Source organism: Nesoenas mayeri (genome assembly GCF_963082525.1).
Source record: "Nesoenas mayeri genome assembly, chromosome: 5".
NCBI lineage: Eukaryota > Metazoa > Chordata > Aves > Columbiformes > Columbidae > Nesoenas > Nesoenas mayeri.
Window position 1 is genome coordinate 19144418 of NC_137548.1, and position 72089 is coordinate 19216506.

At 39.9% G+C, this 72089-nt stretch overlaps 1 protein-coding gene across 1 annotated transcript; it reads right to left on the reverse strand.

The window, feature by feature from the left end:
• Positions 1–26724: 26724 nt before the first annotated feature.
• TTC8 (tetratricopeptide repeat domain 8) lies at positions 26725–51939 on the reverse strand (the record flags this gene model as incomplete). Its single annotated transcript, XM_080345831.1, has 10 exons — positions 26725–26841; positions 28468–28551; positions 30008–30130; positions 31968–32142; positions 33410–33549; positions 35548–35658; positions 39763–39850; positions 41415–41500; positions 48106–48150; positions 51856–51939. 10 exons carry the CDS (start codon positions 51937–51939, stop codon positions 26725–26727), a joined length of 1053 nt encoding a protein of 350 aa, XP_080201957.1.
• Between the last annotated feature and the right edge of the window lie 20150 nt (positions 51940–72089).

Sequence of the window (72089 nt, forward strand, 5' to 3'; positions counted from 1 at the left end):
TAATAGACTTTCGTTCAGAGGCTCTGAGCAGTGCCCTTTGCAGCCACCAAATAAAACACCATATAAACATCTTGTGAGATAAGTTACCCATGCATTGTAATGAGCTGGCAGACCCTCCAAGAGTTTTGCCCTGTCCAGCTATCTGAGTTTTGCTGTCTGACAGATGGAGACACGCAGACAGGCCCCACCTCGCCCAAGGTGGTCAACTTTGGCCCCAAAGCTTTGTATCAGCAGTAGCCTGACTTCCTGAGCTCGGTACCCACCCAGGCTGGGTTAGCTGAAATTCCTTCTCCAGCTGAGAATGTCTGGCTCTAGACTCCAGTGGAGTCTCTAGAGAGGGTGGAACTGGTAGAACTAGAATTTTCCAGTCCTTGCTTTCCTTACCTGCATGAGCTTGTGGGAATAGTCTCTGTGAGTGCCCATGTGTATGGGTGGAGAAATAGTTACCAGAGAACAGGAGGCTGAAAAGAGGCAACTTCACACTGAAAGGTAATATGTGAAAGCCTCCCAAGAGCTGATAAGCCCTGGAGACTTGTGGTACTGTTGAATCCACAAGAACCAATAAACTCAGGACATGAAAAGGCTGCTGCATCTGCCCAAGGCCACCAGCACACACCACCATCCACCATGGTGTGTAAGTCAGACCACATCGGAGAAGGTGGCGGCTGCTAATGCAGACAACAGCTACAGGATTAAATACACACCTGGTGAAAGAAGGGACCAGAAGGGCTCTGCTGAAACAAATAGTGCCTTGGTACCAGCCTCCTGGTCTGAGGAACCAGCTGGGGTCAGTCCCCCACCAGTTGCTTCACGTACGAAACTAGGAGTGTGTGTGCATACTCAAGGCAGTAATTGAATGTACTCTGTGCTGATTGTCTGGTCTCCATAATAACATCTGTATTCCATTCAAAATAACATCCTAGTTGAGAAAAAGTGTTGTGATAAATATCAGTTGTGATCTGTGTCTCCACCTGACTTTATCCTCTGTTTGGAAAATGCACAATAATCTTACAAGAGCTGCTGAAAAGTTATCAGTGGAAAACATGCCCTTATTCTTCTGTGTGAAATGTAATTATTATGCAAAGAGCTGTAACTCATTTTGAAGTTATTTGCATTTGTGGTGTAGCTCTACAGATGCTGTTAGGTCTGAAATATTTTTCTTAAACATTGTAGACCAGATTTTCTAACCCTACTGCTATTTTTGCCCCTGTGTGCAGGTCACATGGATATCTGTACCCTGGACTGCTCTTGCAGATTGGATGCTTTGAAGCCCGAAAGAGAAAAGCTTTGGACAAGACATAAAGTGGTCTCTACCATAAACTCCAGAAGCCCAGTCTTTTCCTCTGACAGAAAGCAATGGGCTACAATCTGTCAGTCAGGCATGACAGCTCTGACTCATGCTAGAAGCACTAATTTAAAAAAAATAAATATATATGTATATATGTGTATATACTCATGCTCTTAGCAAGGTATATATTGTCCTCTGTAGTAGCAGATACATTGCAGCCAGCATTTCTTTAGAAAATGAGAGTATTATATTATTTCCGATACCTGCAGCAGCATTCAAGTGTTGCTAGCAGCTTTGCTGCTAATTATGCTTACAACCAAAGTGAAATGAAATAAATAAATAGAGCATGAGATAATTACAAGGTGCTGAGAATGTCAGATAAATAAGAGAATAATCAATAAACAAATATTTCTAACAACAGTTTCTGTGGAAACTGGAGACTCTGATGATGAAAAGGAGATACCAGCTCAGTGACTCAGGTGCTGGGCCTGAGCCAAAGATCTGCCGAGTACTCACCACTTGTTCTCAGGGCAGTCAGTGCTTATAGGATTATGCCCATTTGCGGAGTGATGCATTGGAATGCTTGCAATTAAATGAGGAAGGTGGGTTTGGCAAATGCTTATCTATATGGCATGTTGAGATTCATCTGGTATGAGGCTGCAGCCGTCTCTGGATAAAGCGTAGCATCTGAATAAGAAAGAACAATAAATTATACAATAGTCTGAAGACAGCATGGGACTCATTGCCCAAAGTCAGGAACCCTGTGCCAGTTGTGATGCCCAAGGAGATTCCCTTTGGCCTCTAGCTGCTCTTGCAAAGGCTGAGTAATCTCCCAGAGGTCCCATGTTACATCTGCTAGCCCTGTGCAGATGTTTCAGCTGCCTTGTGTGTGTAGTCAACATACACGGAGCAAAGCTAAATGCCAGTGGTCATTTTTTGGTCAAGTATCTTCCCATCACACCCACAATCCTGCTGGTTTGCACGCGGTCACTCCTTTGGCCTTGCCTGTCAGTCTCCTGCAGCTCTCAGGTGCTCAGTGCAAGTCTGAAATTGCTCCATCATTATCCCTCTGGTAGCTCGGAGAGCCACAGAAGAAACCTGTGTGCCCAAGCTCTGTACAAGAGTAACAGACTGCTCCCCCTCCACCAGCCGTGGTGCAGACAGCAGGAGCACCTCTGGGCAATTGGGGCTCACTTGCTTGCCTCTTGTCTGCGGCCACATAGCTGCCCCTTGCAGCTGCCACCATCACCCTCATGTCTGTGGTTGCTTTGTGAATACAAGGTCCCTTTCCCTTCCAGGCTGGATTTGACTTGGGAAGGTCTCCCCAAGGTTGGGTTTTATCTGTGTTTCTGCCCCCTCCTTCAGCTGGAGTGAGCGGGCTGCAGCGGGAGCAGCACTTGCTCCCTCCTGCATCCAGTGCTGGTCCCTGCTGTGACACAGAGCCCAGGCTCTGCCCGTCTCCAGGCCACCAGCACCACCTCCCCAGGCTGCAGGAAAGGACATCATGGGGCTGCAATGCCAGCCTGGGCTGAAAGGTGAAGGACAGCCCGATAGCATGGAGGTCACCCACAGAAACTTGTGGGCAGCACAGGTGATAACCAGCAGCACTGGCTGATAGCTTCTGCCTGAGGAGAAGGAGGAAGAAAGCTCATGTTATTGCATCTAAATGCAAGCCAAATGCTCACCCACAGCCATTTTCAGACAGAAAATTTAGGTGTGGTCTTCAGTTGTTTCTATTTGTACCACAGATTGTGAATACATCACCCAGCTTGTCCTGTTTTTTAGCTGTGACTGCTTATGTTTTCTGCACAGGTTCCTCCCTTTGCAGAGGCTCCCAGTGCAGCTGTTATTCTCTCCAAAACCTGAGCTGATCAGGAGTTACAGTCACGTGCCTAATGATGGAAAAAGTGAGGCATGTTAGAAAGTGGGAAGGTCACAGTTTCAAAACCAACTCCCTATCCCTCCTGCTTCTTATAAGCTCTCTTTTTAAAGTAATTCTCTACAGGGGCTCATGCTACCTTGTTATTTATACAGCATCTGGTATTATCAAATACAAATATGGAATTCTTGGCATTAATGCTGTATAAATACTTTTAAAAAATGTTCTTGATTTAGGAGAAATTAGATTATTTCTATTTATGTTCCAAGATAATTTCGTTGACATTTTGGATAATTAAAATACATATAGTGGAATCACAGGAATGCATCCAGGCAAGTTTAAACAATGATTAATTAGGAAAAAATACATTTTTATGCATTTCTATATAAAACATGAAAAAATGTGCAAAGAGCAAAGATGTTTCACAGCTCCAGAAATAATTACAAGTACATATTTTTCCTTAATCTTCGGGTCAATCTGGAGCATTAATATGGTCAGTCAGAAAATGCAGTCGATCAAAGCAAACCTTAGCTGCCAGTTTAACATTAAAAACTAAAACACAGTGTGTTGCTTTAAAATTAGCAGACACACCCTTGAGGTAAATACAAAATGCCACAGTTTCATACAGGACTGAATTGAATATGATAATAACATGAAATGCACTGCAGAAAGACATAAATAACAATAAAAACATCAAAATAATTTTCTAAAATGTGCTGCCTGTTCCATGTTTATACATATTTTAGAGAGAGATTTATTGCTCGCAAAAGAAAAGCTGTGAAAATATATTCAGGCTTTTAGATGTTAAAAGCACTGTGGAGAATTCAAAGGAGACAAATATGTGCTTTTTTAGTCAGGGAGGGTGGCTTTTCTAACATATGATTTAGGAGACTTGGAGAACTGTTTATTTTAGGGCAAGTCAAGGACTGACTCATGTAGAGTCACTTTTTATTCTACTGTACTCCACTTCTCCCTGGGCAGATACCAGGACTCTGTTTTCTGGCTGGGGCTGCTCACAGCGTGTTCCCCCTCGTTACACAACCCAGCCCCTGCCCCACAGGATAAGGTGTCACCCACTGTGGCAGTCGGTGAAGAACAGCCTGTTTCGTTGGGCTTGCTAAATAATTCATGGTGCCTAAATGCCACAAGTCCTCATTTCCAGACATGAGCCATTTCAAGCGACTCCTCTGGGCATGTTGTGGCAGCAGCAGTCCCTGTGCCCTCTCTGCTGAGCAGGGAGTGAGGAGCTGGCACTCTCTCCATCTGTCCTCATCCCTCCCCACCACAACTACCCTCCTTCCCTTTGCAAAACCTCTGACACCTCATGAGCGCCCATCTCTGCTGTCTTGCAGCTACAGCCAAGTACCCATGCTGGCCTGGGGAGGGGAAACAGCTTCATACCCACAGCGCTGTGGGCAGTGTAAGAAATTCCTCTTGCTTCCAGATCCGTACAGGCTTTCCTGGTAAAATCAATTAATGCGCATTGACCTCAAGTTTCCTACAGATCCAGGGCTTCTGGCTCAAGTGGGCTTTGCATTTTCGGTGTACATGGTCCTAGACTGGGCTTTGGACTCTGGGAACAGCCTGGAGAGAATTGGCTCTATTTAGATTTCCATGTCTCTGGTGGCAATGCAGCATTTAAGCATTAGTTTGTTCTGCATTAATTTGCACAGGAGGCAAACACAGAGGTCAGACTCTGCCACGTTGAATCATGAGGGCCTCTTAGTTCTGCCTGCCTGCTGATCAAGGTTAATGAGAGCTGGCAAGCTCCAGAGGCCCAGATACTCTGATTACTTTCAGTTCTTTCAAAGGCCGCATTGACTATCATGAGTAGAATCAACTGTGCTGATCTCACCGGAGTTATGTTTGCTTGCCCCAGTTGTCAGTTTATCTATTAAAGAAATGAACCTGCTGCTGAAATAAACCATCTTTCTTAGGTCAATATTTATTTAAGCTGAAATTACCCTGAAATGGCGATTGAAAGTATTTGAATAAATAGACCGATAGAACATCTGCCTGAATTGTAGTTTCTATATTGCACTTTCAACATCTGCAGAGCAAAGGAAGTTTTAAAATTGAATGGAATGTCATTCTTGTGTGGCTGACACCAGACACACCTGTGACATGAGGACTGAAGAGATGAGTTGCCATTTCAAACTAGAGATGTTGCAAAAAAAATCTGTCATTAAACAGAATTCTTACTGCATCAAGTAAGTCTACGTAGCGCCTTCACTTTGGCTCAGAGGGGCAGCCCTGTGCTTCACACTGAGCTGACCTTCTCAAGTCTGCATTACTGAGCTGCAGCCTGAGGCCTGTGTTCTCACAAGAATGAAGGCAGCATTCAAGTTCAAGATCACAGCCCCATGACCATTGCCTGTGTCCTACACACTTGGAAGTCACAAGCCCCTAAGCGCTTGCTACTAGAGTTCTTGGTGTTCTGCTATTGCCCATGCCTGAAATAGCTTCCTTATTGCATGGCTGGACATCTCTATGATTATCTTGCATCTGCACTTTGATCAGAAATCAGAATCACTTCAGCTTAATCACACAGTCACCATACAAGCATAGCTAGCACAGGTAAGTGCTGTCCTGAGTTCAGAATAAAATTTAGATGTGATTTCATTTCAAACCAGTTGCTGAGGGAAGAATGGGGAAAGATCCATCACTTTTTCTAGAGACTGTAAAGATGAATTCGGTATTGTCTATGCTTTAAAAGAGCAAGTCTGCTGCTCATTCTGAAAAAGATGGAGCAGATGTTGAAATCCAAAGTGGGTATTGAGCTTTGAATACCAAGCTTCTTACACAGGCACCAGTCTCAGATTACAGAGAAATGCCTGCATTCAGGGGTGAAAACAGGATTTCTGACACCTCTTTTCAACATTTCTGCCTTAGAGGACTCCCTCCTCAGCCTACTGTCCGGCAGGAATCCTATTTGGAGGTGGTTCAAAGCCCCAGCACACCCCAGCAGAGCTTCTTCTATGTTAAAGCCAGTCAGGTCCTGCATCCAGAAGACAGGGAAAGTAGCAGCAAAAATACTGTGTGGAATTCCCACCATAGTGCACAAGGGCCAGCCACCCTCATGCTGACACCAAGGCAGGGTGTGGGGATAATCCTCTGGGCTAGATGAGGCTACGAGGTGTGTTTTCACCTGCTGAGCAGAAGTGACAGCACCCAGTGCTGGCAGAGCAGCGATGCTCTGGGGAGGGGGTTTGCGCCACTGGGTTAGCTGCTCAGCATCAGCCCGCCCCCCAGCCTGGACACTGGGCTGCCTTTTGGCTGTCAAATAGTGATCTAAAAGAAGGCATATGTAACCCAAACTATCTCACAGCCCAGCATTCACAGACTTTACCACCACAGCAAAGGCTCTGTGGGAAAGTTTCGTTAATGAGAGCTCATGTGGGAGGGAAGAGGATAGCACTCTGAACTCGGTGCTAATGCTTTTGATCGAGTATAATCCAGCCGAAGGTCTTTTCAACACAGCAGAGTTCAGTGGAGGACTAGCTGAGTGTGCCGGTTCTGAGGGCACTAATACAATTGTGTGATTAATTTATGTCTGTGCTTTTGTTTGCTTTGAAGGCTGCTTTCAGTGGAGACAGGCAGCATAATACAGTCAGTCACTCCTACAGTGCTCAGTGTCCTCTGACAGAGACGAGTGCTGGCCCCTGCGAACTGTCTCCTTCACAGCAAGGATGAGTCACTGCCCAAGGGTGAACAGGGAACGCTGTGATGACACTCGCCATTGAAAGACAGTGAGGTGGAACAAACAAGGTAATTTCTTAATAAATATTTATTTCAAGGAAACATATCAAGCTTAATCCTTCTTCCACTGGTGTTAATGAAAGTTTTGCATTGACAAAAGGTACTGCAGCATTTGTAATACATGTTGACATCTGTGGATGAAAGGTACTAAATAATAGCTAAGGATTATCTATTCCTCAGTGGGAACATGACCTAGCCCACTGGATAAATTAATAAACATATTGTTATTTTAAGTATGGTAAACTGCTTCCGCTGCTTCATGCTTAAATTTGATATGTTGATATGACAAAAGGAAGCTGAGGGTTTGGTTTATTTTATTTCATTTTATCAAAATTTCATACTGGTAAGTCTTGCTTGAAATATCTTCAAGGGCTTTCAGTTTTAAGCCATTAAAACTCCAAACAGAAACAAATATTTCAGCTCTGTTTCACAGCTACAGAAATTGAAGTATGCAAAAAGTCACTGAGACTTTAATGTCATGGGATCTGTGAACTGAGGGCCGCACCCCCGACCATTACAAAGACACAGGAAGAAGTATTAAAACATTCTCATCATACAAGAACCTCAAAATAGTCTCACGGAAAGAAAGGTATCTTCCTGGTGTAAAAATGTCAGAAAGTAGATGTTCTTTGGCTTTAGATAATTAATATTGACTGAGAAAATTTACCATGCAGTCATTGTGGCATATCTTATATTGTACCCTAAACCTCACTGTGAAAGCTACACGTGTGAAAAGCCCAGATGAGTTTCCCTGCTGTGTGGGATACACCTAGAAGGGTGGTTTTTGTTTTGGTTGTTTTTTTCCTTCAAATATAGTGATTTGTACCTGAAAGAGTTTAGCATCCTGCCTACTGTTTCTGGAGCCCTGATCTGTACAAACTACTTGGATATCTATGCCATAAGATGCCAGGCTTTCCAAAGGCTTTTTTCATGATGGTGTTATACACACTGGATGTCCAAGTAAATTTTGTGATATTTCTTCCCATTGTGTTTTCTGTTCCACCTGAAAATTGTTACTGTTTTCCTGTGAGAATGAGTTTTGGCATGATTGTGCTGTCTATCACTATGTCTCTCGGTATGCCTTCCAATTTCAGTGACATTTGGCAGAGAGGTAATGGTCTGAAGGAGAAGATGTTGTCACAATTCTTATAAATACAGGTGGTTCTCTGCAGGAGGCTGACTCTGAGTGCATTGTCTAGGAAGGAGCTGGTCTGGGAATCTCACTCACTGCTAGACAGCAGAGGATTCAAGTGATAAAGTCTTTTTATATAGGCCAATCATAGATAAAACTCAAGAATTTATACCTTTTTCTATACAAAAACAATCACCTCAGAAAAAGTATCCTTGGGAAATCAGGTCTGCCTAGTCCTGGTGCTCAAGGATCTCCTTGTTCCCTGCCTTTTTGAAATGTTTTATCCACTTAGATGACTCATGGGGACACAAACTGTCTCTTAATAGATGTCCGTACCTGGCACAGTGAGTACCAGTCTCAGCTGAGTCAAGGGCTCTTCTACAGCCTTGGCAATTATGCGCTAATGGAGCCTGCTTGCTATGAAGCAATAACACTCAGATCAATCAGGTCGATCACTCTCTTCGTTTTCTTCTCCTAGATACAGATAATGGAGATTCTCCTTTCATTATTTCTCCAGTATAAGCAAGAACAATTATTTATTACCACAGGAAATGAAAAAGCCTAAGATGAGAATGAAATTCATTCCAGCATAGTGGAGACTTTGATTCTTCTTTAAGTCTCTCATGCTGGAGAGTCAATGCTCAAAGAAGGCGTGAAGTCAGTGTCATGGGCTGGCAGTTCTAGTTTGTACCACATTTGCTTGGAGGTAAGGGAGTACAAAAAACAAGAATGGAAGAAAACCAGGCATCTCTCTGTTCTCTCTTTACAGGAGAGGGTCATGCATTCCCAAATGCACGTTGTCCTTATTCCAGCATCGTGGTCACTGGTGTCAAAAGCTTTTCTTGTCAAGTTTTTTTGTGTGTGTGCAAAGAGTGTCTGGCCGCTGGAGGAGCATTCGCAGCCGCTGTTGCAGGCAGCACAGCTGAGGATACCTCCTGGAGGTCATAGCCTCTGGGTTGCTGCAGACAGCCCAGGCCCCGCTGCTGGGGTGTTTCTTAGCTTTTAAACAGCTACTCAGACTGGCGTGGGGTATTTCTCTCTGAAGACAAATACAGAAGAGAGCAGTGCTTCCCTCCTCATGGCACAGCAGCTAGTGTGCAACTTGCTTCCCTGCCTCACGCTCTCTTTCTCCCTTTCCAAAAGAACTGCAGACGGAAAGCAATTACTAATGCAATATTGTTGATAGGATGATCTCTGTGCTACTGACCTTTTCCCAGTCCTGGGAGACCAAACAGGCCTTTTGTCTCCTGCTTAGCTGCCAAATGCAACATCTGCTTGTGTGAGACCAGTTTCTTATCACTAGCCAATGATCCTCCTTCACCATTATTCATAAAATCATAGAATCATAGAATGGTTTGTGTTGGAAGGGACCTTAAAGCTCATCTAATTTCAACTCCCCTGCCATGGGTAGGGACAAATTCCACCAGACCAGGTTGCTCAAAGCCCCGTCCAACATGGCCTGGAACACTTCCAGTGATGGACCACCCACAGTTTCTCTGGGCAGCCTGTGCGAGTGCCTCATCACCCTCATAGTGAAGAATTTCTCCCTTATATCAAATCTAAATCTACCTTCTTCCAGTTTAAAGCCATTACCTCTTGTCCTATCCCTACATGTCCTTGTAAATTGTCCCTCTCCAGCTTTCTTGTAGGCCCCCTTTAGATACTTGAAGGCTATAAACAGGTGTCCCTGGAGCCTTGTCTTCTCCAGACTAAACAACCCCAATTCTCTCACTGTTTTTTCACAGGAGAGGTGCTCCAGCCCTCTGATCATCTTTGTGGCCTTCCTCTGGACTTTCTCTAGCAGGTCCATGTCCTTCTTATGCTGGGAGCCCCGGATTTGGACACAGGACTCCAGGTGGTGTCTCACAAGAGTGGAGTAGAGGGGCAGAATCACCTCCCTTGATGTGCTCGTCATGCTTCTTTTCACACAGCCTAGGACAGGGTTTGCTTTCTGGGCTGCAAGCGCACATTGCCTGGTCATGTTGAGCTTCTCATCAACCAACATCCCCACGTCCTTCTCCTCAGGCCTGTTCTCAATCCGTTCTCTGTTCAGCCTGTATTTGTGCTTGGGATTGCCCTGACCCCCGTGCAGGGTCTTGCACTTGGCCTTGTTGAACTTCATGAATCACACAGGCCCACCTCTCCAGCCTGTCAAGGTCCTTCTGGATGTCATCCCTTCCCTCCAGCATGTTGACCGTCCCACGCATCTTGGTGTCATTGGCGAACTTGCTGAGGGTGCGTTCAGTCCCACTGTCCATGTTGTATTACCTCTCTTTCCCTCTGTTTCCCTCCTCCATGTCCTCCCCTCTCTCAGCAGCTCCTTTCCCCACCCAAGCCCCAGCTGGTTTCTCCTCACATGCGCTCCAGCTCTCCCCTTCCCAGCCCAGCCACTTGTCCCCCCTGGGCTGGTGGTCAGTGTGGTGGTTGCTGTGACCTTTCAAGAGCACGTAGAGCCGTGTGTGCCACGAAAACATGGTCCCTCCATGCGTTGGCACAGCCTCTCCTGAACTTCTGACCCTTGCTCAGGCTCTGCCGCTCCTCTGCAGGAACAATGGCCGGGTTATGGCCCGGGTTTAGTTACCAGGGGCTGCAGACTGCCAGGGAACACAATGTTGCAGCTCTGATTACACATACGTGGGAGAAAAATACTCTTAAGGCAGCAGCTGGCATTTTCTTCTTGTTTGCATTTGTTTTCTAGGCTGTTTTTCCTCATCTTTGATGTACAGGGTTTTTTTATATTTTTTGTTTCAAGATCGCTGCTTGGGACCCAGCTGCGAAAAGCGACATCCCTTGTAGTGACACAGCGTAGTGCTCCCGGAGCTGCGCAAGTCCCTGTTATGGGAGAAGGAAGGAGCAGTACGAAGAGGGGTGGCAGCAGTCTCCAAAAGGAGAGTGGGGAGGAGGCAGAAACAGCAAGTCCACTTGTCTAAATTGGAGACTTAATGAAAGAAATTATGCCTTCTCTGATTCCAGGTAGCGGAAGAAAAATCCCTCCCCTGTTAAAGGCTGCACAGGATACTGTCTGCTGCTTTTTTCTTACTGGCAATTAAATAAAAGTGGCTTTTCAATGAGCTCCGGTGTGACCTTCAATGCTCATATCAGTGCTTTGCTTTTCGTATTTTCAGCACATCATTCTCCCACTGCAGTTGTGTGCTAAACCATTTATAAACTCCTAAGCCTTGCTTAGAAAACATTTTCAAAAGGGTTATCCTTTCACATAATTTATTTGTAATATGATAGTTATCAGCTCCTGCCACCTTATTGCATCAGTCTCAACTTTTCTTCTCAATTCCAGCTCTTAACTGTACCTACCACCATTTCTTGCACCCTTTTACAATGTCCATGTTATTTAAGTGAAAAATAGTTAAGTAATGGATGGTGTGCTCTAAAATACGTTGCACTGAGTGTGCTCATACTGCAGAAGGGCCGGTTAAATGGCAAAAGGGCCACCCCTCAGCCAGTACTTTCCTTATCTACACCAGTCTCACTAAGGAAACAAACAGCTATTTCTCTAGTTTTACCTTGTATTAAATTTGATCATAAGTGTTTGAGCTGCTCCTCACATCATCTCAAGCAAACTCCTGAAGTTTTGATGTGCTCCCTTCTATCCTCTTCTGCCCCTTCCTTCTCACTCTTTAACCAGTGGATTCATGGGGAGACTGAAGCCTGGATAAGGTGCCCCTCTGCATCAAAGTCCTTGATGTAGACCAAACTGATAGTGAGACAGAACTTGTGGTTTCTTCCTCTCCAATCTATATCCTTCCTGCAAGCAATCAGTTTGAGTACGTCTGCCAATAACAGAAACCTTTTTTAATTGCTTCTTGGACTCTGGCAGTGCTTTGCTTAAAACCCATTCTTTCTTAGCTGTTGTAGATGCTGCCAGGCACCCTTGGATGTGACTTTGTTGTGCCCTTCAGGTCATACCCCTTTTGTCTATCTGTACCTAGAACATTGCTGAAGAAGAGTTGGCCTCATTGCTCTGTGGAAATAGAAGTGGAGAGACTCAGCAACTCACGAGGTTGTCTAAGTTGCCTCTGTCTGAGTGGCCTGGATGGAGAAATGGTAACAGCAACAAGCATGCTGCAGAATTTGCTTCAGGAATGCCCTTAGTGAGTGCACCTTTGTGAGGAAGGCTAAAACCAAGGAAGGACACACACACTTCTTACCGGGGTTTAAAGCCTGGGTGGCCACCAGCTTCCCCTGTCCTGTGCCAGGCCCAGCGAGCCGTAGTGCCCACAGGCTCAATGGAATCTTAGTTTTCACCTGGAGCTGCCATTTGACCTCAATGAGAGAACAAGTTCAAATTTCATTTGAAGCCAAACCCACAGGATGTTTCTTGCTGTTGCAGAAAAGACAGAAAGCTCCAGAATATCTAGAATAACATAGATCCAAAGTGCTTTGTATTTGCAGTTGCTTGATTTTGGAGGTGAGGCTGACTCAAGACTTTCTGTGCTTGACTTGGAAAAGTTCACCAGCTTTTCCTAGCTGGGCTATGTCTCACGCCTCACTCCGAATATTCGAATATTCATCTGCTTCCCTCCAGACACGTGACTCCGCAATGCAGATTACAGGTAGGATATATTTTTGTTTCTTTTTTACCTGGTAAAATATTTTCCCTTTGTATAGTTCGGTGTTATCTAAACAGTTACTGTCTTTTTGTGTCATTTTGAAACACAGGTTGATTCTGCAGACAGTGCAGCACACAGCATTCAATGTTTAAACTTTCTATTCAGCTACATCCAGACACCATGGCCTTGAAACAAATGTGTTACATCCCAGTAATAACCCACTGCAGAGAAATAAGACTGTTTATAGTTACTGGATTTAACAGATTATGTTCACAAAGCTGCTATTTGATTATTTTCATTTCTTGTCATATCTTATTCTGTTTAAAACTTGATATCCTATTTTTAACAGAACAGATGCCACAACTGTAATGACTGAGACACAGTATCTCATTATAAAAAAAAAAAAGTTTGCAGCTTATTGTCAACTTTCGTAAGGCAATTTGCAGACAGAGCAGGAAAGAGCAGTCAGATTCAGGAACCTGATGAAGAATACAGAGAAATGTTAAATAAATTATTAGTTATGCATTATTAAAAATAACATTCACACTCCTATAGATCCTCTCAGACAATGAACTCAAAGACATTTATAATTAATTTCACAACGCCATGTAGGTGAAGGGACTATGCCACGTTGTTTTTACGAGCAAAGAGCTGAGACATTGAGAAGTGAAGTGTTTAAAGTCACGTAGACCCCCCTGAATAGCAGCAGGGAGTTTTTCCCAAAGGGCGCTCCACCAGGTAACTAATGTGGGCAGGCATCCTGAATGGTTTTCCAGGTTTTAGGGTCCTGGATCTGGGACTGTCTGTCTGTCCTGGGTTTGGCTGGAGTCTGGCCCAAGGAGGTCACCAGATTTGCACACTGAGACACTGACCCAGCATCCCTAACTCTGTGGGATATGGGCTGTTCAACTCATCATCCCAAAACCCGGCGTCACCAAAAAGGCACCTCACAGCGCAAGGCTGTGACAGGGCGCTGGGGGCTCCTGACACTGTTATTGAAGCCTGAAACATTGTAATGCTGCACAGAAGAGGAAACAAAACAGCTACAACTCACAAATGCTGGTTTAACTCATGGATGGGGGAGCTGGGACTGGAAACTATAATGCCACATGCTGGCGGGAGGCAGCAGGGCAGTGCTAGTCTGACCTGCTGACATGCAGTGAGGAAAGCATTCAGTCGAGTATTTCATCAGGGCTGAAGTCAACTGTGCAGCCCAGATTACTTCCACTGTTGTAGACGGTGTTGCAGAGAGTGCTGTGGGAAGCAGTATTTTGGGAAACAGCACGGTTAGAGAGCCTGAGCCCCGTCAACCCAGGAGAGTGTGACTTGCTCTCCTTTCCACAGCACTGCTTGGGTTTGCAAATGGCTGATGTTTCTTTTTCCCAGCTTTCAGCCTTATTTTATTACTCATTGGAAACTGAGACAAATTGCACTGCACCTGTGGTATCCTAAGACAGCGTTCCTTATCAGGCAAAGACAATCTCTGTGTGAAACAACACATCTAAATCTTTCCTTACATTACCATCTTTGCACCTGCTCACTGTGCCACACAGTGAAGTCCTGAAGGCAGACAATTATATTTTTGGTTCTATTCTTTAAATGTGCATCTTTTTTCCCCTCCTTCTAAAATTCTGTTTATTATCTGGTCATGTTTAAAAGAGGCAATGAATTTCTGCATTTAAAACCCTTCCCCAGAAAGTGTTGGGCTTTCTTGGTAAAGAGACAGGTAGGAAGAACCTGTTCCATTTCAAATCTCTGAAAATAAAGCTCCTGGCACATTATTGTTGCTTCCTCTTGATTTGCCTTTATTTAAGGTGTTCCAGGGGTTTGTTGCATCTGTATCTGGCAAGAAATACATGAAAGATGCCTCCAGTGTTGGGCTGTGAAAGGTCTAGAGAGTGCCAGGGAAGAGGACAATCATGATGGGCACCCACCTCCTCCTGGGTTGGTGGGCTTCCTCCGGGACATGCACTTTGGATGGTTAAAACAGGTGATTTGCTATTCAGATATTGCCAGGACTCCAGCAGCTGATGGATGAAAGAACAAAGTGATTCTCATGAGGGTTTGTGTATTTTGTGATCGTGAACTTTACCTGCACTAAATATTCGGTTTCCATCCTCAAAGTGCCATCCTTTTCATAGGAAATATTATGTTAGCACTTGTCCTGCAGCCTTCTACTGACTTAGGGGATAAATACTATGCAAGGATTGCTCATAAAATTGGCTATGTGAGGATTTCATGAATATTGGGATATTCTTAGTCTGGTGAATAGCTGCCTTTATCTGTGTGTTTGTGAAAGAGCATGAAGAGAAGAAATCTGTGACGAGCAATTGCCATATTAATAATTTATTTGACATAAAACTATTTTGTATCTTGACAAAAATCTCTTATCCCTATGAAAGCAGAAGTTCCTGAGGCAGTGCAGTTAGCCTCTAGAGTAATAGGCTTTTTTCTTACCTTCTTTTCTCATTTTTGAATAACGATCTTATTTACTCTATTAGACTTCATCATTAATCACTTGTTAGGAGTTTTCTGACTCTACCAGCAATTATTTTACCATAAAGCACCACGCATTTCCAGACTGAACAGTAGACTACATATTTCCTAATTTGTAATAAAAAATATGTCAAGAAAACATTTATGTTTTTGTGAATAAACAGAATGGATGTAGGATCTGAAGAACAGAATGATGTACAGGTTTGGGATTTTATTGCATTTTTACCACATGAAAAAATGACATTAGGATTAGAAGGAAAATATTTTCTGAAAATAAGAAAAGGTTACCTCAATTTTTTTTGTAGTTACAAGACATTATTCAAATGAGATATTTTTATACCCATTAGGGAGCCATCCAGGGTTTATGTAGATTTGACATTTTCTTCTTCCTTCGCTATTTGTATGTGGAGCCCAGGGTGAACAGCCTACTTTTTGTTTGCTCTCTCTAAATATCTTTGTCTGGGCAGCTGTTGATTCAGGCCCTGTGAATAAATAAAATGAGGAGGACCTCCTGCATGATTTAAAAAGAAATGCTATTTTCTGAATCTCAACTTGCCATTTGTGGTGTTAGCATTATCTTACTTAGACAAATAAATGGCCTATTCTCCCTCCTCATGAACTTTTCACTTGCAGAAGCTGCAGGAAGTGAACTTTGCTGACATAAATGGGAGGTGACGGCAGGCGAGGGAAGATGCTGCCTTTGTCCGAGAGGAGGAGAAGCTCTGTGAGCCCAGCACGCCCGCAGCGCTCCGGCTGCCTGCACGGCTTTCATTCTCCAAGTGTTTGTGAGTGTTACTGAGGGAAATCAAAGACAAAGTCCTTTAAGACTTCAGTCCTGTCACCCCTCTGCTCACTGCCTCTCATCATCGCTTATAGTGGACTGTTCACACAAAAAAAACAGTGCTCACCCAGTGCACAAATTGAAAAAGGGGATCATCTGGTAGAAAATGCATTAATTAATAATAATAACAGCAACAACAATTCTATTAGCCTCACTTTGCACATATGGAAATGGAGGCATGAAAAAGCACCACGTGCTGAAGCTGGGAGCGGCAGCTGGGGCTGCGGCAGGGACACTCCCCTTTCCAGGTCTCTCTTCTAACAACTAGACTACTTTGTGCCATCCCAGCAGGCAATTTCTGCCCAATATTCTTTATTTAGCATGACTATAACCTGCCAAGAGAGCCTCACACAGCTCTTTGAGGTATCCTCACTGACTCTCAGCCACGTTTGCGCTGCCTCTTGAGGAGCACCAGGCAGTTTGGATGAACATTCCTCAGCTGGCAGCTCAGTGACTGTGTTTGTATGATGTAGCTCACCTGAGGCCTTCGTTACATCCCATTGGCATGTTGAAGGCTACCATGCTCGCTGCACCCTGTACTGATGTTTTAGCTCCCATTTCTTTCAGACAGTCCAAGCCTGGACAAAATAATAGAGACAATATGTCATGCTCCTGTGCAATGATAGGAAAAGTTGGATATGGAAAGATACTAGATAGTTTGAGGTTGAAGGTGCTAAGAGTACCAGAAAAAGTGCTAAGCATGTTCAGTATCTGTTGCTCTCAGCAGGAGCAGAGACTCTCAGCTTCTCCTAGATGACACTGAGTACTCATCGAGATCGCCCTGATTGTGAAATCCATGCTCCTTGGCTGGCAAAATGTAAGGAGATGTGAGGAAAGCTGCCAAATAAAAAGTGGAACAGACACTGTGGCTTCACCAGATACGGAAGAAGCTTGGGAAACCCTACATTTTTATTTGAATAACACATACAAATGTACTCTGTGAAAAATGCTGCCCCATGGCTGCAAAAGCCAAATGAGACACTGGAGCTCCAGTCTCCAGGTCTTACGTGGGTTGTCAGGGTTCCCAGGGTGGGTGGCTGCTCTGTCACCCCTCCCTCCCACTCCAGCAGAGTGATGACGTGTGTGTGTGCAATGTGTCAGCAAACCATTAAACTGGGAATCTTCACCACAATAATGTTTCAACAATCTCTTCAGGGCTCCCTATTGTATTAGCTTTTTGCCAGCTAAGAAGGATTTGCAAGTGATGGGAGGTAAGGCTGCTGATTTTTAGGTAGATCTGGAAGGACTCTTGTGTTGACTGTGTCCTCATTAATGCTCTTGAGGAGCACACTTCTGGCACATCAAAGTATTTAAATAAGTGCCACTTCAGTGCTATTTAGCACACATTCAATACTTGAAATTAGAAAGAAACTTTCAAGTCCTGACTCTGATCCAGGAGTTATTTGATGGAGTAATGTTATCACCTGATTTCTGTTCAGATCTCTCTGCAATTTTACCTTTCTCCAGTATTATCCAGGAGTTTGGTCCTCACAGTTTCTTTTTCTTCTTCTTCTACACGGCCCATATGTAACTGCTCCCAGCACACTCCATCCCTTTCATGCTCCAACCCGGTCCTGCCAGAGGGAACTCATTGCCACGTGGTGTCCAGCAGGTCTTATTGCTCTGGCAGGAGCTCAAAGTACCTGTCAGTGCATCTGCAGCTTCCCATAGTCAAATGAACATTTCATAGAACATGGGAATGACTCATGGGGGTGACACCTAACATGGTTATCAAGGCCCTACCTGTGAAGTTGCCAGTCATATGTCCTATTTTCAGTACATTCCTTTTCTTCCTCTGTTCTCTCAGTTCTTTCCAATACTGTCTATGATCTTTGTCACCCAGCACCTCCACAGCACAGTGCCACCTAAGATCGCATCTCCCCAGCATCACTTCCTCCACAGTTCTTAAGTGCTTCTTGGTGTGATGCACTCTCTGACTGCCAGCTGGCTTGTGTCTGTCTGTCTGCTGTCACACAGGGCTACAGAAGCAAAGTTCTGGCTACTGGTGCAGACCTTTCACCTTACCTGGGCCCGTTCATGCTGAATCCAGTGCAGCAGGGCTCATGATGGCAGTGTGAGCTCACACACTAGAAGCACAGGATCCCCTTGGACAATGTAAGCTCCCCTGTAGGGTACAGATACACAACCTTGTACTTGTCCATGGACATCCTGTGCCATCCAAAGCTGTCTGTCTGGCCGCTGATAAGTCCAGCTGTCTGTTTGTGACATGTAGGGACACAAAATGGAAAGCTGTGGCAGAGTGCTGTAATGCACAGTGAACAGGCGCTGCAGAGGAGATGGGTCTGCAAGGTGTCCAAATAGAATGTCTCATGCTTAGCAGGGGCGATGTAGCAGGGCTGCTGTGAACATCTTGGGGAGGATTATTCTAAGCAATCTCTGTTGTCACCGTACATTTTAGAAATCCCAGAGAGAGACTGAAAATGTTTTGGAGTTTCCAGTGTGTTAGAGCAGGAGGCAGTGGAGACAGATAAAAGTGAATACTACTAATGTCTGCTGTTGTCATCTTCTCCTAAACCTCCAGAACGTAGGAAAAGGACATCAGATTAAATACAATTTATCATCAGGCAGGAAAAGGATTAAATTCCTGTCAGTCAGCATAGTCAATTAAATTAAATTTAGTTTTCTTTCCAAATGTGTGCACAGGACGTACCCAAAGCGTCCAGCTGACAAGCCCATGCAAAACGGACTGGTCTGCATTTCTCTTCAAGCAAATGGCAAATCTGAACCACTTCCAGAGATAGTGGTTGCTGCGTGGCAAAGCTGGCCAGACCTGGTCACAGCTCAAGCAGATGGAGCTGAAGCTTGTCTGAGGAATGCATGTCTCTGGGAAAAGCCAGGCTTACGCAGTCCGCAGCTGGATGAGGAAAGGAATGCTTTTGGGGTCATGTAGACCAAACTGACTAGAAACAGAACATGAAGTCAAGGGCAGTGCAAGTGCTGCATGGCAGGATGAACACATCTTGAGAGAAAAGATTAAACTAGGTCATAAAAACTAAGGAAAGAAGAGAAACCACACTATTTATTAGTGATTCCTAGGTTGCTCGGTAGCCCATATCAGGTGTCTGAACCAGAGACAGATTTCACAGTGACCAGAATTATTCCTAATTTCAGCTCATTTTTAGGAAAAAACCCTTATTTTTTGCAAGTCTTATCACAGAAACTAAAGGTATTATATAAGTTGTCATGTGCTAGCCTGCTTCAGTGGCAAAGCTGGGCGGTAACTCCCAGCAAAGTGTCACAGGTCCCTTTCATTCCCCCACTGGTGGCAGGTGTGCCAGCCAAGGGGGGTGGCAATCAGCTCCCCATCCTTTGGGAGCATTCAAAGCCCTGGGGCACCCACGTCTTCCCAACAACTTTCTTTTAAAGGTAAGAAAGACAAACCTTAAAACAACATCCTGAGACATCTGTTGAGGTTTTTATCAAGTGAACGTTTAGCTGCTTAAAGCTTTATCAAGACCTGACTGGAGGTGCTATATTCATACTGAAGCTTATCCTTGTAAGAGAGCAGCTCTGACTGTGGTTGGGAGCACGATGAGGTGGTTGGTTTCTTCTTGTCAGGTGAGATTTACTCATCCTGGAAGTGCTCTCATTTCCCAGCAGCCATGAAGGTCTGTCATAGCTACTGTTTCTCCGATGTAAGCTGTTTCATGACCTAAATAGAGGTGAAAACATTGGTACAGAACCCTGAAATCAGGATTGATGAAAAAAGTTGCTCTACTGCAGGTGTAATCGACTGATGGGAGGCACAATCGCTGACTACCTGCTGTGTAGGTGTGTGGAAAGAGCGTGAAAGAAGCACTCATCTTTCTTGTATCTAGCTCCTTTGCTGCTGTTAAAACTAATCATTGTAGCCAGCACGTCTCGTGATGTGAACTCCTGAAGGGACAGAAAAGTGTTATGCCCATGCCTAGCACTGACTTCCAGACGTGCATGGTGACAAAGACGAGAGCAGCACTGCTCCCAGCAGTGTGGCAGCATGACATTCCCCTGTGCTCTCTGGACCCCTTATAGGCCCACAGATTTATGGTAAACCACAAACTATTCAAGGCCTGTTAAACTAACTGCTGTGCTGTTTTAAACCTGAGCTAAAGTGGGGCTTTCAGAGAGGGAAGGAGAATTTGTCTTCTGTACATTTTAGAGTGCCATGTAACAAGAGCATTTATTTTTCCTTAGGGTGCTTGAGTAGACTTGTATGGTTAAAGTTTTTCTGTTTGCACATGGTTATAAATGTTATTGTGCTGCAACATAACTTAATCTTGGAAAAGTCAGCTATGTTACCAGGGGAAAATCTCCAAGAGACACAGAGGAGCCTCTTAGTATAACATAAGAATATGGTTTCCTATCAAAAAAAGGCTTTGCAGGTTTTCTCTTATTGTTCCTCACTGAAGAGATTTGTGCCTGAATTACCTCTGTTTGCCCAGAAAGAATAGGTATTTAGCCAGAAATGAATTTACTTACAATGTACGTTACTTTACATTGTGTCATTGGCTTATGTTGCAGCACAGTAGGGTGCACCAAGATAACATGAAATGGAGTTACAGGTGATGGCGTGACATGAGTGATGAGACATCCCAAGAAACAACTCTCCTTCCCCTTCAAAATCAACTAGCAGTCATTACCCAGTCTTTGTTTCAAGTTTAAGTTACCACCTAACAGGAAGGTCATCTATTGTGGTGGTGGTGGGTTTTTGCTTTTAAAGGCATTGGGGCAATCTGAAGCTTCAGCTGAGTTGGAACCATTTTCTGAGATTGCTGAGTATGTCTAACTTTTTCTTTAAAGATGATGTTGTATTCTGGCAGACAGTATCAGACTTGTCACATAATGCCAGGGGTTTGAAAGTTTCTGAGCTTTGCTTGTAATTGCCTCAAAATGAATCTGTTTGATGAATATATACACAAGTGCTAATAAAGATAATAAAGATTATCATAGGTGTGGCTGCAAAGTGTAAATGACCTAAGTCATTTATAAGTTGCCACATAATGTTTATTTACCACTAATTTTCTATATTTTGCAAATATCATCTACCCTTGCAAAACAGGGGTGCCCATTCCACCCACCTTTCCCAGCGTTCAGTTACACTGGAGTCTAAGGAACTTTTGGAGAGTTGTTTCCATCAGTGCCTACAGCTGCTGCCTGATTTGAAGACAGGGGCTACTGGTGGATGTCTTGCACATTTGTAGCAATGATATCGCTGTATTACACTGCAGAGATTTTTGGTATATGACCTTGGCATGGCTTGTGGTGCTCTATGTATTAGCCTGCCTTCCCAGGATTTGTGTTGAATTTCAGATCTTGTGTTCACCCAAGTAGCTACCGTTTAATACCGTAATAAATAAATGCTTGGTAACGACAAAGCATTTTAAGCCTGGCCCTTAGACACTGCAGGATTGTAGGCAGGAGTCAGAAGCTTTTAAAGCTTTTCTACTGGGCCTCCCACATCAGCATCTCTGGAAGAACCAACAATTACGTCCTTAAAAGCCAAGACAGAAATGTGCATCTGTTTTTGTTCTAACAGTTAAAAAAATATCAATGACTATACATTTTAGATGATCATGGCTTTATCTGAACCTTGAACTGTTGGCTTATGATAATTCACAGGAATAAAAATAGCCTTGGGATATGTTCCTAAATTAGCTTTTCTGTGGTATCTCATGTACAAATAGACCAAAGTCTCTTGACTGATGGTTTTATGACCCTTGGTTAGCATGTTCTAAATTTCCTGTACGTAAGGATTAATTAGTTCACGTGTAATATATTATAGGCAAAATATGGAACTGATACTAGCATAAAATAATACCAAAGCTAAAATGTAAAATTTTGGCAATTGTTTTATGGTTATTTAAACTGAATAAGCTAAAAATGAGATTAAATTGCTGGGGTAGTCTACTTGCTGGAACAAAGTCTCTGGCTCATAATGAGTTTGCCCTTTCCATAGTGCTGAGCAAGGTTTACATCCTACTGTTTCTTCTTGCATCCCATTTCTAATGGCTCCAAGACTTGCCTTTGAAGCAACATAATCAGTTTCACTGGCAGAAGACAGGGAAATAAACAACATTTTTATGTGCTGATATATTCACATCACAATTAAACTTAACGCACTATGTGTTTGGAAGAGAGCTTTTTACTATAAACTCATTGGTTGGATCTCTTTTGTTGTTTTGTTTGTGGTGAGATTTTGGTTTTTTTGGGGGGGGATTTGTTGGTTTTTGACATTTTATACAGATACAATAACTACTAGGGAGTCTTTTTCAGCTAAACCTTTATGATCCTTCTGTAAACCAAACATAGGAAGGGAGAAATCTGTGCGCTAAGCAATTGCTGTAACTGACCAACAGTTAAATATAGCACATGTACATATCGTTCAGTTATTCAGTGTAATTCAGGATATGTTTACTTGATAGTTTTGTGATAAAAACTGCTTTATCTGGTGACATATCTCCCAGATTTAACCTACTTACAGATGCTTCTGAGCATTTGCTGTTCCTGAGCATTCCTAAACTCTGAGAGCGTCAATAGGGAAATTAGTAACGACTGTGATACCAGCACAGGAATTCAATGCTATGGGGGAGTGACTGGAGATACAAGTCTGCCTATGACTTGAAGATCAGGGTTCCTTGGCTTTTGCTTCAGTCACCTCATAAGGCACAAAGACTTTTGCTTCTATTTATAGAGAAAGGGGCATTTTGCATTTACATTTGCCATCTGCTTGCTTATTCCCAGAGATGGGTGGGATATCAGTAAGCTACCACTCTGTGGGCAGCAGAGCCCAATGGTGCGAGTCAAAATGTGTGTGCACACGGGCATCTGCCGGGAACTGGAAGTCTGCAGCAGCCCTGAACTTTAAATTCCAACAGGCAGAGAAAATTGTGTGAGCTGCCTGTTTTTCCAGCCCTCTGAGGAAAACTTGCCCTTTCTTTGAGTCTGATTCCACCACGGCTTTGTGTCCCATATTTTATATTGCTGTGTGCAATATAAAATGTTTCTTGTCTGCAAACATGCTAAAATGGCAATTCTGAGACTTCCTCTGGAGTAGGTGAGGAACAAGGTGGGGTCTCACAAAGCCTTTTATTTGGGTTATTTAGCTTCTCGATAGGCAGCTGCTTTTCCCTTGGACTTATCTTGAACTGGTTTTTGACCTGCATGTCAGACTGTTGAGTTCTGTCCTTGCTGAAGGGGCATCACTGGTACCTGCCAGTGGGTTTTTCACAGCAACCACTTCTTATTGTTGGGAGTGAAACAACATGTCCTAGTTCAGACAAACGGGTTGGTGCAAAGGGTTCTTCTAACCTCTGTATTTCACGTTCTCTCTGCTATGGAAACAGTGTATTTGGTCAAAAATAACAGGCACAGGTGCCAGTGACAGCTCTGGTGATAGAGGCAAAGTAGGTATTGCCTAAAGGAGGCAAGATGGCCATGGTCCTACCCAGCTGTGGCAGATCCTCATGATGGTTCAACTGCTGGTGTGGGGGTACAATGAGTACTCACTGGTTGGGGGGCAGGTGAAGGGAGGTGGGACATGAATGAACTTGAAATCTTCCATCAGAAAGAAGACAAACACACAGTAATGAGAGTGACAAGACACAAAATCTTTTGTGGAAGATGCTGTTGCTTTTTTGTACCAAAACTTGCAGGTGCTCTAGCAGGTAATGGCTAGTCAAGCACAAAGTTCATTGAAAAGAGCTCCTGGCTTAAAATGTTTGGCCTATGTCATATATCAGAGATCAGGCTGAATGACCAAAACCTCTCTCCCTCCAGCCTACAAAGATATGAAGAAATGAAATAAAAAAACTGCCACCACCAGCAACAACAAAATGGCATTGTTGTCCAGATTCTTACAGAGACTGAACTGGCATCTCATGGCAAACTGCGCCTGTCCTGCCCAACATCTGAGGATGCTTTTTGCAGCCAATATGATCCACAACCCCGAGTGTGAATTCTGATTAATTTCAGCCACAGTTTTGTGGCTCGTGCTTGGCTATTAACATCTTGTGAAACAATCAAAATCCATTAATAACCTAACCCTTCATTAGGAACTTTTAAATGGCTTCATCCATCAGGAAGACCTCAGCAAGAGGCCTGGCCTGAAGACTGACTGCAATTGGTGATAACAGCCATAAACTGTACGGACCTTTCCTGCCAGGACATAGAACCTTCAAGCAATTCAACCTTCAACCTCTCAGCAATTTGCTTTGAGCTTCCTTCCAGGCAGCATTGTGGGCACCATCTCCTCTGTGGATTAAAAACTTGTTTGTACTGGTTTTTAATTATATTTTATTTTCTGCTCACCAGGGGCTTTATAAATGCTGGCTGGACATAGTGGAGCTGTGCTGCAGGTTAGAGGAAAAATTATTTCCATGCTACAGAAATGCTGCTTGCAATATTAAGGTCACACTGTCCTAACACGATCCTACCGCAGAGACGAATACAGATTCCGATGCACCGTGTTGTGCTGTGTCGTCCCCAATTAACTGAAGGCGGTTTGCCCCAGGGCCCGACGATTCATCTGTTCCTGGGAGCTTGCATCAACATACAACAAAATTGAAAGATTCTTCAACAACAAACAGCCTGCTCATTCATCTGTTGTTTCGTTGTGGTGCTGTTCTCGTTACCACATTTGGTGCAATTTGTATGTGTGATAGTCATAAAAAAAATTACTGTCGTACCCTTGCTTTGGGGCACAAAAGGTCAACAAAGCAAATAGGTGCTGCTTTATGGGGCAACCAAAATGCACCATGTAAGATAAATTTGGATGCTGCTCATTAGGGAGCTAAAAAGGTTTTAATCCTTATTTAGAATTTTGCGTGCTTATGTGTCTTTTGTTTTCAGTTTTTATAATTAATTTGCACAAGCATCTTGTGTAAAGGGTTCCTCACCGTACATGAGCCTGCTCCCTTTCAACCTCCACACATCCCCCAATATTGGAAAAGTAATGATGTCAGATCTGTGTTCTGAGCAGTACTGTTTGCTGAAAATAATTATTCAGATCCTTTACTTGAGCAGTGATCACAGTAAGTGGGATCCTACAAGCACCTATGAGGAAATATTGAGCTGCCACACTGGATTAAAAGCTGAAGTTGTATTACTAGTTTCTGTTCCAGTTCATAAAGAAATAATCTTATTTACTATGCAATTTAAAAAATACTTTGAGTTAATAATGCAACCTTCAAAAATTCTCAAGAGTTGTGTTTAAACTGCTAAGACAAACATTTTCTTTTCTGGTAGCTTCCTAAGTTAAGCGCTGTCAGCTGGAAAGACATAAGTACAGTAGATCAAAGGATGGGACTTCCATATAAATTCTTCCTTTTTAGCAGAAAGTAAAATGTTATTTAGGTAATGAAAATTACTGATAACTAAGGTTCTCTCTTAATTAGTTTGTGACGTATTTCCAGCAATATAAAGATCAATGTGGAAAAATAAGATTTCCGTTTAAGATGCTACCTCTGTTCAGCCAATAATGCGTTTGCATTTCACAATGTGATGTGACACCGGCTGATGGTGTTTCTGTCACCAACCAGCTGCTCCGTGGCGAAGCCCATGGACACGCTGCTCTCAGCTCCCCAGCAGCTGCCTTCATCGACAAGAGTCATACGGAGATGAGGGCGGGGAAGTAACACATAGTAAAAAGACGTAATATTCATAAGCATGTTTAGGGTTGCTCCCTAAGTCAAGATAACCCTTGGATATATCAGAGAAACAAGAAAATATTTTAAAGACCTGTTTCGGGATATGCTGTCTCAGAAAGCCTTAACATCCCACATTTCTTAAAGGTCTTGTAAAAAAGTCAAATCGTGAAATCATGCAAATTTTTCCCTTTTAGTTAGAAAACAAAGATCTATGAGAGAGAAAGTTCTTATTTGTTATTAGCAATATTCTTGTGGTTAGCATGATCCAAATATTTATTTAGCAACAGTGTTTATGTGGTAGCACAGGTAACCTTCCAATCAATGCCTAGTTCTCAATTATTAGTACTGATCTCCACAAGCCTCTAAATATCCTTTTCCCTCATTGAGAACAGGAATAAACTATTCGTCCTGGGCAGAGAGGAGCACACATATTTATGCTCTTTTGTACCAGTTCTGTGGAGGCTTTCAAAATACGTTTAGAACACTGACTCTGTTTTTCATGGCAATAAGGATCTAATTACATAAACAAATGAGACAAACCATACAAACTGGAATTTGTTTAATTCAGACAGTACAACAAGGAATATAAGAACTTCTGTTTTACATATGTATTTTAATTTTTTTTAGGTATTTTAGTTTTTACACAACATTCAGTAAGAAAGCATACTATCAAAAGCCAATTTTGAAGACCAGTTAGGAAGTGCTCTTAACTCTGTGTTACTTGACAGATTGTCACACAGGAATACTTAAAACCACTTTTTTCTGCAGAAAAGTCAGAAAAAAATCCTTTTAAATGTTCATTAACATGAAATAGAGACTTACTTGCTTATATACCAGACAACTATTGCAAAGTTGTCATACTGGCAGTATCCTGCCATTCCTGTAATCTCTCACATATGTAGTTGCAATGTGTTGTACCTGCATTTTAGTAAGTGATACGTTTTAAGACGGCACAAATAAATTAGGACTGCTAAACCTCTCCAGATACTTGAAGTAACACAGGTTTTGCCACAGGAATGCATTAAGTATAGTTTGTCTCCTTAGAGCTAGTGTTTTCAAAAAGATGTATGAGGTGTTAGCTCTGGCTAACTGTTTTTACATAATAAAAATATGCTCATTAGAGCACAGCAAAGTGCTGTTTTAACTCTTTGATGAGTTGTTGTGTATCAACATGGCCTGGAAATGCTTCTTCTGACTTCTTAGCAGCCGCGTAACTCCTCTGAAGATCTCCAACCTGGAAGAAACACACAAACAAATTTTGTAAATCCAAGCACTGCAGTATTTGCATCGTGTATTCTGTGCAGTACATTTCTGATGCTCACAAATGTTTAAACATAGCTGGTCCTGAGAGTGAAGAAATAAAAGAGAGTCATTGTGGAAGGTTTTGAACTCAGGGTTATGCCCACCTTGCACCAAGGGAGGGGAAGAAAAAGACAGCAATATGATTTCAATGAGAGAGATGCTTCAAAACTTTATATCCAATTCCACCTGACTTCTTGGAGAATGGACACGGCGCATCATGCCCAGTGCTTGAAGTGAGGAGGAGTAAAAAAATGGAAGATTCATTTTTAAACTCCACAGAAGGCTGTTGTATATACAGGCAAAACACAACCAGTCAGCCCTTTGTAAGAGCCGCAGCTCCATGGGGTTTCCTGCTTCCTCGCAGAAGAGACACAGCCGTGTTGGGGAACTGATGTGGCTCCTCTGCTGCTTTTACAAGTATGTTCCCACATTGTTGCCTACTTAGGGAACTTTATTTTTTCCTAAATAGCCATCATTTTTTGGAAGGAGGAAGTGTATGTAAGGAGGAAGTATGTTCAGAAAAAAGAACCCAAATGTTTGGGAACACATCTAGCAAAAGCGACTGCTCCTGGGTGGAAAGGAAGCGAGTGTGGAAAGCAGGAGGCGTCTGGTGCCTGTGCATCAATCAACACAGAGCTGCAGTGCAGCAGAATTCTCTGAAGGGGAAGGAACCAGGGTCCTGGCCAGAGAAGTTATGTTTTGCAAACCATGACCTTAAACTGCATTTCAGGATTTCGTTACCACGCTGCATCAACACACACCTGTCTTCTCCCACAACCTATGCAGGTTCTTTGTGCAAAAGCTACGTAACAAGACATTTGCAGACGAGGATTTACTCCCTAATCAGTAAGTACAGAATGCAATTATTCAAAACCATCTTATGTTTCACAATGGAGAGGATACGCTTACAAATTAATGGGTTGTTCTCTCCTGACGCATGTACTTTAGTATCTGTAGGAGTTGGGCTGCCCACACACCACAGACTCATAACAGAATCTTGAAGGTGTAGGCACAGGCAAAGGAGCAATTTTTTCTTGTGGAAAATGTAAGGACTTGTACAAGTTTCTCCTTATTAACAGCAATGTTGAACACACTGGTAATTCAGTGTCCAAGATTCTCCGTATGAAAGAAATTATTAACACACAAAATTCAAAGGTTGTAAAGCTGAAGAACAGACTTTCCTTTTGAGATCAGTCAGATCATGGGAGGGATAAATGATATTCTTTCTATAATTACTGATAAATCATATGATACTATTTCGCTTCATATTCTGAAAAAGCCAACAACTGTAAAGACTATAGACAGAATTGTTAATGGACTGTTCATTTTCTGGGCATTTGGAAAATTACAAAGTTACTTTATAGCTAGTTGGCTTCATTTATTTTTACACACAAAGCCTCTGGGTATTAAAATGAAAATGTAACTTTAGTTTTCCTTGAGTTTATGCATTCTGTATTCTTTTGTCTTAACTATTTGGTATTCTCAGTAATAACAATAAAAAGCCAACTGCCCCACCAAGGCTCAATTTTTAGATTACAAGAATAGGATAGTGCATTACCTTCTCTGAGAGTATTGCAAAATTGAAATGGGGCTCATACATGTGAGGTGCTAAAGATGAAGCAGTCTGCAGAAAAGCTCTTGCCTGTGTAGAGAAAGAAAAAAAATACAATGAAATCTGTGAGGGAAGGTAACAAGAATCTGAAGCAATTTTCATAATTCTTAGAAGAAATCACCCCGTGTTTTATTCATAAGGCCTAAGAAAGCCATTTTCAACTATGTATGAGTTATACCAATACAAAATTAAGGTCAATTGAGAACTTAGGGGAGGAAAAACAAAAGTATCTGTAAACTGCTTGGGGAGGCAGAGTTAAGAACTTATCAACACTCCCTAAATCTGACAACTCTGAGTACATGTAACGGCACTTATGAAATAGCACTGTGAAATAAAATAAACCCAAGACAAGCAAAATATCTTCATATTTTTTTATTCTTCTGTGCATAACTGTATCGCCATGATGATCCTTATTTTTAATTATACATATGATAAAAGAAAAAAACTGAAAATGTTAAGCTAAAACCTAAAACATAGATGAAACAATTAATTATAATGGAAAGGTTCTGCAGTGCTAATTATTAGTAATCACAACCTCCACAACTGGATGGAAGTTCGATCTGGGAATGAAATGTCTATAAATTTAATGATGACAAAACTGAAAATAAACCCAAAGCTTATTTGTCACTGGAAACATCTAGTACTGGGCTCATTTCAGTTCTTCCATGGTCATTGCTAGGTTATCTGAAAAAAAAAGTTAACTTCAAGAATTTGCTCTTAAAAAAGGTATTTACAAGTCTTTATATTGTATTGTAGCTCTCTGATGTATACTTCAATCCACCAAAGGAGGTTTGCTCCCACAAGGATTAAAACAAACCCACAGTAGTTCAAACTGTCCAACAAATGCATATTAATTTTCCCTGCATAAGTATAAAAAATGAATGCATTCAATCCACTGTGCATCTCAATTACACATCTAAGTGCAATACAACTCAGTATACTCACAGTAGTTCAGACAAACCACCAAGCTTACGGATGCAAAAGTGTTTATCAAGAACCTGCTGCTTTGAGGCAAAACTCTACAGCAACCTTCTTGGTGAAAAAAATCTTTTAAGACCTGATCTGATTTCTGTCTTCTGCCACCCAACAGAAGTACAGTATTTATATATATATTTACATTTATTTTTATATATACATTTATAAACTGAATATATAGTCAAAGTTGTATTTAAGTGATGATTACAAAGTGACGGGTTTTGGTCTGGGTATCAATTTAGCAAAATGATCTCAACAATTGCAAAGCCACTGTAAACCTTGTTTGTCTTTGAGGAACCATTTGAATCTGCCTCAGAATGAGCAGTCTAATGGGAGATGGCACAACAACGTGGAGGTTACACAGGAACATGCATAAAAGTTACCTGTGTTTTTGGCCTGGAATAGTAAGCTAGATGTTCATATGATGCCTCCACCTCAGGTAAATGATACATTTCTTAAGTACGAAAGGGCCAAAGGGAGCATTCTGCTTAGGCTGAGATTCAACACCAACCTGTTCGATGTGACCTTTCCGCATTTCCAGCACAGCCAAGTTGTTGTAAGCTTCTGCATAGTTGTTATTGTTGATTAACGTTAGCTTGAAACACTGGTAAGCCAGATTCAGGTCTCCTATCCCCTAAAAGTAAGATTGTGTTTTAATTTGTGAAAAGATTGGAAACAACATGCATCTGTTTTGTTGTCTGGAGTGTCTTTTCACCCATATGCACTACCATGGAATACAAATTACAATAAAAACAGGCTGATCAGAACCATATGTGCTTTCTTCCCAGACTCTCTCATTTGCTTCTTATTCTTCCTCCAGACAGAATTGTTTTTCTCCAGCACAGACTTCAATGCTCCAAGTGATATTCACTTCATTTAACTTTTAGATGACTAAAGTGTCATCTAAAGACTACACTATCTGTTACCATCTATAGTACGGTATGAAAAACAGAGATGTCTCCAGAAAAGTCATCTTGCCCCTGTCTCTACACAGATTGAAAGAAAAAAAATCACATATGAGCCTAGTTTTTAGAAGATAAAATTAAAGGGAGATGAATCTCTTTGTATAGCGCAGTTGACTACCATTCAATGCTCTAGTGTTATGACCAACACTGATACAGCATCAGGTTAAGCATTTAAAGTGACTATCACTAAAAAAAACATGTGCATCACAGAATCACAGAATGTTAGGGATTGGAAGGGACCTCGGAAGACCATCTAGTCCAACCCCCTTGCCAGAGCAGGAACACCTAGATGAGGTTACACAGGAATGTGTCCAGGAGGGTCTTGAATGTCTCCAGAGAAGGAGACTCCACAACCTCCCTGAGCAGCCTGTTCCAGTGCTCTGTCACCCTCAATGAGAAGAAGTTCCTTCTCAAATTTAAGTGGAACCTCTTGTGTTCCAGTTTGGAACCATTACCCCTTGACCTACCGTTGCTTGTCACCAAGAAGAGCCTGGCTCCATCATCCTGACACCCATCCATTATATATTTGTAAACATTAATGAGGTCACCCCTCAGCTTCCTCTCCTCCAAGCTAAAGAGCCCCAGCTCCCTCAGCCTTTCCTCATAAGGGAGATGCTCCACTCCCTTCATCATCTTTGTTGCCCTGCGCTGGACTCTCTCCAGCAGTTCCCTGTGCTTCTTGAACTGAGGGGCACAGAACTGGACACAATGTTCCAGATGTTCAAATGTCAATGTTTTAGGCAGTATAAATGCATGTCCTTATCCTAGCTGCAGTATAATCAAGTTCAACAGTTCAGTTTCTTTCTGACCTAAGCTAAATCACAATCTGCATGTGAAGACAACTTACACTAGAAAGGTGTCGACAACTTTATTCAGTAAACTTATTCTTGGCACGCAGCTAAAGAGAAATCTAACACAACTTCTGGAAGAACATCTGCAAAACTGGGCGATGGACCCAAATTAGTGTGGAAGTTAGCAAACTTTATCACATAATTACACAATATTTCTGTAACTGCCTATAGGACAGAAAGACATGCCTTCTTAACTATGACATACATAGTGCTTTAGTGTCTGTTACATGTTGCTAAATGGGAATTTTAATGACAACAGAATCATTCTAATGCTCCATGTAACACAAATAACAGCTCAGAGAAAAATATCTTTAATTAGGTTTTTTTGGTCAGATTAGCTTCTATTGCAGCAAAGGCCTTCAAGGACTGGTATGTGTTGCAAATTTTTAGAAAGAAGGGAAGGCTGAAGATAGTGGAGAGGGAGCATCTTTTAGCAGCAGTAAGCTACGTTCTGTGAAGATGTACTGAGTGTTTTTATTTTGCCTCTTCTTCTCTATTGAAATGCAAATAAACGTTTAATCTGTACTGCACTTTATCCTGTACATTATCAGGTTTCATATATCAAAGTAGGGCAATGACTCCTTTCTAGTTAATCTTTTTCCAGTTTTTGTAAAATTAGATTTATTCAGAAAGGTTATTAATATTTTTTTTTTACCACAGCCACGTGTCCCAAGTTGTACCACACATCTGCTGTCTCCTCCTCATTTTCAGCCAAAAACAGTGCACGTTCAAATGAAGATAGTGTCATATCATATTGCTGGGCATAGAAGCAACAGAGGCCCAGATTGTTAAAAAGTTGGCAGTTATGAACACCCATCTGCAGAAGCCGTCTAGATTGAAAGAAAATAATTTATATTGAAAAATAATTTCAAACAAGAGTTCTATTTTAAATGACAAAGTTCTCTCCTTTCTCCCTATTCCAAGAAGGTGTAATAATCAAGCGTTATAGTCTTACACTTGAGAAAGGTTTCATGAAGGGCAGTGCAGGGTACTTCTCATGAGCAGATTCAAAGCTGTGCAGAACAGTTGTCATGTGAATTAGGTAACTTCTGACTTTTTGACTGTGCCACAGGACCTGACTTTACTGTAAGACAGAGCTGTACACAAACCTCCACCATTCCCTCTTTCCAATTCCTTAACCTCCATCAAACTGTAATTTTTTGCAGTTACTTTTTATAACTCGTCAGACTTCAATTCTTCACTTGATTCCTGTCCTTCAGCACTGCTCTAATCACTACTATTACATCTAGTATGTGAATCTGCATTAATCTTACATTCGAAGCTTAACTCGGATTTTGATTCAATTGATGTTGTTTAATGTGTCGCTTAGCATGAAGACGTTTTATAAAACTTCTGTTTATTAATATTTATAGGACAATCAGATATGCTAAGAGGGCCAGGGAAAAAAGAGGGCTGCTGTCTGCTGCATGACTAGGAGTTTCTGAATCTAAAGCATAAAAGAGCTCAGGTCCAAGAGAAATGAGATCTAGTGCTTATCTTGACTTAATCTGCTCTTAGACTTAAGAAAATGAGTCAGGTTCCTTTGCACTCTAACTGTGTTGAAATAAAAAGCAAGCAGCATTGTTTAACACTGTATTTTTATGGATTTCAGTAAAACATGGGAGAACCCCAGCCCACATTCAAGTAAGGAATTTTATGGTCACACCTGCTCATGACTTCAGGTGGAGTTTTCCAAAGACTAATTTTTTCAAAGGGCTAAACAGGAATTCCATTTGCCTCCTGAATGCAACTGGAGCTGAGAGTAACATCCAGTGTTCTCAAACTGCCTCATGCTGTGAAAGATCATTTCTTGTTTTTTAAATAAAATAATAACTGTTCTGATAATCTTTGTTGATACTTGTACATACTCCACATGTAATGATGACAAGTTTTTATGAGAGAGATATAATTATTACTGGCAGAGAAGATACATAAGTTCGTATGCTGATTTTATGGTGATATTTGTCCAAATGCTCAATCATCCACCCATGCCAGTGCCCTGATATTATTTTTTTGCTATGAGCATTACAAAAATCAACCCTTTATATTACCGTCTCACATATTCAGCTTCCCCTCCCTCCCCACAAGTGTATATACCTATAAAACCGCAGAGCTATCTCAGGTTGGTCTGAATAAAAATGGTTACTGCCAATGCATGCAATGGCTTCCACGTGAGTATTATCTTGTTTTAAGACGTCTTTATAGTACTCTGCAGCCGTGGAGATATTGTTCATTTCCTATACAATTGGGAAAAAAATCAGATTAATTCTACTTTCTATCACTATTATAATAATAAAACTCATTAAAAAGTCAATCTACCGAGTGCTTTATCTATGCCCTGTAAAGTACTTAACTAGGATTAATTATGTATAATCTTACAGTTCTCTGATCATACAATGCAACATCACCATTTGGAATCTTCACAAGCGACACACATCCATGAGAAGAATGCATATTCTTTTATCAGTGCTAAGTATACCTGCCATTACCTCTATGCCATAGCTACAAAGAGAGATTTATTTTTTAGAAAAACAGAGTGGTCAGAGGCTTAGCAGCTGCAATGGGCATTTGCTACTTTTTGCACAATGCCTTGTGATGCACCATACTGTGCAGTCAGTTTCCCAGTATGGGAACATACAGTAGATTGATTTTTCCAGTCAATGTCTCATTTATTTTCAGTGCCCTGTAAGTCAACTCGTTAATTACTCTGAACACAAATGAAAATATAATAGCATATGAAGAATTATTAGGTGCATTTGAAAAGTGGAATAATGGATTTATTGCCAAAACTTTACTAGCTAGGATATGCCAGTCAAGAGAACTCTATTCTATAAAAATATATGCTTGGATGTAGGCTACTTGGAACATGAATTAGGGTAAACTCGTTGTAAACGTCACACTGTCTCTGATGAGTACAAGTCACCAGAGGACTCTACCCCATATCAGAAGAAAATAAATTAAAAGACCAAAACATATTTCTGTGTTTAGAGATGAATAATTTCTACCTGTGTGCTGTAGATACACTGTTCTCTCTATGTGACTAAAGAATAAGCTTTTATTTAACCTCAGCAGCATATTTAGCTATGAAAAAATGTACTTCCTGTGATTAAAAGAAACAGTACTAAAGCAGTCCCTTTAAAAATATTTTCTTTTTTTAAACCAAAAAAAGTCTACAACTGTTTGTACTGTCAAAAGGTAATGACAGGAGAAAGCTCTGATTAAGATGCCTGATGCAAATATTGCACTTGTAAGTCTACGTAATGAGAACAGTCCTGTGCTGCAGTACAAATCTTTGCTAATCAAGCTACAATCCTGCACTCAGGTGTCAGTGCAAAACTAGATCCTGTCAACTATATGCTGCTCTTTAATAATTCCTTAAAGGGTTATGCAACATTATGTATGGTTCTGCAAAATAATATCCATATTAAAAACTGTTTAACAATTCAGAAAGACAAGCTTCCAAAAATTATGCAGTTGTTTTCTTCCTAGCTGAAGGACAAAAAGGATTTAATATGAAAATGGATTAATGCTTAGAGGTTAGATGAGAATGATGAGAACAGGAAAGAATGCCAAGTATGAGCGTAGACAAAAAAAAATAATGCATGACTTTGTTTAAAACATTTGTTCTGGAATAGCATCATTACCAACTTTCAGTGAAAAAACAATATTTAGTCCACTGTTTGACATGAAAATATACACTTTTAAAATACAAAATGCTTGCTTACCAAGCTAAAATGAAATTTTAAAAAACTAATTCTGCTTAAAATAACATCTGCTTTCTAAACTAAGAAACATTCACATTCCAACTGTTCTCGCAGAACTAAGAAACTAACAGTAACACATAGCGCAAATAAAGACAACATTGACAAGCAGACTATTTTGCTGTTTAATCCTACTAGCGGGCTGTCAGCGACTTGAGCAGTTTTAGTACGATGAAACACATATAAACTAGACATAGCTACATGGACAACATCTGGACCACTTGACAATGTGGACTTGCTTCTGTGCATCACGAGTAAACAGGATCTCAGTAGTGTGATTAACCATTTAAACAAATAAGGCTCCCCTGATACTACTTTGGTGTCTGTGTAACGCTTCCTGCTTTGCATTAGTGATAGTGAAAAACAGCATAGTTCATTTTTGATGACCTGACAGTTATGTTGAACTATTGGTTCTTTTTTCTTGCTCAGGCAGCTAACCATGGCCACAATAAGGATTCAACAGTGGGTACATACCTCGTAAATTCTGGCAATTCCGCAAATTAGAGTCACTTCTCCAGGAAATCGATCTAACCCTTGCTTGAAAAGATTCAAAGCTGTTACAGGCTGATCCAAGCGCAAATATACCTAAGCAAATAAAAAGTGTACATAAATGTCAAGTGTCTGGCTTTTATACTTGTACTGCTGTTTAACAAGGGAGATAAATAAAAGGGATGACACCTCCCTTTATGCAGTAAACCACTAGCTGAGATGGTGAATAGCAGTGGGAAGATAATGGAGTGACTACTGAATAAATCTCTGCAATGAAGATAAAATAGGCTAATTAAGATAATTACATTTAAAATTAAATCTACATATTACTAATTCATCTGGACATTACTAATTAACAAAAAAGTATCTTGCTATTTATTATCGTACCAAAATAATACACTTTGACATTGAGTTGATCACCCTGAATATTTTCCTGTTTAATATTTTTTTTAAACTTATGGTTAGGCTTGAAAGAACTGGATCTTCAGGTTGATAGCGCTGGAATACCAAAATATTTTACTCAGTCAAATAAGACTGCACTGCACAGAGCAGTGACCCTTCCAAACTTCCTCACTGCTCTGCCAACCTCCCTGTCAGAAACAATCACATCCCATAACAGAAAAAGGGCAGTTTGGTCTCTGTGATTTTGGCTTCTGTGTTGATTAGGACAACATGTGATGTGGATAACGTTGTGTGACAATTGGTCAAAGGACACCAATGTGTCGACAGAGACCGCTTCTGCAGTTGTCTGAAAACACAGCTGTAAAGCCCTCCTTTGGGAAGCCAGATGGCTAAGAGTGATTAATCTGTCTCTTGCTGAGTGGAAAAGTGCTTTGGGTGCTCCTGTTGGAGAAAAATTACATTAAATAGTGCTAATACCTGATATGACTAAAAAAGGGAAAGAATCCGTGACTGGTATCCTGACACAAACATTTTGTGATGCAACGTAAGAAAAATATGAATGTTAACCGAACACATGAGAAACCTCCAAACACATTTTCTGCTTCTGCCCTTGAGTTTTATGGACTTTTGAGTATCAACAATCAAAATATCAGTTAAAGTCATAAGTTCTTTATTTGCATCTCTATAGATACATACTGCTGTAGACATTTGCACAGAATTCCTTATTATGACCACTAGAGTGACATTCTTAATTGTCAAAGAGCTGCTGACTGTGAGTGCCTTGCTAGTAAAGGGACTGCCAATTCAACTTGAGCACTGGCAAAAAGAAACAAAAAATAGGCAATTTTTCCAGTCATTTTGCTAATGTCACTTGCATTTCCTGTATTAAGCTAAAAAACAAATTGCATCTTGTAAAAAGCAATAAAAGAACAATTGGTTTGGGTTTTTGTGGGGGTGTGGTACTTTGTAGACTAGGCCTGCACTAATGACACCATCCATGAATACGCTTTAAATCAACAGTTTATTCCTAATGCACTCTGTCTGGGCATGTGGCTGTATCTAAAACACCCCTCAAGTAATTTGCTATAGGTTTTCATTTATAAACCATGGAGCAGTTTCTGGTGAACTTTATGTCTGCATTAAATTTCAAACTTTAAAAAATAGTCTCTGTTGTGAGGGTCAGCCTCCTTATTTTCTTCAAGTAACAGTTTTCTACAACTAAATTACTCTAAAGACTTTCAGTGGAAAGTACACAGATGAAAGAGAATACGTGATAGCTGGTTATAACTTCTTAATTAAGAAGAACCTTGGCTGGTTGTTTTACTCCTAAGTATGACCTATGTGAGTGACTTATACAATTGGTCTTAAGTATGGGTGCTAAACCAATGCACACTGCCATACCTAAAATAATTCCATATTTTGTCTGAACTTAGAGAAAATTTTTATTTGCTGTTTTTTTGTTGTTTGCTTGTTTGTTTTTTGACCTGATTGAGCTGTGAAGCACAGATGTCTTCATATTCTTAGGGTAAAAGCTGTAAAAAATGAAGGACAGGAAACTTCCCTAGATCTGCTGCCTTTTTATCTGTTTATGAAGTATGTTTTCTGAGCATTATAACTCAAGTCTGCTCTATTGCTTCATCTGGAGGTTCACTCCAAAGATGCACTCGCCAGAGATCCACTGTGCAAATATTAGGCTAAGGCAACACAGCCACAGTACTCAAGCACGTAATTCCCACATCCAGCGGCACATCACACTGCCCAATGTCTCTGCAGATGGCAAAGCTGCTGCCCAGATGAGCGGCAAAAGAAATGAAAAGACAGATGGGACAACATTTACCTACTCACAGCTTCTTTGGGGAGATCTGCTCTTTGAGAGTATTACAGCTATAGCCATTACGTTTTAGATGCTAACCACAGAATAACTTGGTTTTCTTTTTGGTATCTCTTATCTCTGGTATAAATATCCTATTTCCAGCTCTTCTGGGTCATGAAATACTTTGTAACTTCTCAGCAACCATGATGTCTTTAAAAACTCTTTGTGGTTTTAGTCTTCTTTTGGTCTTTTATCTTCACATAAACTACATTTCAAAGGAGAGTTAGCTTTCAGGAAAATATATATATAAAAAAAAAAAAGAGTATAGCTGTTGTAATAATGAATATAAACAGAAAAATAATTGGTACTGTAGTAGCGGTCTGTTGGCACAGAACTTGATGCAATCCTATTATTATTTTAATGGCTGTTTACCTCAAAAGCCTTATCTTTTCAGTACTGTCAGGTTGAGCTATATCTCAGTGCCCTACTCTATTGCCTGCACACACAGAGTCACTAAATCATGTTGTGCAGTGCTTTATACTTGAGCGAGAAGCTCTATGGAGTGGGAGGTGGAAGTTCAAATGCAGCTCCCACTTGAGCTAGTAATGATGTGGGGCGATGCATATCTCCCATAACAAATCACTGTTTGTTAATCCAGTTACTCTGCCAATTTAATCACTCTGTGTAGCTCCTGTGTTTTCCAGAATGACTCCTGGTAGTGACAAAAATCTAAACTTGCTAAGCTCAGCTGAGTAAACTAACTCCAACTCCACAAGTCTGATGAGGAGCAGCTGAGGGAACTGGGGCTGTTCAGCCTGGAGAAAAGAAGGCTGAGGGGAGACCTTATCGCTGCCTACAACTACCTGAAAGGAGGTTGTAGCATGGAGGGTATTGGTCTCTTCTCCCAAGTAGCAAGTGATAGAACAAGAGGAAATGGCCTCTAGTTGTGCCAAGGGAGGTTTAGATTGAATATTAGGAAAAAAATATTCACAGAAAGGGTTATCGGGCATTGGAACAGGCTGCCCGGGGAAGTGGTGGAGTCACCATCCCTAGAGGTGTTTAAAAGGCATTTGTACAAGGTTCTTAGGGACATGGTTTAGTGCTAGATTTAGGTTATGGCTGGACTCGATGATCCTGAGGGTCTCTTCCAACCGAAATGATTCTACAATTCTATGATTCCAACTGCTATTGTGAAGACAAGTCTCCAGATAGCAATGATGATCATATAAATACTAAATGTAAAGGTAAAGCAAGTATCATAATATGAATATCTGAATTATCCACTAGCAGTGATGACTTCTGGATAGGCCTGTGATAGCTGGCTTAAAGGGAGCTGATCAAGAGCCTCTGATTGATTTCATCTCTTTCTAGGACAAGATGAAGAAAAATGCAGTTTTAGTTTCTCACAGGCCACCTCTTCTTGAATGTCTTGGAAAATGTTTAGAACCTGATGTGTACTCTCATAAACAAGTAACTCTGAGGCTTAGCTGTGCCACTTTTTCTTTCAAAGCCTTTAATGCCTTCACTTTGACAGAACATTCTCTATTTCAAGGTCTCCGACTGCTTCCTTTAAGCTCACTTTGTTTTGATTTTGCTTGTGAAACTAGGATTTCGAGCTTCACTCTTCACTTACTGATTTATTGCATTAGTTTCCTAGGAGACCATATATAGCTACATTGCTCTTCATACTGGATCTCCAATAACTCTTTAGCTGTATAATCCTCATTGGCCTTCAGAGCAAAGACTACAGTAATGTAGCAGATTTTGTGTGTGTGTGTGTGAAATCTGGAAGCTCTAAATCCCTCTGTAAACTACAGACTTCAATTTCAACTGTTGGCATGCATTACCTCAAGTCTATACAGAGACCACACACTACTAAACTTAATGGTGTATCAAGCTCAATAACCAGCTATTCTGGTGTATGGGCTTCTCGGGGATAGCATGGAATTCCACTTTATTCTTAAACAAGCAAACCTATGACTTACTTTTGCCAAATACAAGATTGTATCAACCATGTCCTGTTGCTTGAGAGCTGACTTAAATTGTTTCTCGGCTTCACGATATAATCCTAACCTAAAGAGACAACAGATAAATACAGAAGGTTTGTTGTGTGTGTTGTTTATTTGTTTTTTAAGTTTATTAAATGATAAAGCAGTGCACACTGAAGCAAACATGAACTGCCCAAACACATACTTTAAGGTCATATATTTGCATGCAAGTTAACAAAAAACATGCTGTTAAATATATTAAGGTTACAAAGACAATGATTCAAAATTATGAAAAAGGAAAATTCATGAAATCTTAATTTGCCTTCCTCTTGTACATGCAGCCTTTTGGTGCTAACTGAACAATGATGTACTCATTTTCACAGGACTCCTTCCTGCTCCTTGTGCAGAATGGACAGTAGAAAACAAACAATTAAAGTCATGCCTCAACCTCTACCCACATGACCTTGGAGCACTCAGGAACAATATAATGTTGATACCCTTCACTGTAAACAGAGTCTGTTTCATCTCAAAAGCATTTGTTCTGTAGTATTATTGTAGAAAATTTTGCAGTAATCTATAAATGCTCTATAGACTACAAGATTAAGAGAACTGCACCATTTCAACAACAGCAAAAAGGTACACTTTCATCTTGAAAGAGAAGAAGGACCTCAAAGCTCAAAACAAAAAAAAAAAGAGAAAAATAATCAGTCTAATCTTCTAAAGAATGTCAAATGAAAGTTAAGGATAGTGAAGAATTTCATTAGTTTGAGTATCGAAAAAGAAACAATAGTTTCAAGCCAAGATACAACATGGAATTTTAAAGGGCTAACTGCTTCATGTTATCAGCCTGTTCATACAATAGTTGCTTATGGAATTGTAAAGACTGCAGATGATATTTCAGTTTCTTAACAGCCAATGCAGTATCCATGTTTTGCATCTGCGGGACAAACACATTGTAAAGAATGAAAGTACTTGTTTGAATTATGGGAAGCTGGGTTGTATCAAGAGGAATGTCACCTGATTTGGTAGAACCAGCTGTTACAATCATGGCTAGATCCTCAGCAATCATTCTAAACTGCTTTCAACAAGCTGTCCTCTCTGCTGCTGTCACTCCTTCCTCAGAGCAGCACAGCTGGGGTACCCCTAAGACATTTCTATCAGATGCTCGGGTACGGGGTGCCAGTGCCGAGGCCTTGGCATCTTTGGAACTGGTGTTTCCTGGGCAATGTACTGCTGCCAGAAAGTGTCTAACCTGAACAGTTCATTTTTTATTATTTCATCAATCTGAAGCCCTCATTGATAGTTAATTTCTGAAGGTAATATTGTAATGTTCATTTTGTGTGGTCTGTTTTAACAATAGTTCTTTGCATTTATTTATTGACTTTTCAAATAATGACTTTGAAATGCATTAACAAATGCGAAGAAGCAACTGATTCAGTTACTTAAAGGTACTTAGAGTTGATGCCCTTACCTCAAGCAGTAGAACATCATGTCCTTTTATATTAAAGAAGATGTAACTGTAAGCACAGGGCTCTCCAACTAAACACTTACTGAACTATTTTTCAGTGTTCAGCATCGTGCAGCACACCCGGCAGTTCAGGTCCTGCCCTCATACTCACTGATCACAGAAGAAGTGAACAACAGCTTACCTGTAGTAGCACTTTCCAATTTGGACTTTCCACCACCAGTCCTTGAATTGTGCGTGCTCAGTGGCAAGGGCTGCCAAATCTAGAGCCTTCCAAAACAAACCCATCATCTTAACATTAATACCTTCAGTGTTTACACAAAGAAAAAGAACACAAAGTGAAAACCAAAGATTTTTGTAAAGAGAAAATTCTGAACAAAAAGTCCCAGTAAACCTGAGGTAGGGCCAGTGCTTTATGTTTACTATTGTTATACCTTATTGCATAAAGTAGCTGAAATGATAATTTGTCTCTATAAGAATACATAATCCAAATAGCTGCTCGTAATTCAGAGAGAAAAAATAGCACTCCTGAAGTGCTGCTTCAGAATACATAGAATATTTGTGTAAGCCAACACACTTTTTCCAAGGTTCCCATCCTTGTTCACTAACAGCTGTTAAAAACAAGTAAAAATACACTAAAATAAAGACATCAGTTCAGCCGGTTTGAAATACTGTAGAAATTGTCATCTCACTGCCAACATCAGGCTGTCTCCACTTCTGGGAACTCTCAGATGTGTACCATAAGAAATATTTCTTCCTTTTAAAAAAAGTCTGTGATGTAAATTGGTTTATGACAGATAGGAAAAACAGATAAATATTCCAAGAAAGAGACAGGTGTTGAATAGGGTGGAAGTCTAAAATCTCTTTTATCTGTTATATTGGAAACGTAGGTATGCTAATCAATGTGCTACCATCAGCCACCATAGACAGAATCTGTGGCTTTGCAAGTTTTAGCTATAATTTCAACATTTCTGTCAAAACAAATAGATGTGTGTTCTGTACCAAAACCCACCAAATAAGCAATTATTAGTGTTCATTTTTTTAAATTCCATTTCATCTCATAACAAATCAAAGCCATGCTATGTTAGTTACTTGTATTTTAGGGATATCACAAGAAACAGTCCAAAAAAGTCTTAATGCTGTATTTAGATAACAAAGAACTGACCTTTTGTTTTGTTTACATAAACATTTTGCAGACCACAGACACGAGAAATTAGCTATTACTTAGGAACAACGTGGAAAAGTTCTGTGCACTGGCCACTCAGTAGCAGAAGAACCAATAATTTCCAGGAAAAACATATAATCTGAACACTTGCAATACTAGAAGGAGCCTAATTTAGTAAAACCAACCTTTGGGTTTGATTTTTGTTCTTCCTGCTAGCAAAATGAGGCTGCAAATAATCAATGGGTATAGATTTGACACAGCACAGAAAAGCCAGCGGAGCTATAGCAACTTGGACAAGTCGCTCTCTTTTGGCTCTGTGAGAAAGAATAATTTGTTTTCTATAGCAATCCAGGCTAAGAAGTTGCGTTGATGGTGTCCTCAAAGAGAAAGAGACAGCTGTCATTGCCTGCCCCTGTGATAGGAGAGAGAAAACTGAGGAACGCTCACAACTCTCAAGCCACCAGCTCTTCATTTCGGTGGAACCCTGGAAGACCTCGCTTGGCAGCTCTTACCTCAGTTGCCCTTTGTTTCTTATTGGTTTTACAAATTGCACGCCAGGGCCTCTGGACCCTACAGCTGTAAGAGGGAAGAAGCTTGCTTCAAGACAGAAGCTATCGGTTTCCCTTCCAGACAAAGTCTTTCATCTGAAGGTATACACGCAATTTTGTACCAGTGCTGGGAGAATTTGGGAAAGTAGTTAATGTTGAAATATCGGTTACTTCTGTTGCATTTACAAATATATAAACAATGTGTGTGTCTGTCAAATACTACACCTGCTTCTAATGCAGCATGAGCAGTCACCTAAAATGAGTTAAGGATCCCACTGCAAATTATGTGCTTCAAAGAGCTTTCCTTAGAGTGCTCCCATGACAAGTATTCAAGGAGAAGGACTGAATTTAAAAAAAGGATCCCTTCTGTAGCTACACATTCAGCTTTCTTTTGGGTAACCTAATTAATTCTGATAACTGTTTTATGAAAGTTTAACAATTCTGGCTTCTATTGGGAAATGGGAACTAAGATTGCTTCAGGCTTACAGACACATCAGCAATTTCTCTCTCAGTGCAGATCCCGAACTGTTACTGGGATCTTATTACTAACATCAGGACAGAAAGCATGATTTCATTTTGAAGTTAGTTTCTGAAATTAAGTCCTGGTTTTATGTTTCCCTATTAAGGAAGTAGGAAAGAACTAGGAAAATCCTCTTTCTGATACTTTACAAGCAATCGCAAAAACTTAATCCAAAAATACTACAAATGTTATCAACATTTCTAAAAAGTGTTTGCCTGAAAAGGCTTTGTGCATATCAATAGCAGTCTTTTGCATGCTAGCAACTAAATGTTCTGCTGGTATTACAACAAAATCTTTTGACAATGTGGTCTTTGAAATGTTACTAAATTGATTTAAATAGACTTTTAGAAGTCAAAGCCTTGACCTTGCCATGTCAATACCAACTGCTACCATATTTCATTTTCTGTTTTTTTAATTGCACAGTTTAGGTACAAATCAATGCTCAATTTGCATGGCATGTTAATTTTAAACCAATCTATAACAGCAGTAGTAATTGTTACACCTGTCTGTGCAATCCTGAATGTTGGTGCATTTGTATTAATAACTAGAAGGGAAAAACCACACAGACTGTGGACTGGCAGACACTGGCATGTGCTCTTAAGGATTTCTGCTTCTAATGTACTTATCAGAAAAAATCCGCACTGACTGTCCCCAAAGTTGTAATAAACTTTAGGACAAAAGTCATTACCTGGAAATACTGGTCAACTGAAACTGTTACCCTAGAGAGCACTTAGCATAATTACTCATGTATGCAGGAGTCCAATTCAATAAGAAATAAGCCCTGGGAAACCTTTCAAAACAAATTTATTTTACTCTCAGTTCTCACATTGGTGCAAATAAAAATACTAAACCCCCCTAACACTTAGTGGGTTTTTTGTTGAAAAAAAAAATAAAAGCTTTTCTTAAAGAATGAATCAGAGCTGGTTTTAAACAAAAAAGAATGTAGATTCTTTAACTGCAACTCTATTTAGCATGATTCTGAGATTCATTTTTTTACCATTACTTTCCTTAGATAAACTGTATTGTAACGAAGACTTCCAAATTGCCTACCAGCTCTAACTCAGTACAAAACAGATTCTGGGATTGTGGTAATTTACTGTTATATTGCAAAATTAAATTGGTAAATGTACATTTGTTTGAAACTTTGTAATTTCATACACAGTATTACATGCACTGAGAAATAAGATAGACAGAAATGACAGCAAGCTTCTACTGCTTCTTTCACATGCTGTTGAATGGCAGTAACTCTCCCAGCAACAGCTATTGACTGAAGACTTATTTGTATACACAACAACACAGGATAGTCTATAAGACAGCTGAGTAAATGACCAATTTACTCAGCCAATGACCATAGCCAATTTAGCACAATTTATTTTGGTGAGTGCCTTCCAGATTTCTACAGTTTGCAAATCTAACGTAATTCCTCTACAAAGAGATTTTAATCAGAGTATATATAAACTTCAGAGTGTTGGGAAGAACTAAGGAAATATCAGAGGTCATGACTTCTGGCCCCAAGTATATATTGTACATTATTGCTCTTCCTCAGGACCAGGGGTCTTGTCATCATTACCCACCTGTGAATAATGGCAGGATACAATATCACAGTCTACTGCTCAAAAAAAGTAGCTGCTAAACTATTTCTGGACAAGTCTTTCAAGCTGCTCTGTTCTTACAGCATTTAGTACATAAAACATCTTTTAGAAATAGCTCAAGGGGTGCAGCAAGTCAGTCATTAAGTGTATGTGTTCAAAGGGAAACAAGTCAAGAACAACAATGGATAGGGTAATAGCAATTTCTTCAGAGAAGCGTTTAATTTTTCATTAAGCAAGATGAAAGACTTTTGAACACATTTTCAAGTGCTGAAGAAGCTACGTGCTTCCCTCTTCTTGCATCCCCACGTTTCTGATAATTGATAGATTGCAGATGTATTTACTTTTAATTCAAACCGAGTTCCTGGCATTATTTGTCCAGTTGAATGTAAACTGATTAATGATACTTCTCAACCGAAATTGCTGAGGCTCTTGTTTTTTTTTTTTTCTTCCCCAAGGTACTGGCTGAATACTAAACAGAAGATAAATAATAAAACTGCCTTTGCTTCTTAAATAATAATGCAGTTGAGAACAGTACAGACTGTTCCAGATCAGCGCAGTGACAAACGAAGGATATAGTCACTACTTCTTTTGTGTTTTATCTGCAAAATGGCAGGAACTGGTCTTCCAATTCTATCCATGCAGAAAGCTCACAAGTAGAGACTTTTCACTCTGTACAGTCACAAACTTAACATTTTTTAAGAATGTGCAACATCACACAGTAGCAGGTAATAGAAAAATGCAAGAGGTGTCAGTGGATGTTCTAATGGGTGATTAAGCAAGATCCAGATGAACTTTTGAAACGTTAACGTAAGTGCTGTTTCTCAGCTGAATCCTAAGTGACTAAGTTCTTTTCATGGAGAAGCAAGAAAATTAGTGAAAATCCACTGATAGAAGAGGTGAATAACCAGTGACGTAGCCAAGTTTAAGCAGAAGTTAAAGTATTTCTTTTTTTTGTTTAAGAAAAATTAAAGCAGACAAGGTTCAAAAGGAAGGGAGGGCAGTTTGGAGAGAATTATGTTGAAAAGAGGAATGAAAGCAAACAGGAGAAAGTAAACTTAACAGTTTAAAAAAAAAAGCTCCTCAGAGATACACATGACATTATAAAGGCACCTCATACTATGAAGTGTGACACAATTTTTTTTTCCTACAAGATGCTACCATTAATCAAACATGTTGTTCTCCCTCTCATTACACAATAAACAGTGGTGACTAAGCTGACACTTCTGCTCACAGGTATTTACTCAAATGGCTAGGGTGCATAAAAAAACATAGGCAAAATTTTTGCTGCAAACAGTGATTCAGGATGCTCAGCAGGGATTTAAAAATGCAGGGTGTTTCAAAAAGATGGACCCAATTTGAAATCACTGTATCTCTGCAACCACAAAGTGCCCATGAACGAAATTCTCACAGTCCATACAGCAGGTGGAGGGGACATAGACAATTTATAAAAAGGTTACTAAAGCTTGATAACTCATTGAATAGTTTGTAAATTTTTGTTTAACTGTAACATGTTGGGTCCATCCGTGTAGAAACATCTTACATTTTTTTTCTGGAGTGCTTGGAAAATTCCTTACAGTACATGAAATTATCTCTAGGCTAGCGATCCTGCATGTCCTTAAAGTGTAGGTCACAGGCATGTGCGGCATCTTATCAAGTGACCCTTTTATTCTTAGTGAACTCAGTTCTCAGTAACAAACAACACAAATTTTAACTAACAGTGGCATAAAAATGAGGCACTTTCTTCTTATTCAGCGTCAGAATATGTAAACGCTAATTGCTATTTCTCTCTGACACTTCTGACACTTGCACTTACTGTTTCAACCATGTTTTGGATTAACAGTGCATGGCAATTCAATCCTCTTAAAAGAATGCTATGCAATAAATTGACAGTGTACAACTATAATCATTTGATACCAGATTAAAAAGCTTTACATAGCAGTACATTTGGAAATGGTTCTGACCTATGTGAACAACAACATTTTTTTTGTTATTAATTAACTGGAGAGTTTAACTTCAGATCTAATCACACATCAGTTACTAGTATTGCAAAAAATTCAAGAGCTGTTTAGTCAGCTATGCATTATCAACACAGACAGTTCTTTCAAACAAACTTCAAGTAGGAATTATTATTCCATTTCAACTGGGTGCATATATCTAACATAGTAATGAAATATTTTGACACTTTATTCATTGAAGAAATAAACTATTTTTGTGGGTGAACTGCCAAAAAAGTTCTGCAACCTTTATCTATTTCTGAAAGTCTAAACGATATGTAACCAAACTTGATCTTACACATTCAGTGCAGTAACATATGAAGAACCACAAAAGAAAAATTTTGGATAGGGTAAAAGGGAAACTATTTAATTAGGAAAACCTTTGGAGAACAAAAGTTATAGACAATCGTATGAACAATATAAGTTTTCTCTTGAGGCCACAAAACACCTCAGCACTATGGAACTAAATTTCCAGAAGTGTCCAAAATCCTATTGATATTTTATTTTTATGCAGTTTCTCCAAATATTTTTCCCTTCTATTCACCCAAATGCATAAACCATCATCTCAGTAGTTTAAAATGTCAAATGGTGCTCAGTTCAATCACTATTTTGTCAGATATTTTCACCTTCTTCTGTTAACAGACAGTTTTCCATAACTTACTGCTTACTCTCAAGCCTTGGGAACTCTGAATTCCCAGGCAGTTGGGCTTCCTGACATGTAGTTTCAGCTATTGCTCAGGCTCCAGTAAATTCTGTTAACATGAAATCATTGGATACGTGGCTCTTACCATATTGATAGATGAGGGACCTAGTTTTTTAAGCATTAGATTGTTTTGCTTCTCAAAAAAGAGAGCAATCCCCATCTTGGTATTTGCAAATCATCATCCCTGATTATCACCCATGTAAGGAGAGATTTCTCTTTCAAACAACTTTTAATGCTTCACTTCTGTACTCAGATGTGATGTACCACCTGGATCCGTAGTTTAGCAGAATACTGACAGAAATAACTGAATGATACTTAACAAAAATTGAAAATGGAACATATGGATTACTCACATTTTTTACGTCATTTTCATGGTAAAAAATATATTCGAACAATGCCTGTCAGAAGAATATTTAAAACATTGTCATATTTGAAGATAAAAACTGAAAACAATATTTTAGAGGAATACAGATTCTTGATTATGTTAGGCAGATATTATTTCTGAATGCAATCACATTTACACATCACAATTGCTGACATTTACATTTAATTAAGACTTGAATACACAAATACTATAGATGTGCTACATTGTCATCGCAGAAAAGCATTTTAATTCTTAATTTCTTGCAAAAGATTAGTGGAATTGTCTCTTATCTTTGGTCTTTAATGTCACTTCAAAAAAAAGGCAGCTATAATTTCAAAGTGAATACAGATTTGAAAAGCTGGTACCATTCTCATGACTTTTTAACAGTAAAATCAATAAGTGATCCAACAAAGACTTTGCAATATACAGTCTGGTACTTAAGCAGTCCAAAATCTACTTAAATTAAACGCAGGTTTATTAAGGATGAAGCTGAGCAAATTTTGCCTTAGGTAAAAAAAAAATCTAAACCCTACAGAATCTTGTGATTTGTAAAGAAAAACTCCTTTTTGATTGTAAATGATAAATGCTAATGACATTTCACTCCTGAAACTCAAACACACCGAAGTTTAAAGAAGCTACTTGCATCAGCTGTGCTGTAAGAACTGCTCAGAAGCCCACAACAACTCCATGGCAATGTAACTGCATCTTTGTTTACTCCTATCTAAAGCTAAAGGAGGTCGTACTACCTTCTAGCTGTTCTGCAGTATAACATAGAAGAGCAGATAACAGGTAACTAGGGGACAACGGAAGGGCGGGGTGGGGTGTGCATTTTAAGTAAATAAAATGATGTTTAAAGAGAATAGATAACTAAAGGGAGGCTGGAGGTCTCCACTCCCAGATATATAGTATGGGTGCACGGAACACAAGGTTCAACTGAGTTGGATCTTCATCTTTTTCCGCACTCAAATCACAGGTCTTATTTGCTTCAAAAGAACAGAACATTTTTCTAAATTCTCATTATTCATTATAGAAAACTCAAAGAAAATATTGCCCCATGAGGAAAGACATAAAGAACGAGACAGCAGTCTTCTAAGGGCTTCCATGACTCTTCTGCTTTTCTTAGGCAAAATTCTTAGAAGACTTACCTTAAAGAAACTAGAGAATTACTAATGAATTGTCATGTCTGGTGAGGAAGTTAAACCCTAGTTTTCTTCTGCTTTTGGTCACAAAAGATTTTGAACAGATGATTAAAAGATATTAAAGGATTATAAATAAAACACATTTATAGGGAGATTAGAATAGGTGGATAACAAAAAAATAGAAAATAAAGAAGTAGCAGAACATTTCCTCCTCTAGTTCAATAACAGAGAAGCATTCACTAAAAGTGAGTAAATCTAAAGTGATAAAAAAAGATATTTTCCTGCATGGCTGCCATGAGGAATTTACTGCTGTTATCTGTAGGCCCCGACCTTCAAAAGGATTTAAATGACTGAACATCCACTTGGATAAAAATATCTAGAGTTATCTTAATAACTCTATTAAAAAAGTACAAGCTAAAAAAGATAGAACATCCTCTTTCATGCCATAAGCCACTTGCGAGCTAAGATTTCCCAGAGGCTCTCTCTGGCAACAGGTGTCACCTCATGTCTGCTCTGGGCTTTCCTGCGCTAGTCCCTACCATGGCTGATGGAAGTCAGAGAGAAGCCACATTTCTGTACACTTCAAAACACCAGAAGAACTAGTCATGCAATGAGAAGACAATAATCTAACTTAAAAAAAGATGTGATGAGTATACTTTGCAAACACATGAGGAAAAAATACGTATGAGGAGTATACACCAACATGAATACACAAGCTAATTATGTGAATTTAACAGTTGCAAGATTTATCATCTTTTTGCACCTGGGAGAGGTGACAGCTCAAAAAGTTTTAAAAGTTTAATCAATGATTCTTAACATGGAGTGCTGTCTGCAGTCTCACCTCCTGCTTTGGCTTTAGCTTTAATGCCATCTTATTTGAAAAAATATTATAAATCCATGTAGCTCTAAATTTATACTTAGATCTTACATTCTGCATGAAATGTTAATGTCATAATGTACTAGCTTCATAATACTGACACATACACTTGCTGCCTATGGATGTTTCTGTGACTGTTGCTTTACATTTTTTGGCTTAAGCCTCTTTTCCTATAAAACTGAAGGAAGACAGAGCTACCTCATTGTCCCAGAAAATACTACTTAAAACCCCAAATTGTCAAAAATCTGTATGTTTCTCATTCCTGAGAGTTGTTGCTGAGAAAAAATATTTCACCTGAAAGCAAACCTACCTACTTAAATAGTATATAGAGTTACCAAACACAATTAAAAGCTAGCTGTCTTCAAGCAGAAGAACTAAGCCCAGTTTCTAATGGATGTGTCTTGTGTTTCTTGATCCTTCCCAGGTTTCTCCCATTCTCCCTATTTTACAAACTGGGATGGATTTACAATAAACTGTGCTGGCTGATTGCTGGCAAGGATAAAAGGCCTGCAGTTTTTTCAGAACTGATAAAGAACTGACTCGTTAACTGCCATCAGATAATAGTCTGGAAATCTTTCAATATCTTGCCAGACTAGAATTTACTATATTTGATATCTAATCTTCTGTCTAGTTTGGTTAAGAGGCCAAGAGACAGAGATGTAAGAAGCGGGTGAAGAACACTGCACAATCACATAAAATTCATTTCCTCTGAAAACCACATTGAAAAGCCATGACCTGTATCAGTCTAGATCAGGTTTTAAAAAGCAAAGGAATTTGCTGATTGTTTATGAAAAATTATTAACTAAAGTTTTGCACCGGAGGAGCTAATTTCCACCCGCAGATTATTAGGTACTGCTGGTCTTCTAACATTGATCACCAGTACATTTCCCAAAACAGAATGACTGTGTATGGGTTCTTTCAACTCTAGGATGCTAACCAAACACAGCTCCAGAGAGCGTGTCTGACAATCATTTGATAGCTTGTGCAAAATGAGTTGTTGGTGTCAGCCCAACAGTTGTTTTTTGTCAAGAAAGTGTGCACAGAAGACGTCTTCACCTATGCAGTTGACTGGTTGTGTTGGGGAAAGATTCCACAGAGTGATAAATCATTACACAACTTTTAGGTCCCTTCCACTCAGAGATGAAACTTGTAATTTGGGCAGATAACATGGGTAAATCTGTTCCTTTAAGAGATAGTCTCACTTTCAATGGCTGTCAATCATAAGATCTTAACTGAAAATGAAGAAGAATTCTGAACAAAAACATAAAATCTTTTTATCTAAAAAATGTTAACTCATGCCATAAAAATCAAAGGAAAATATCCAAAACATTTGAACGTTTTTAGGCCAGAATTGCCACCTTTTTGTATACATAACCACATTTTCACATTTTCAGTTTTGTTTTGTTTTTTTCTTCCTGGCTTCATTTTAATTGCCCTTTGTCACTTCCGTGTGCACAGTTCAAAGTTATTTACCAATGGAATATTTTATTCTACGTAAATGCTTTTCCTTGATTATTCTGTCAACATAAACTCTTCAGACATATTTTCAAGTCTAGTAACCACTGTCAAAAGATAAGCAACATACTCTTTTTTCTGAACTTTACATTTATTATACAACAGAGTTCATAATTGTTTATATCTTCAATCCCATGTACAGTTACATTAGAATGATGCCAGAAAATAAGAAAAAGATATCACAGCATTAACCAACATAGTTACATACCTTTGCCAGTTTGGGTTTTTGAGCATATTTTCCTAAGTTCAGTCGAGACAGATTTATGAAAGGGCCGTCTGGATTTGTTAACATTGAAGCCTGAAGGGGAGAAAGAAGTTTTTAAGTGGGAAGATCCCCTGCACTTTTCCTGATTTTTTTTTCAAACTATCAGTAATATAAACAAACAAACAAACAAACAAAAAACCACAAAAAAACCAAACATCCCAACAAAGCATTTGTAGATGCACTGCTCTACCATGCAGTACTGTGACAGAAGCGCTCGACCCCCCCTCCCCAGTCAAACCAGCAGCAGTTTGGGCCAGGCCAAGAACTCCTTCCAGGAGACCCACAGGAAAGCAGAACGGCACATTGAACGCTGGTAACTTGTGGGCACAGGGAGCCTCGTGCATACTTTTCCTACTGTATGCAATTTGACTACGAGTCAACCACTTTATTCTATAAATATGACAGCCTGGATGAGCCCACTTTGAGCTCTCCCTGCTAAGTGAGTGAGCTGTATGGCAATGGTTTTACTACTCACAGGTCAGTGGACGAGCTAAATTTAAGTCTAATATTAATCATTTAGCTTAAATAGATGCAAACTAAATATAATGAATTATTCAGAGATAGAAAGTTGTATGATTTTCAATATACTCTTTGCTTCATGTTACTTGGTAAGCTGGATTTGCTAAAATTTTAAGCTGTAAAGTTCTGTTCATATTTACCAAAAGCAACTACAAATTACACTGAACATTTATAAGACAAGACAGACCTATTTTGCACTTTGCTGAGAAAAAAAGATTTATTCAGACAAAACAGTATCTGCAAGGCTATGGACCATAAACAATGTCCAAACCTGAACAAAACAAAGGCCCACATGGAATCAGCGAAAAAGATCCAATGAGAAACAAGAAGATCCCAAGGTGAAATATTGCTACTGGACTGAATCATGGTATGAATGGTCTGTAAAGATATAAAAGTTTGTAGTCTTCTATGCTTGGGTGGACCTCTGTGCAGGTACCCCCCTTGAGCCAGCCCTCCTGCTATTCTACTCTATTTGTTTTGTTTTCCCTAAGAATTTTGTCTCCTGAAAGTCTGCTCTGCATACAGTTATCAGGCCTCACTTGAAAGTTTGCCTCTCGAGTTCTAAAATACAGACTCCGGAGCAAACGGTTATCAGGGAGAGAAGAATCCTGACCTTTTGCACTGCGACGGATACAGGCCTTGCCCAAAAGTTCTCCTCCGAAGCTCCAAGACACAGATTCCAGAGTGAACAGCTATCAGGGAGGGAAGGTGCCTGAAAGTTTGCTTCATGCATGGGTACGGGCACCTGGAGGGAAGCTAAGCAGCATTCGGCTTGGCATATTTCTCCATGCAGTAAATAATAGAGTGAACCCGCCACTGAACTTTTTAAAGTCGCGCTTCTCTTTAAGAAATCTAAACATTGTTCTGCAGTAAGCAAAACCCTAAATTACTCCCCCGCGACAAGTACAAACTCTTCTTCCTGCACTTAATCTTTTCTGAAAGCCAGGAATTTCTCCTGCTGCCATGCAGACCCTGAAAGAGGCTGCATTAACTACCTTCTGGAACTACCTTTTTCTTCCCTCTCTCCATTATTTCCATAATGTGCCTAAGCGTGTCGCTTGGATGAAGAGATAGATGGACTGAAGTTATTTGGGAAACCTAACAAAAAACTCTTCAAGAAAGATTTAGAAAGATCAGTTCCTCCCTGTGATAGTAAGAGGATATCAAATTTTGCCATTAATGTGATAACATATTCATGTTGTTTGCAGTTTATTAATTTTGCCAAAAGAACAGGATAAATCTAGTATAGTTTATTCTCCTTATCTTCTGAAGTGACAGACATTGAGAGATTAGTAATTGTTTTGTAGTAAACTGAGAAACTTGGAGAAAATTTCAACATACTTCTACTGAAATCATGTCCTAATCTTTTCATGGCCTTCAGTGAATAAAAATGAGTCTCACAGAACTTGTGAATTTGCAGTTTATGTGGATTTTTGTGAAGCTGCGAATCTGTGCATTTTTAATATAAACAGACTACCCAACTAACAAGAAGTAACGTTTTCAAACTCTATTTTGAAAACAATTTAAACATGAAATTTAAAATGCTCACCTCCCTTAAACTTGAGTTTAGATGCAGCTTTTAAGTCAACATCACTGTACCAGATACTATGACCAAGAAAACCATTGTTCTGAGAAGAGAGTCAAATAACTTACCGTCCCTAGCCTGCCATATCTCCCAGAAGCACTAGTAATTGGACGAGCTGTGAGAGCTGTTCGAGGTGTTTTTATAGCCTGTTCCATAGTACTTGGCCGTCCACCTTGCGTGCCAGGTCTCACAAATCCTGTAATAGGTCTTCCTGATTGAGTTACTGGCCTGGAGATGTTAAGCACATTATCTTTATGTTGAGTGGCATTTATCGATGGAGAATTTAAATACTTATACGTGAAGCATTTGATTTTCAGAAGTTAAATTGAAGATTTACTTATTTGTAACTAGTCACATTTTTAAGCAATAAACAACATACCTAACAGCTGGGCTGGGGCCTCCACCTTGGCTAGTTCCAGGGAGTTTCAAAGATGTTCCTGGTCCTATAAAATAAGAGCATTTCTCAGTTCACAGGGAGATACTTCACCCTTGTCCAGAGGACTTTAAAAAATGATTGTGTCTTACAATAAACTGGAAATTTTTTTGTTCATACTGAGGAGACTTAGCACGAGACAAAGAAGACAAAAATCAAATACAGTACTTTACTAGTGATAAATTGTCAGACTACTGCAAGAAACCTGCCACAATGAACATGGTTTCCTCACTGTTACCCCTCTCATTCTCTCCCCAAACCCACTTGTGGGGGGACTAAGGGAGCGTCTGCGTGGGGCTTAGCTCCCTTCCTCCTTTTTTTCCCCAAGGTAAATCCTAAGTTTGCCCTTTCTCAGTCTTCTCTCTCTTCCACCCTGAAGCTGTAGAATTACCGCCAAAATTGTTTAAGCAAGTTGAGCACACTTGTCCAAATCATTAAGTTTTAACTCAACCTAAATACCTTCTAGCTTTTTCAATCCATGCTGACACCAAGGAACTTTGACTTGAAGATTATAGTAGCCATCTAGCTGCAACTGTATTTAAAGTCAAATAATTTTTTAAAAGTATTAATCATTATCTCCTTGGTAAAACTAACTAAACCTTTAAGTGATGTTGAAATATGGACCAAAACTCAGGATCCTCTCTCTTTTGGCTGGCTGCACTTAGGATTTCTGTTCCTTACTTGCTCTTTATAGTCCTGTGAGTCTTGAACTTTATGCTCCACAACAGAAATGATGGACAGTTTACTCAGCAGAGTTTGTAACATGATAACTAGGATGTTGTTCTGAGAAATGGAGAAAGTGGCTTTCGGCTTTTCAGAATAGGAGACAATGAGCTACTCACCCACTTTCTCGACATTTTTCTTAACTATCACAATAATATAAAAAGGGTAGGGCATTAAAATCCCTTTTCCAGACATGTTTTTTAATTACTATGGTTGTTTTGTGCTTTTGGGGTACTGGGAGAATGCTTACAGGATTTAGTTCCCTTGATCTCACCCTAGGCAACGCAGTCCTTACTTTGGGAATCCCACCTGAACTAACTATAAATAGGCATCAAGAGGCCCCAGCAGTGCACGTGGCCACAAGCAGCAACAGAATTTAAGAGTATGATTTCAGCAGTTGGCAATTACTGCAGATGACTCCTTTAACTCCCTAGTTAATGAAATAGCTCTGATTATCCATAATGCCAATGAGTATGTCTTTCTGGAAAATAAGTTGTCAAGGTAACACTTTTAAACAAGATTACAACCTTAGCAAATAAGATTGATGATGTTAAGAGTCCAAAGGTAACACACTGGGAATTTTCTGTAAAATGATATTTTTATTAATAAACAAGACTGCTGGAAAATTAACACAGCAAAAATAATAAAAATTTTAAAAAATTAAACTGGTGGAAGGCAAATTCCATTACATATGTGTGAAAAAGAACCACAGAAAAGTAGTTTGTTGCAGTGGATCGTATATAACTTAGTAATTATCTAATAATGCAAGACTGAGAGCAATATCATTATTAAGATAGTTTACTCTGGAAACTAAGACAAGGGAAGGTGCAAAATTGAAATGGACATGTAACTGATGCAAAAGGATTTGAACTGTTTGGTAAGCAAAATACAGGCAATACCAGTTGTAATATGTGAGGTATGACTACACATCTTTAAGTTTATAAGCTATAATTATAGCAAGGGAGGATATTCTGAAAGACTTGCCACAGCAGAAGACCCTGAGTCAAGACCAACTACGGCTAACAAATTTTAACAACAAAAGAAAAGTCCACAGTCACCAATCATGCATTTTTATTAAATTGTGTGTAAAAGTGGAAGTGATCACAGAATCACAGAACAATTGATGTTGGAAGGGATGTCTGGAGGTCATTTGGTCCAATCCCCTGCTCAATCAGGGTCACCTAAAGCCAGTTGCCTAGGACCCTGTCTAGATGGCTTCTGCATAACTCTAAGGAGGGAGATTCCACCACCTCCCTGGACAACCCATGTCAGAGCCCAGTCACCATCACAGTAAAACAGTGTTTCCTGATGTTCAGAGGGAACCTCCTGTGCTTCAGCTTGTGCACATTGCCTCTGGTCCTGTCATTGGGTACCACTGAAAAGAGACAGGTTTTGTCTTCTGCACCCTCCCTAGTTGTATCTGTGCTTACCTTTTAGATAAAAAGCATAACTTCAGATATGTAAAGAAAGTTAAATCAAGCTCTGGAAGAAAAAAGTATTTTCTATGTGTCAGTGGACTGTGGTCTGTTTTGATGACTACAACTGAAAAAGCATGTGGATAAATTGGAAAGGGTCGAGAAGAGAGTTTCAAGACTCAATTCAAAACTTAAAAGATATACCTCAAACTGAGAAGATTATTTGGCTTATCAAAGACAAGAACCCTTGGTGATTTAATGACAGTTTTAACTATTTACTTTGGAAATAAATAATATCAGGCACAAAAAGTACACAAAGGAGCAACAGCTGGAGCTACAGTTGATAATTCCCACTAACAATGTGCCATACACTGATAAAAGCTAGTAAATTTGATAATTTACTAAAGAGGGATCTCTTTCTCTCTGAAAAGTTCTTATACTTTATGAAAAACTATATACTAGCTCAGGTACATCTAGCAGATTTGAAGCACAAACAGCAAAGTCTTATATCAATTTCGGAGTGCAGGCTACACTATCATAATTATTTTCTTTGGCAATCTGTGACATGCTATCCAGAGAGTCACCTTTTTTCAGTTTAAATACATTATGAATATATTTTTCCAAACTGTGTTATTTTTCAATAATATTCATCAAATTGTTTTTCTTGGCAGATGGTCACTACCACGGGGGCATAAAATCAAATAAAAGCTAAATTATATGATTATGCTCTTTTAATACAGATAAGTATAATTGGCACATCTGATACATAAAAATTCCTGTGTGGCCTGTATTACAGAAACAAATCAAAATAGAAATAATGCAAAAAAGTAGTGGAAGACTACTAATGCCTTCCCCCTTAGAAGGGCACTGATGAAGCTTAAGAGAGCTGCATACATGAAACAATGACAGAGCCAAAGAACTGCCCTGGGAAGGATAAGCGGAAAAAGTAGAGAGAAATGGAAGAGATAAAATCAGCTCAGAAAACATTTCCAGGAAAGGATACAAAAAGGTGATTTTAGATTTGGCCAGATATGCCTGCAGTATAGGCATATGGATGGGATTCACAGTACATTAAGGGCATATATTTTTCTCTAGTTTCCCACAGTGCCTAAATAAGCCAGAAAGGAGTAAAATAAATAAATGCACTGATGCAAAAGAACTAGTGAGTACAGAGATGCAGAAGAAAAGCTGACAAAATATTGTTTGTCTTAACCCCCATCTGACAGGCCGAAGTACTCCGCATAGTGCCCCTCAGCACTGCTTCACAACCAGAAAATAATCTAAAACTCGTCTTGTAGCAATAGCTAAAAGCCTCACCTCAGTATGTAATAATTTATGCTAGCTTACAATCCTGACCAAAGTAGCCCTTATTGCTTCAATGTATTTAAGTGAAAGTCATGCTTACGTGCGACTTGAGCAATGGCATTTTCATCCAGCATCATCTCTGCAATTCCTTCTTGATCCATATCAATTTCATCCACATAAACCATTTCTGTCAAAGCTCGTGTTTTCAGGCTCCAGGCAGCCTGAATAAAGTAAAAAGACAAATATCTTCAAGACACAAAGTAAATAACCTAATCAGCAATTTTGCCCTTTTTTCTTATTATTATTCCCTTCACAGTTTTAATAGGTTTGCATAACGTATTGACTCATAAAACTGCATATATCTGAACATACCTAATATTGCTCTTAAAATCAGAGTTGCCTGACATGCTGGTCACAAGTGCAACTTCAGGCATGACCCCAAGTTGCTCAAGAAAGCAGGCTGGGAACCCACATATTGTCCTAGACCCAGCAGGCTCATGACAGCAGTGTGCTGGCGCTTCCCTGCCGCTCCAACCATCAGTTACCTGATGGAGGCTGAAAGGGGACCAAGTCTTTAGGCAACCCTTTTGGAGTGGGAACAGCTATAGTCATTGAGTTTGGAAGACAAAATTTCATGTCTCGTGAAAAGTTATGACTAATTTAAGTCACAGGCAAGTGTGTGAAATCTTCTGCTTTTGAAGAAATCCCCAGCTATCAACACCACTCAAAATCCATCACTGTCAGACTGCTTGCTTAAATTGGGATGGACGTGCTCCTGACTGGACGGCTGATCGGAGCCAGCTCGGCGGGTCCCAATTAAATGAAATCTTCGAGGTACAGAGAAGCCTTTTTTTAGTTGTTTTTTTTTTTTTTCTCTGAGAGGGACAGAGAGCCCAATATGCAGAGTTGACCCTCAACGTAGGGAAGTGTGCAGTCTACCTGGAGCCCAGATCAGGGACATCACCAGGATGCTCCCCAACCTGGTGCACCCAACAGACTACTACCCATTGCTGATCTTCCAGACAGATGTGGAGGAAGCTGCATCCCACAGTCTGAGGGGAATGAAGAAAGATTTCAAGGCCTTAGGACGGATGGTAAAAGAGTCTGGGGCTCAAGTGATTTTCTCTTCCCTCCTTCCAGTTTTGGGTGATGAGATGGGATGGAATAGAAAGATTCAGTCTGTTAACAACTGTCTACAAGACTGGTGCTACAGGCAGGGATTTGGATTCTTTGATAATGGCTGGTTTTACAAGACACCAGTCCAGACAGTGATACGTGGGAAAGGTTTATCTCACAGGGGCAAAAGGATGCTGGGACAGGAATTTGCTCTCATTTGGAGAGCTTTAAACTAGACTCGAAGGGGGATGGGGTTGTGTCTGGGCTTGCATCAGTGGGGCAGCACTCTAGAGTTGATGAAGACTGAGAGGCCTCCCATAACCCTGGGGTGGAATCAGTGTGCTCAGCTCGCTCTCGGAAATGCCTGCACACCAATGCACGCAGCATGGGGAATAAGCAGGAGAAGTTAGAAACCTGTGTTCGGGCAGGAGATTATGACCCGGTGGCAATTACAGAGACATGGTGGGACAGCTCACAGGACTGGAATGTGGTCATGGATGGCTATGTTCTTTTCAGGAAAGACAGGCCAGCCAGGCGTGGTGGTGGAGTCCCTCTTTAGGTGAGAGAGCAACTACAATGTATCGAGTATTGTCCAGGCACGGATAAGGAGCGAGTTGAGAGTCTATGGGTGAGAATTAAGGCCCAGGCTGGCAGGGGTGATACTGTTGTGGGTGTCTATTACAAGACACCAGATCAGGGTGAGGAAGTTGATGAGGCCTTCTACAGAGAGCTGAGAGCAGCCTCACAGTCACAGGCCTTGGCTGTTGTGTAGGATTTTAACTTCCCTAATGTTGCTGGAATGACTACTTGGCCAGACAGCCACAGTCTACGAGGTTCCTCCAGTGTCTTGACGATAACTTTCTGTTGCAATTGGTGGAGGAGTTGACTAGGAGAGGAGCACTGCTGGATCTCATCCTCACTAACAAGGAGGGTCTGGTTGAAGCAGTAAAGGCTGAGGGCTGCCTTGGTTGCAGAGACCACAAAATGGTGGAGTACAGGATCTTGTGTGGCAGGAACAGAATAGCAAGCAGAATTGCAACCCTGGGCTTCAGCAGGGCAAACTTTGGCCTTTTCAAAAAATTACTAGGGGAAATCCCATGGGCAAGGCTGCTTGAAGGTAAAGGGGCCCAAGACAGTTGGTTAGTGTTCAGGGACTGTTTCTACCAGGCACAAGATCAGAGCATCCTGACGTGTACGAAATCAAGGAAGGGAGCCAGGAGACCTGCGTGGTTAAACAGGGAACTGCTGGGTAAGCTCAAGTGGAAGAGAAGAGTTTACAGATCATGGAAGGAGGGGCTGGCCACGTGGGAAGAATATAAGGCTGTTGTCAGAGGGTGTAGGGAGGCAACTAGGAAAGCTAAGGCCTCCTCAGAATTAAACCTGGCGAGAGGGGTCAAGGACAACAGAAAAAGCTTTTTCAAATACGTGGCAGATAAAACTAACACCAGAGGCAATGTAGGCCCACTGATGAACGAGGTGGGTGCCCTGGTGACAGAAAATACAGAGAAGGCAGAGTTACTGAACGCCTTCTTTGTCTGTCTACTCTGCCGGAAGCTGTCCCGAGGAGTCCTGTACCCCTGAGGCCCCAGAGGAAGTCAGGACAATGGAGGAGTTTGCTTCGGTCGATGAGGACTGAGTTAGGGTGCAATTAGGCAATCTGGACATCCATAAATCCATGGGTCTGGATGGGATGCACCTGCGGGTGCTGAGGGAGCTGGCTGAGGTCATTGCTGGACCACTCTCCATCATCTTTGCCAAGTCTTGGGAAATGGGAGAGGTGCCTGAGGTCTGGAGGAAAGCAAATGTCACTCCAGTCTTCAAAAAGGGCAAGAAGGAGGACCCAGGTAACTATAGACCTGTCAGCCTCACCTCCATCCCTGGGAAAGTGATGGAACAATTATTCTTGGTGCCATCTCAAAGCATATCAAGGATAAGAGGGTCATTAGGGGCAGTCAACATGGCTTCACCAAGGGAAGTCATGTTTTACCAACCTCATAGCGTTTTATGAGGACATAACGAAGTGGATAGATGATGGCAGATCAGTGGATGTGGTCTACCTTGACTTCAGTAAAGCATGTGACACAGTCTCCCACAGCATCCTTACAGCTAAACTGAGGGAGTACGGTCTGGATGATTGGGTAGTGAGGTGGACTGCGAACTGGCTGAAGGAAAGAAGCCAGAGAGTTGTGGTCAATGGGGCAGAGTTCAGTTGGAGGCCTGTATCTAGTGGAGTGCCTCAAGGGTCAGTACTGGGACCAGTATTATTCAACATATTCATCAATGACTTGGATGAGGGAATAGAGTGTACTATCAGCAGGTTTGCTGATGAAACCAAGCTGGGAGGAGTGGCTGACACGCCAGAAGGCTGTGCTGCCATCCAGAGACCTGGACAGGCTGGAGAGCTGGGTGGGGAAAAATTTAATGAAATATAACAAAGGAAAGTGCAGAGTCTTGCATCTGGGCAGGAACAACCACAGGTTCCAGTATAAGCTGGGGAATGACCTATTAGAGAGCAGCGTATGGGAAAGGGACCTGGGGGGGAATGACCTATTAGAGAGCAGCGTATGGGAAAGGGACCTGGGGGTCCTGGTGGACAGCAGGATGACCATGAGCCAGCACTGTGCCCTTGTGGCCAGGAAGGCCAATGGCATCCTGGGGTGTATTAGAAGGGGGGTGGTTAGTAGGTTGAGAGAGGTTCTCCTTCCCCTCTACTCTGCCCTGCTGCGACTGCACCTGGAATATTGTGTCCAGTTTTGGGCCCCTCAGTCCAAGAAGGACAGGGAACTGCTGGAGAGAGTCCAGCGCAGAGCCATGAAGATGATTAAGGGAGTGGAGCATCTCCATTATGAGGAAAGGCTGAGGGAACTGGGTCTCTTTAGCTTGGAGAAAAGGAGACTGAGGGGTGACCTTATTAATGTTTACAAATACGTAAAGGGTAAGTGTCACGAGGATGGAGCCAGGCTCTTCTTGGTGACAACCAACGGTAGGTCAAGGGGTAATGGGTTCAAACTGGAACACAAGAGGTTCCACTTAAATTTGAGAAGAAACTTCTTCTCAGTGAGGGTATCAGAACACTGGGACAGGCTACCCAGTGAGGTTGTGGAGTCTCCTACTCCAGAGACATTCAAAACCCGCCTGGACACATTCTTGTGTAACCTCATCTAAGTGTTCCTGCTCTGGCAGGGGGATTGGACTAGATGATCTTTCAAGGTCCCTTCCAATCCCTAACGTTCTGTGATCTGTGAGAGGAAGTAATGCCCTTCCCAGGCACCTATAGAGAAAGAACAAAATCTTTAATCTAGTAGTTAAAAATACAGTAGATTACTACCCACAAGCAACAGTCTTTAGAAAGATAATCTACAACTCGTTTGTTGAAGCCATCAGCTGTTCAAACAATGTGTAAACTTATAGATTAAGCATCTCAGATAGTGAGATTATTGGAGCACTTGTTAGTTAACTGAATTGGCAAATTACTACGTCAAATGTTCTGGAGGATTATGTGAGCACTGTGGAAAGGCCAGCATAATCCAGGATTGTGTGACAAGATTTGTGTAGACTCCAGAGACAACCAATCAATGGGGAAAATAAAACCCAGTGGCAGCAATACAGAAGCACCAACAAAATAAGTGCAGATCCAACCACTTTGCTTACAATGTCCCTGTGATGTACTCATAGAGCTGGCACTATACAGGGAGCCACAAGCCCTGATCTTCCTTCAGATATTGAACAGATCATCATAAATTTTCAAGAGCAAAAATCACTACCGAAACAATCAGATTTGTTTCTTTTCTGAGGTGGGGTACAGCAGTCTGCTGGAAAAGCATGTTTAATATTTGCTAAGGAGACATTTCAAACCAGAAACAGACTGACACGACTCTTAATAGAACTAAAAGTCAAACATATGGAAACATTTTTCTTTAAATAGGAGGTAAAAGAAGATCTGGACCTCTTCTCATTCATCACATCTCAGATCATCTGAACTTCCCTCATATTTCTATGCAAATTTATAATTGTCTATCAAAAAGAAAGTATATCTAGAAATGCTGGAACATCTAGCTGTCCTTTGTAAAAGCAATTTCTTCCAAGCAGAAGTAGGGAGTCAGCCCATGCAACCACAATTAGAAAACTCTGTTCAATTTAGAAGAGAAAGGAACAAGGCAGGGCAATTTGAATCTAGGCCAAATAGACATAATCCAGATCTGTTTTATTATCTCTTAGTTTCTTCTTATGTTGTAAGGTGACAGCCTCTAATTAGCATTGATATTTGCAGTTAGATGTTCAACGCCCTTAACTGTGTTTCATTATTCTATATAAGAACTTAGTTTGTTGAATTTTTAACACCTTCACTGTACTCTGCTTTTTTCAAAGACATTTATGTTTGAAGACAACATAACCGTATCTGTATGAGGAATATAATGAAATTAGAGCTCTCAGTATAGCCAAGCACAGGCTAATTTCGTAGCAGAGATAAGAAAAGCTGCCCATAGTAAGGACCTTTCCTGGCAACTGAAAGTAGCAACTTCTCTGCACTAATTGCTAAAACCAGGGCCAGCTCTTAGCATAGACATAGGTATATCATTGTGATTTTTCCAGTAACAAATATGAGATAATGTGTTTTTAAAAGCAATGTGTCCCTTTGTCATTATTCAACAAGCACCTGTCATAAAAGAAGGTTCCTTAGGCTGCTCTTCCAGTCTTAAGGCCCTAGCCTGAGGCTTCACAGTCAACAAAAAAAATCAAATATCACATATTATTCTTTAATTAAACATCAGTCTGTAGATTAAAGAATTGCCTGCAGCAATATTTGTTACAGGACTACTGATCAAAACAGCAAGAGAGAGAAAAATGTCAAATTCATTACTTAGACTACAGAAAGATGACCTTTACCTCAGGAGACAAGAAGACAATTCACAATTCTTAACTACTAGTTACAAGATCCATATGAAACAAAATATAATTTCTATGCATGCACACAGTTATGCTGAATATCTGAAAAATCAAGGCATTGGAAAAGGAATTAGAATGTATACTGACACACAAATACAAAGGAAGGTATAGGAAAAAGATCTTTTCCAAAGCAATTAAATTAAATTTCTGACACCCTTTTCAATGTGCTACGTAGTCATAAAAAGTCACATGGGACTTTACTAGAACTATGGCAAATGACTACTGTCTAACTTTTAAAAAGAAAACATGACAGATGTACATTTCTCTGTTAAAACAGTCCCTCCACAACAAATTTTGATTTTATTGTTTTGTTCACAAAGTAAAGATGTCTTTTATTACCACATAAGAGGTAAAACTCATGCAAGGTTCAAAGATTTTCTTAATAGCTCAGTAATTTAAACTCTTGCTGAATTTTTATAGAGAATTTGTACCAGTAGTCCTGGTATTTCCTATATCTACTTTATCTTCCTATGAAGCCTACTTCATGTGTTGCAGTTTTTTAGTTATACAGAAAACAAATGAACAATTCTGTTCATAATAAAGTACACAGTTTTAGTAATTTACCACAGTACAATGCACAAATTTTCCGCTCCAGCTGGAAAACTTCAGCTAAAATTAATAAGAGCAGCACAAATCCGGAAGAATCACACTGCCAACGGTGAGAGGAAGGCTCACTTATAGTCACAAAAAGTCATAAAAATAAATGCACACATTTCTGAGTAATCACATCACAATATTATTTACACCTCTACTTAGCGCAAGGTTGTACACTCACACTGTTGCCTCAGAATCCATTGATATTATCTGCTATCTCTTTGTGGGATCAATAATTTTGTTTTGTGACATGCAACATGTCTGGTGTTTATTAAGAAGACTGAGGTTTTTATGAAATGAGCACTTATACAGTAGGAACAAGAAAGGGACAGCTCATTTCAGAAAGCCCACATATTCACAACATAGTAACAGATTTAGCTTGCTTAACTCATAACCAGCACAGAACTTTACAATAACTGATAGCAATTAAAGAGGGAAGCAATATCTTAAGTACCCTAAGTAGAGAAATGTGATATAGTATTTCTTAAGAAGTCTAAACTGCAGAAAGAAAAGTGACAGTGTTTTTCACTTAGTTCCTGAGAACTGGTCCGCCACTGAATCTAATATCTTTCTCCTGTTCCTGAGAAATAAAAAAAAAAAAATTAAACAAACAAACAAACAAAAACAAGAAAAAACAAAACAAAACAAAACAACAAAACAAAACAAAACAAACAAACAAAAACCACACCACAACCCACAAACCAAACCAACAACTTAAAATCTACATCTAAATGTATTTTCTGAATCTGGTAACGCACATTTCTAAGCAGTTTTATTTTCCAAAAATCCTCTCCATTATTGTAAATTTTATTCCATACACCATGAAAACCCCAGAATGCAGTAACTACCTTGTGAAGCATAATCTTGAAAGTCAAGAAGATATATGGCAGTATTTCACTGAGATTATTTTGTGTGCAAACAACTTGCCAAAAGCCAAAAGATGCCACCACCTGCACATGACTATTCTTCCCATTACAGTAATCTATGCAAACGTAGACAGAGGGAAAACTAATCAATTACTCTCAGTCTTCAATCACTTATGCAAAGCATCATGACGCAGCTTCAAGACCACCAGACTGTACACAAGGCAGATGGTGGAGTGATGGGTGACAGCCCCACCACTGCACCATGTTCCGTGAGCTCTGAGAGTAGCAGCACAGGTCTGTGAAACACACATCGACTTCCTCCTAATCTTATCAGCAGATGAAGGTCATTCAATTCAAGATAGACTCAATTTAGCTTTTAGGAGGCACTAAGCTACTGAACTGCTGACTAAATCTACAGGAAATATATGAGAGAAAAATTCTATCAAATATAACAGCTGTCTATTTAAAATGCCCCTTATCAAATGTACTGCCTTAGCAATGATGAAAAACAAATCTATGCCATTAAGGATTTAACAACAAAACAAGTATTATTCAGTGTATCATAGATTCTTGCTAATGTTTGTATTTAATGATCATATTTATGAAAATAACTTTACCTGGAACACAGTGTATTCAGAATCAGGCTCCTGAAAAGAGAGGAAATAGAAATTAAGGAACGGAAATGCCAAACAATAAAAAGAACAACAAAAAATGTAGTTATGCTCTGTAATCACCCCATTTTGCACAAACATTTTCTCTCTGATACATATATCCATATTTCAATTTTATTAATGATCTCAACTTACACACGTTATGGAGCTAATCAGTGTTTTACACAATGAAAGCAGATTTGTAGTAAGTACATTTTGCAGATGCTGTTTCCTTTCTTGCTTCTGCTGGATCATGTGAAAAAAAAAATTGCACTTGTTTTTTTGTACTTTTATGATGGAAATGATGTATTTATTGTATTCCGGACAGTAATGCTGCAAGTAGAATAAATGTCGAACTAATGGCTTATTGCACCATCCAATAAACAAAATGCCTGCCAGATGAAGTTTATTACAAGCCAAAAAGCAGGAACTTGCAACTGCTTGGAAACTTGAGGTAGAAGTGAATAAATAATAACAAGAGGAAATGTAGGTTTATCATAATCTATTGTGTAACTACCATGTTTATATAATATTTAAACTGTCCTTCAGGGCTTCTGCTGCTAATTTCGAGGGACTGGGAATGAATTTTTCCTCTTTAAAGCATTACTTAGCTTTAGGGGGAAAGACAAGGAAGGTGAGAGATGGATGTAACTTTCTCTACATCACTATTAGTCTTTTGTAGAGTCAGATAATTTCTGCTCCTAGAGGCAGTAGAGACACCTTTGGCCCTGTGTAAATCTATTACAGTTAAGCCAGCTATATTAGATTTATTATAGAACCTTAGAGTAATTCACATAACAAAGGGACTTTGAGAAGTCTCTAGTCCAAAGCCCTGCTCAGAGCAAGGTCAGCTAGGAGGTCAGTTGAGGTTGCTCAGAGCTTTGTCTAATTGAGCCTTGAAAACTTCCAAGGATGGAGACCGCACAACCTGTTCCACTGCCTGGCTGCTCTTTTGGAGAAATGTTCTTCCTCATATCAAGCCAAAGCCTCCTTCGTTTCAACGTACATTCGCTATCTCTCACTCCATGCACTAACGTGAGGGGCAAAGCTCCATCTTCTTGACAACCCCCTTGCACATATTTGAAGACTGCTATTAGATCACGGTGTTTTCCCCAGCGCGCTGCCAGCCTCCTGCACAGCCTGGGCACACAACTCGCTCGAGCGGCGGCAAGAGAAGGACAAGGTCAAGCTCGCTCATTCCCTCTGCAGGAAGGGACATGGTCTGCTTCATTCAATCTGAATATTTCTACTCTGCAAATTCCACGAGAGCAGCGACCTGGAAGACTAGTGATGCTCTCGCATCTTCCTTCTGTACTGCACTGGAATTTCTATGGCCTTTTAAGGACCATATTTCTTGTTCCCCAGTGTTAAAATGTTTAAAAGTTTATAAACTGAGTATTCTACAGAACTAAATGTTAATTGAGGGCTTGATCTTGGTTATCTGTGATGTACCTGGGCTTGACTAAGTCTCTGAAAATGCCTTTATATTTTATATCTATGATTAAACGAACTCCAACTTCCTTAATGTTGTTTTATTTATAGTACTCATCTTCTAAAAAATAAACTGTTCTAGCTTTTTAAGTAATGAAGAAAAGGACATTGAGATATTTCAGCTTGCATTTTATTCACTCCATTGTGTCCAAGAGTTACAGCACATACGGTACTCTAGAAAATGGTTTAAGCGCAGTAGGTGATCTTCCATACCATATGTGCTACAATAACTAATGAAGACAAGGTTAGAGATATTACATTAATGCTAACTCAAAAATGCCTTGATGTTACAGATGTGTATTTTACTTTAGGCACTGTTCATTAGTTTAATTTTTTTTTAATTCCTTATGTAGGACCACTCATATTACTGAAAAATTCAGAGATTACATCCCTCATCACTTTGGAAAAAAGTAGCTAACCAATAATACTTACTAAAACCATTGCTCTCTCATGATGGTGATAGTATGCATTGTTAATACATCCTAATATATTGTTTCAGGTTTTGACAAGAAGTAACTTAAGATTTTAAACAGCCTTCAAACAGGTAATAGAACCCTCCCATTAAACACTAGTCTGGACCAACAAAAAATAACATTTAAATATAATATATTTTAACATGGGTGGATCCAGCAGTTGCTACAGTTGCTACTCATGCAAGTAATCCCCTGGAACCAGATTCTGAATAAAGATTTCTTTGAGAGGATTAACAAATAGCGCTGCCCTGTAAGCTTGTATCTCAAAACAAAAGGTCAAATTTATTCTTCATTTACACATATAAAGCTCCTTTGAAATTAATAAGATTGTAAAAGCAATGAAGGATTTAACCCAGATGTCTAAATTCACTGAGGGCATCTTAATGTGTAAAGTCAGTTTCTTTGAAGACCAAAAATATTTAGAAAAATTAAGTCTTCTCATGCTTATAGCCTAGAAGAGGGAATGAAACAAGATTACATACCTTCTATTGTAATAAAGCTTCATTCTACAAGCGATTTCAGGTGAGTATGATTTGATACATGCAGAATATTAAAATTTGTATATTCTGAAAATGCTCTTCAAATGATTAAGAACAGAAATACAGAAAAAACCACTACCCCAGAACTGTATGTATCACTAAATTTTATGCATAAATTTAATAATTACAGTCTCTTGAACCAATAACTGATTTCAGTTGAAGATGCTTTCCCAAATCAAGTTCCATGTACATAAATGTATCTGTGATAGCTTTATTATGACCTTACAAAAAACAGTATGCAAGTAATAGTAGCAGAGAGTTCACTGTGGGAGAAGAAAGGACAAATGAATAAAAGCAAATCCTCATAGCAGACCATTAATCAAGTTAAAGGCAGGACAGCCACTGCACGTCTACTAATTACATTAGGCAATTTTTTTTATTGTTAAAGTACTGCAGGCCTCATACATCGGTGCTGATTATTGCCTTGGATCTGACATATGGAACACAAAGAAGAGTAATCAGATTAGGTAACTAATCAGGATGATCAACAGAGACAGCCCTGGACTGTATTTCCTCTAGGTCATGCTATTACTATAAACATAGGAGACAACGCCTGTTTGCTTACAATAGGAAATAATTAAACTGAACATCATTGCTTTTTGTGTTTGTGTGCTCAAATGCTAGTCACGGAAAATATAGCTTTTATCTATCCTGAGATAAGATTGTCAGCATAGAAGTAAATGACATCAATAAAATTTATATTCCTAATTCCCAAATGAAAAAATGCACAGGCATTTTAAAGAAAAAACTATTTCAGTCTTCCATAAAATCTAACTCTGTAGCACCTAATTATTCTGCTATCAAAATGCTCAGTATATTTTATTCATTAAGAACTCTTCAGGAAAACATAATTTATTTTAAAATGTTTTTCTTTCATTCATGTGTTCTTTGAGAACTCCAGTTTATAATGGCATAGCATTTGATAGTGCTACGTAAGAAAATTCCTGATTCATTTCCAGTTGGCTTAAAGGTCAACACCATACCTTAAAAACTTCCTAGGGCTCACTGCATCTGGTGACAGGGTTCAAAGAGAGTTCTACACCAATTAAGGTAGCTTCACGTAACTATTGATTGGATCATCAGTAAACTTACTTTTCAAACCTTCAAATCATCTTTTACCATGTTCTTAAAGGAGAACTTACAGATCATTATTATACTTGTGATGAAAACATATTCAGAATACTAAGCTATATGTACAGGGAGTGGTAAATTAAGAGATACATCAAGACGTACTGGTCAAGAAAACTTCTTACTATATTTATTAGTGTGACTGGCAAAAATGCCTACTGCTGAAGCTACTGTAGAAAGCTGATTTCAGCTACCCATAGTTTTGTGACAATGTTGTGGATGCGATGGAGCAGCAGTGGTGCTTTCGTTTAGCAGCCCAGCTGACAGCCGGGAAAAACAGACAGGCTTTCAGACAAGCCAGGTTGTATCCTTCAGGCATGAAAACACTCTCAGATTATGCACTATTAGTTTCTCCCTTTACCTTCTTATTGTTACACTACATGTCTTAGCAGGGAGAACGGTAGTTGCCTGAGCATGAAAAAGCTCTGACCTGTAACAGTCGCAATTTAACTCAACTATTCCTGAGCATCTCTTTGAAGGGCACCTGTGGCTCACTTTTACATCATGTCCTGATGCACGCTGCGCAAAGAGGTGAATCCCCCAACAGCCACCAGGGCTACTGGTCTCACAAGACCCGTCCTTCCCTGGCTGCAGGGGCTGGGAGGCACACGCTCTGCAGAATGTGGGACAAGAGGGTGAGAACAGATGGCACGGCGATTAGAGCAGTTGAGTATTCCCTTGTGCGGCACAGCAGCTCGCTTAATCCAAACCTTCCATAAGTGTTGTCATTTGTCTGTTTGCTTTCCTGGTGCTCAACGTGACATATCTTCAGCCTCATTTGCAGAAGCACACCCCATTACGGGTTTGACCATTAAATGTTTTAGAATTGCTATGTGTTTATTATGCATAATAAACCACACATATTGGACTAGGTACCAAAATTGATACATATTTAATTTAGGTATTCTTCAGGTTATACTAAAATACTACTAATGTAATACACACAGATGTAAGCACCATTTTCTGGTAGGTGGCTTAACAAGACAAAGTTCAATCAAAATATTTAGGAACCACTGATTTAATTAACACACCACCTTCAAAAGTAACATAGACTTCACAAATCAACAGGCAATCTGCTGGAGAATGGTCTTGGATTCTTAATTATCTTTTAAAAAAAGTAATCGTAGATCACTTTTCTAGAATTCACAACTACAGCAACCTGATATGCTACTATTAGAGTAAGTACAGAATAATGTGAAATACTATTAGACTATTAAAATAGACTAGGCAAGCCCGGAGAATTAAGTAATACAGGTCATTTATTTGTGTTCTAATTACCTCAGTGTTCAGCCTTGGAGTTCAGTATCTTTCAAAGGTCTTATAAAAATAATGGTTCTATTAAATACATAAACATAATTTGCTTTTTCGTTCTGTTTTTCATTCTGTTGTAGTAGGTTCAAAATAGTTTGCAAGATTTCAACTATATATAAAACAGATTATTGAGGCATGTTACTATCTTGTTTACTCTGCCTGCAGTCTAGCAGGGCAAATGTGACAGACTGGGACCTGAGAGCAGCAAATGTTAGAAAGAAATGAGCTGAAAATGCAACAACATAGGTAGGGAAAAGACCTGCAAGGCTTTACAAATGAGAAGCAGAATAATACAGGCTTATTTGGACATATAACCACTAAATATTTTGTGTTGGTTACAAAGTGTAATATCTAAAAGATCATGAGCACAGTTGACTGAAGAAGAGAAAAATCATTCCATGTTAAGTCTGTCATGGATGTTAAAGCTATTTTTTAACAAGGTAACTTGAAAATGTTTTACTTGAAGAGATTTTGAATGTTGAGTTGGTTTGAGTTTGGGTCAAGTTGCACTCTAGAAAGTTATTTAACCTTCCTTCAATATTTTGGTTTCTCCAACCTAAATAAACAGGTGGTATAAAAAATGGTACATCTTCTCTTTTAAGGAGCTATGCTCTTTGTCTGGACTAACAGAGAGGAACAATGGAAAAAAAAAAGATGTGTGGCCATCACATTATACACCATGAAGCACAGTATACTCCATGATCCTTCTGAAGAAACATGCTGAATTGCCAATTAATAACCATCTATTTACTTTTTTTTTTAATCTCTAAACTTTTACTCCACTTACATAAAGTACTTCTATAGAGTAAAACCCACTTGCTGGTGGCTGCAAACTTGTGATGTACTTTACTGGAACATTGCTCTATGTAATCTCTTTCCAGAGAAAGACTGAAACGTTGTTCCATGTACTTTTAAAATGTTATAGAGGAAGACTGATATTTTCCATGCCAAAACAGATACATTTTAAAATATTTTAGAAGTCATTAATTCCTGCTTAAAAAGAGCTCTTAATAAGGATTCCTCAAGAAGATTACATGGCAAGAGCCAAATTAACCATATTTCAAGCTTGCCTCTACAGAAAG